Source organism: Patiria miniata, unplaced genomic scaffold (assembly GCF_015706575.1).
Source record: "Patiria miniata isolate m_02_andy unplaced genomic scaffold, ASM1570657v1 HiC_scaffold_6, whole genome shotgun sequence".
NCBI classification, from domain to species: Eukaryota; Metazoa; Echinodermata; class Asteroidea; order Valvatida; family Asterinidae; genus Patiria; species Patiria miniata.
Genome location: NW_024037073.1, coordinates 8,966,475 through 9,020,837, shown reverse-complemented (window position 1 = coordinate 9,020,837; position 54,363 = coordinate 8,966,475). Strand labels below are relative to the sequence as shown.

Sequence of the window (54,363 nt, the reverse complement as noted above, 5' to 3'; positions counted from 1 at the left end):
TTATTGGTACGGCCATAGCCGTACCTGCCGTACCGCTTCCTACGTCCTTGACTAACTGGAGGTATTCAGGGTATTATACTCTGTACGCAATTATATACACCCACTGCCGGACTGTTCAACTTGGCTGACGCAATCATCAAAGCGCCGTCAGAACCGTTCCACACGGCATTCACGGTGGTTGATTTTTTTTGAAAACAAAATAGCAGCGCAGCCCTCCCACGCACCCCCCAAGCAAAGCCCAGTCCTTTATTGCTGAGCCTGACTGACCCGAAAGTGGGCGAGATTTTCAACGAGACAAACTTGTAATGGGACATTGGGACTGAAGGACAGTTCGATTGACTTCCACGACTAGTGCTTCACTTAAAGGGAATATACAACATTGAAAACAAAACATCAAAAAAAAAAAAAAACAACTACCGAATTGTTACGAAATACCTTACTGGACTCTTACTGTTAGCGAGTGACAGTCTAAAGCATCCTGTAAAATCATGGCACCTGGTGTGCTGGCATATTCAAAAAAAGTGGTCGTTTTGTATCAATTTACAACGCTGGTCGGCCGACCGTTGAAAAAAAAACGGGTCAGCGTTGAAAAAAAAACTGGCCTTTTTCAAATACTGCTCCCAATTTATCATAGTTATTTTAGTCCGCATTTTGTATGCAATCGATTACACACTCATCAAGTTAAAAGAGTGCAAGCCGGCTAGACTGGTTCCCTGACCTGACCTGAAAGTTGCCGCCGTGAATCAGAGTTTATGAAGGGACGGAAAGTGGGATTTGCTATCAGCATCAACAGGGCCGTTCCTCATTATTTACCTTTTATGGGATGTGAGTCAAATTGGAGGACGAGAGGCTCTGCGGGCTAGTGTATTTTTTAGATTTTTTTTTTTTTTGCAACCAGCTTGTAGGGAAGATTTCCGTTTATTTAAGACTTAATTCACCGGTATGGATACCAGTGTACGTACATGATTGAACTGCCGAGCGTATTTAAGTATTTTTTTTCTACAAAAATACATCAGCTCGCAGAGTCTCTCATCCTCCAATTGATTCACATCCCATCAGATGTTAAAATTTAAAGATGTTAAATTGCCTCAGATCGCACCACAGAGCATCTAGAAACCAAAAAAAAAAATCCACCATTGGGGCCATGCAAGGCCTTGTATACATTAAAGGGAATATACATCATTTGCTTTTGCTGTAATTTTCAGAAATGGATGGAATTGGGGGGTTGGAAATATATAGCAAATATAGTTACACTGACTTTTTTGAGGTTTTGGGTTCGAAAATGCTATAAAAACCAAGAAAAACAATCATTTTCCTGTAGTCTGGTTCTCTGACTCCATATAAGAAGAAACAGAGCAGTTTACATACATTGGGGAATTGTAAGGTCAGGGAACCAGTCTAGCTGGCTTGTACCCGTTCATAGGTGTGTAATCGATTGCAAACAAGTGCGATGGTCAATTGGGGCCAATATTTGAAAAAAAGCCAGTTTTTTCCAACGCTGGTCGGCCGACCAGCGTTGGAAATTGATACAAAACTACCACTTTTCTTGAAAATGACAGTATACCAGGTGCCATGATTTTACAGGATGCTCTACGCTGTCATTCACTAACAGTCCAGCAAGGTATTTCAAAATGATTTGGTAGTTTTATTTTTTGATGTTTGCAAATGTTGTATATTCCCTTTAAAAAAAAAAGATATGCCTGTTATTATTGGTACGGCCATAGCCGTACCTGCCGTACCGCTTCCTACGTCCTTGGTAACTGGAGGTATTCAGGGTATTATACTCTGTACGCAATTATATACACCCACTGCCGGACTGTTCAACTTGGCTGACGCAATCATCAAAGCGCCGTCAGAACCGTTCCACACGGCATTCACGGTGGTTGATTTTTTTTGAAAACAAAATAGCAGCGCAGCCCTCCCACGCACCCCCCAAGCAAAGCCCAGTCCTTTATTGCTGAGCCTGACTGACCCGAAAGTGGGCGAGATTTTCAACGAGACAAACTTGTAATGGGACATTGGGACTGAAGGACAGTTCGATTGACTTCCACGACTCGTGCTTCACTTAAAGGGAATATACAACATTGAAAACAAAACATCAAAAAAAAAAACAACTACCGAATTGTTACGAAATACCTTACTGGACTCTTACTGTTAGCGAGTGACAGTCTAAAGCATCCTGTAAAATCATGGCACCTGGTGTGCTGGCATATTCAAAAAAAGTGGTCGTTTTGTATCAATTTACAACGCTGGTCGGCCGACCGTTGAAAAAAAAACGGGTCAGCGTTGAAAAAAAAACTGGCCTTTTTCAAATACTGCTCCCAATTTATCATAGTTATTTTAGTCCGCATTTTGTATGCAATCGATTACACACTCATCAAGTTAAAAGAGTGCAAGCCGGCTAGACTGGTTCCCTGACCTGACCATTCCCCGACGTCGATAAATTGCTTCGTTTTCATCTTAAAGGGAATGTACAGCATTTGCTTTTGCTGCAATTTTCAGAAGTAAATGGATTTGGAGGGTTAGTATGTTATAGAAAATAATTATTGTTAAACTGACTTGTTTCACGTTTTGGGCTTGTAGATGCTGCGAAAACCAAGAAAACCTATCATGTTCTTGTAGTCTGGTTCCCTGGCCCCACTTAAGATGAAACAGAGCAAATAATACCCTTTGGGAAATTGTAAGGTCGGCGAATCAGCCTAGCTAGCAGGCGTGTACCCCTTCACAGGCGTGTAATCAATTGCAAAGAAAAGTCAGAATAACTAAAATTGAAAAATTAGGAAAAGTTTTTTGAGAAAAAAAAAGAGTTTTATCCAATGCTGGTCGGCCGACCAGCGTTGGAAAAATACAGTTTTTCTTGAAATTTTCAGCACACCAGGAGCCACGATTTTAAAGGATGCTTTAGACTGTCATTCCCTAACAATCCAGTAAGGTATTTCGTGATAATTTGATCATTTCGTTTTGTGATGTTTGCAAATGCTGTATCTTTCCTTTAAGTAGGGTAAGGGAACCACACTTAAGAAACATGATAGTTTTTTTCTTTGTTTTACCATCATCTACGAACCCAAAACTTCAAACAAGTAGTATAACAATATTTGTTATAAAATACTACCCCCCCCCAATCCATCACTTTCAGGAAAGTATAACAACAAAAGCAAAACGTTGTATATTCCCTTTGCATTTCCAATCAATCAATGGGCTTATTATAAGTAAATCATATTAATTATACCAAAAACAACTTACAGGTTGACTGGTGAACCTGGTTCCTGAATTCTTGAGCTTCCACTAAAGACACTGAAGTGGGCGAGATTTTCTACGAGACAAATTGGTAATGGTATCTTTACAAGAACAGTTCGATTGACTTCCACGACAAACACTTCGGCCTGAGGGAGACATGGGTCCACCGACAAGAGCAGCGAAGATGCTCCTACTCATGATGACATTTCTTGGATTGATACAGAGAGGCCGAGGGATTGTGCCGGCAAGTGAGTATATTGCATCATTTCTTAACAAACTCCCCAACAGTAAAACTTGCATGGATTTACTGTCAGATTTTGAACACAAATCGTGGAAATTTAATGAGATTTAACTCCCTGTAAAATAATCTATGAGAGCACCACTGTATTAATCAGCAAGGAAATGCAAAAGATTCTGTATTGCACCGCTTCTTTAATAATGATAACAATTACTCAAGGTGCTGGCAATTATGTCTCTTATTCAAGACAGGTAAATGAAGTTTATGAGAAAATATGAGACCCATTATGTAGCACCTTATAAGGGTGCTGCGGCGCATATTGCAGCCACTCCCAGAAACACCGGGGCAAACCCCTTCTCTTAGCGATAAGTGTTACTGGGTTCTTTAACGTGCATAACACAAGACATGGGACCTACGGCTTTACGTTCCATCCGAAGGACAAAGCAATTGTGGTAAAGTGCCTTGCTCAAGAGCACAAGCACCAGGATTCGAACCCAAGTACCATGGCACACGATTGGACCACAGCACCCCACAATTCACTATGAGAAACACCAGCTATATATGCGCTTGCCAGCTGTCCAATGACTGTTATGCAAACTTGCAAATGAATATTCCCGTTTATAGAGTCAATGATAATGATTATTTCACCTCAAATGTACTGACAACATGCATTGAGAAATGATTTTAAACGGTAAACTAAAATATGGGCAACAAACCAACTGCAGAAGCTCTTGTGCAAATTCTCCGCAATGGTTGGTCAGTTTTGTTTTTACCCTATTTGACCAACAATGAGGTAACTTCAAGTTCATGTTGAGCACGTAATATTGCCAAATAGTGTTTACCCAACTTTGTACAAATACTAGTGTACGATAGATACCGTTTGCATTGAACCGGTCAAACACTCAACACAGCCAGACGACTGTAGTTCAGTCACAACGTGCGTGACGCGCTCTAAGGCAACTCGAGGATAACTTTAGAAACTTCAGCATTCCATTTATTATATTTGACCCCATTTAATATAGGCAGCAACTCGAGAATACAAAGCATTCTATTTATTATAGTTGGCCCCATTTTAGTGTAGGCTTGCTTGGCCATTTTCGCAACTTGTTCATTCAGTCGGACAAAATAGGCATTCCTTTTCATTAAGTTTTAGGGAGTCTGTACGAATGTCAGTTTCTATTTCGGAGTTGCATTTGGTTTTGCTTGAAATGTATCAAATTAGTTGTAACGTTTTCGTGTGAGCATATTCCAACTCGTTTGTTTGTTTTCAGTTTCACACAGAGTAGGCCAACTTGATTAAAATTAAATGTTCGTTTATAACAAAATTGCATTCAAATGAGCAGACGACTTAATTTGGTGTTTCCATTTCGCCAAACCGAAAAGTGATCACACAAATTGACTAATCGGTCACTGTAGAGCGCAAAGGAAGATTTGTTGCAATTATGCAACATTCATTTCCTTCTATCACTTTGACACTTTTGTGTTGTGCATTTTTCATATTTCATTCCATGCAGGCACTTACATTTTTTTGGAATAGCTGTACATTCTTATAAAAATCTTTCTCAAAATTCATGTTATTTTACTGTCCGTTTCAAAACTATAACACAATTCATTGCCGATGAAACTGCCCGTTTTTGCTGAGCATGTGTTACTTAAAATATGAATGAAATTGAATTCCCGAATAGGACTTCCGAAAGCTCAAGAAATTCAATGCAAAAGCAATTAAAGTAACTAGCTGGCTTCTTTTCACAAGTGAATATTATAGTAGGCCTACCCTGGAATATCTCGACTTTCGCAAAATGGAATCAGTGTGATGAAACGCTTGCACGTTTTAATGAACATTCGTTTGATTGAAAGACAAGTTGCGAAATTGGAAGGGAAAACCTCCAGTATATCACAACATTATAGACAGCGGCTGAAACTCACCCCCAGAACGCCAAGGTCTATGCCAACCATGGTCGTTGTAAATCAATTTAGGTTTTTGCCCTTCACCGACGTATAAACACTTTATACTCAGTGTGTTACCCCCGAGTGAAAGTTGGAAAACAATCACTCGGGTGGGACTCGAACCCACGGCCTCCTGCTCTCTAGTGCAGACGTCTTACCACTCGACCACCGAGCTAGCGGGATCGGTTAGCTGGTTCGAATCTGATGTACATAGGTACATCAGCTTCGAACCAGCCAACCGATCCCGTACATAGGTACATCAGATTCAAACTAGCCAACTGATCCGTAAGCTCGGTGGTCGAGTGGTAAGACCTCTGCACTAGAAAGCAGGAGGTCGTGGGTTCGAGTCCCACCCGAGTGATTTTTTTCCAACTTTCACTCGGGGGTAACACACTGAGTGTAAAGTGTGTGTACGTCAACTACTGTTTCTGATGTACCTACGTACATTGGTTCATCAGATTCGAACCAGCCAACCGTTCCCGTAAGTTCGGTGGTCGAGTGGTAAGACCTCTGCACTAGAAAGCAGGAGGTCGTGGGTTCGATTCCAAGCCGAGTGATTTTTTTCCAACTTTTACTCGGGAGGTAACACACTGAGTATACAGTGTTTATACGTCGGTGAAGGGCAAAATCCGAAATTAATTTTCATCACCCCGACGCAAACTGAATTCCATCTTATGAATAAATGGTCGTAATGTTTACTAAGGCCAAAAAAAAAGTCTCCGGTTTCTGGTATGCGCGCGCGTCGCCGTAGCCATGCGCGTCGGCAAAATGAAAAAAAAAATGTTCAATAAAAGATGATGTCTCAACACCGCCAAACTCACTGGTTTGACTGGAATCCTGCTGCTGCACAATTTTAACGTGTTTTTAGATGGAGTTATGATCTAGAATAAGCTTTATGTGGCCTCTCCGGACTCCCATATATTTGCACTTAGTTTAGTCGGGCACCATTTGCTGTCATCAGCCGACATTAATTTTGAAGCAAAAAAGACAGGTAAAAAAAAAAAAAGCCGCGTCGCCGCACCACTTTTTGGGCAAGCTCTATACCAGAAACCGGAGACTTTTTTTTTGGCCTAATGGAATGGTATGAGAAACCAACTTTTATTTCCCCTTTGACCAAAATCTCTGAATGGACGTTGTCGATCGTGCCTCAATAATTTGAAATGTACTCTATTAACAAACGTTTGCCGCCATTGACAATATCCTTTTTTAGATGCCGTAGGCAAAATGGGAAAATAGGTATAGTCAATACACACTTCTTAAGTTGAGAAATGTGTTGACCGCGACGTTATTCCACAACCATTTTAAATATGCACTGTCGGAATTGTGTGAATGGAGAAATGTTTATGGGGCAGTACTTGTAAACTGTGGAAACAGTACGCAGTACGGTAGTTGTCGGTAATTGAAATAAGAAATATGTAAGAAGGAAAACAATTGTCAGATCTTGGTTTCCTTGATTCTCAGAAAAAAGATGACTGCAAATAAGGGAATAAATGTGTGTTTTGGAGGTATTAAAAACTCTGTTTAGGACCTGTTGGAGTCTGGATAATAACCCCAGGCGAAGCATTCCAAACTCCAACCGGTCTAAAGAGTGTTTAATACCGACCAAGCACATATTTATTCCCAATTCGTAAATACCTTTTCAGTCAAAAACCAAATCTTTTTGGTCAAAAAATAAAAAAAAGTCAAAAACTAGACGTTGCCAAACATTTTGTTCAACAATTTTACTTCATCTTTAATGAAACACCCCTCTTACTATAATACTGGATGTCCCTCTAGAACTCCTTACCTTATAAGGAGATCGACGTGCGCGTCGCGCGTAATGCGCGATGTTGCGCAAAACGCAGCTGGGTTGGTGTAGTGGAAATTTCGGATTATGAAATACAGATTCATGGTAGTTTTGCACATGCCTACGTGAGGAATGTGAACGTTCAACCAATGAAACGTTGAAAGGCACCGGTTTTCATGGGAGTCCAAATTTCATGTGACACTCGAAAAGTGTTTCAGACCAGCCAGCCATGCATGTCTTTATCATCCGTTTAAAACCGGCCACGTGTTGGGGCGCCAAAAGGAATGGGTAAACCTTATAACATAAAGTATTTATGAATAAAACATGATGTAGGGGTGCTGTGGGGTGCTGTGGCCCAATGGTTACAGTGGTACATGGGTTCGAATCCTGACCGTGGGAACATGGTGCTTGTACTCTTGATCAAGGCACTTTACCATTATTGCTTCGTCCTTCGGATGGGACGTAAAGCCGTAGGTCCCGTGTGTTGTGTAATGCACGTAAAAGAACCCAGTAACGCTAAGAGAAGGGGTTTGCCCCGGTGTTTCTGGCAGTGGCAGCAATATGCGCCGCAGCATCTTGTAAACCATTATATGGTATTACATAATGGGTCTCATATTTATCATAAACTTTATTTACCTTTCTTTAATAATAGACATAATTTCCAGCGCATTGAGTACCTAATTGTTGGTGCGCTATATAAGACTCCGATATTATTATTATTACTATGTAAACTTGGTGAACAAAATAGTTGGCAACGTCCAGTTTTTGGCTTGTTTTGATTTTTGGACCGAAACGATTTGGTTTTGACCGAAAAGGTATTTATGAATGGGAATAAATATGTGCTTGGTCGGTATTAAACACTCTGTTTAAGACTTGTGTGTATAAATGTGCAAGCTAGCAATTTACAACACATGGGTAAAACAAACAAGAGGGCATTATATTTCCATAATCAAGGAGTCTGGGTTCGCAACAATACTATTCCGCCATAAATAAAACATTCGACGCATAATATGTTTTTCTGTGTCTAAACTCCTGCTTACAGAAATCAATATGAATTGAAGGTAATCTTTATACACTTTCAGGCAGTTTCTATGGACAATGGAACTACCCAATGATACGTTCCAAAAATACTTGGCTTACTTGACTTATACCGTCCACACAGGTAGCAGACCTGGTGATGGCTTCTGCATGGTGGTGTTGTGCCAAACTTTCCTGTCCATAGCCAACCTTACTGCATCAGTTATTCTTGATCTTGATCTTGATTTGCAGTCCTGTGAGATGCAGTCTTAAAGCCATTGTTTTGGTGAGCGGCCTCTTGGTCTGTCTCCTTTGACATTGCCTTCTATGCCATTTAGGGGTATCTTGTGATGGGTTGCATTCTTTTAACGTGGCCAAAGTACTTCAGTCTTTTTATTGTTATAATCTTTCTGATGGTCTAGGTCCAAGTTGAGTGGTTCTTTGATGTGTGTGTTGCGGATCTTGTCTAGACGGCTTACTCCCATTATACGACGAAGGCTCATCAAAAACATCTAAAAAACATGGAGCCTGTTTTCATCTTCTTTCTTAACTGTCCATGACTCGGCACCATACAGGAGTATTGACAGAATCAGAGTTTGGTACAGCTGCATCTTGGTGTGGTTGCTGATGACTTTGGATGTCCAAATGTTATACAGCTTTTGAAAGACTGCCCCCGCTTTCCTGATTCTTGTTTTGATGCAGCGTGGCCACTCATCAAAATTGAAACTCCCAAGATTCATCCAGTAAAATTCCCAAGAATTCCAAAGGCAATGGAGAACAGTGTACAATATGAATTTAACAGAGCACGCGGTAGCCTAAAATCATATAGAATTATGATATTTTTACAACCAAAAATCCCAAGAACTTGGAAGAAATCCCAAGGAGTGGCCACGCTGTTTTAATGTCCTTTGCGCGTGTTCCGTTGTTTGCTATTGTGCTCCTAGACACAATTGTCCACCTGCTCTAGTTTGTTGTTGTTGATTTTGATGTTGCACTTTCTGTTGCTTATGACTTGAACTTCTGTTTTGCTGATGTTTATCTTGAGGCCATAGTCGCTGCTGGATTTGTACACTTTGTCCACTAAGGATTGAAGTTCCTCTGGAGTTAAAATTATTTGGTCCTAAATGGTGCGACAAGAAAAACCGTAGTAGGGCCTACATCCAGCATTGCAGACGGGTGTCACAAATAAATGCAGACTTCTGATGAATACAGCAATTAATTCGGTGTGCTAATAGGGCCGTGTTCCTACAACAGAAATGGTAACAATGTACGTCTGACGTAGAGGATTTTTAAAGTTATTTCATCAAAAGAAGTTAAAAAAATTATGCAAAATAATTCAAAAATTATTTAACAAGTCTTAATACAATCTTGTTTACAGGTGATATGTATAGTTTTCAAATGGGACCCCGTAGTGGTACTGAAGATGGTGGACCTATTGAAATCGTTGTGACGAGGACTGGAATGCACGTTGATGCCAATTCTACAGTGGGTAAGTAGCATATGCTCAGTTCAAGGCATTGTACGCTTACTTTCTTTTCGTGTATTTTGTTCGTTTCGAATAAAAACACCACTCAAAATCCATAGAAGAACGTTCAAAACAAAACCTGTTGAGGATGCAGCTCCGTGAACACTTTTTTTCCCGAGAAAACAATGGAAAAACATGTACATAATTTCACCGGGTGTTTAGTACCAGTACAATCTTTAATCTAAGTAAGCTGTTTGATAATAAATCGGTAGTACTTTCGATATGGGGAGTCACGGTGGCGTAGCAGTACTTTCCTCGCCTTCCACCGCTGTGTGACCCGGGTTCGAATCCCGCCTGGTAGGGGTGGTAAAATCCAGTGTCAAAATTTGACTCATTGAGTCGAACGAAAAATGTTAACTTAACTCTGCACGCCATCGACTTGCTTCGTTTGCATCAAATTCGAAACTTTCTAAAACTACAAATGTTTGCCATTTAATATTTCAGTCCACGCCTAGAGTGTACGTTAAAGTCGGCTATAAGAATCAATGCCGGTGAGGCGTGAAAATCCGACTCCGTCAAATATGGACTCATTGGTGGCATTGAACATGCGAAAGTATGATAATAGCCTATTTATAGGTATATGGGAGAGTGACTTGCCAGGTGTGAATGATTAACCAATAATAGGGAAAATGAGTCCGATTTTCATAGGAGTCGGACTTTCATAATTATGACAGCGGCCGCTTTATCCAAACGATCAAAAACCGAAACTATCGACTTGAACTCATGTACGTCTACCAGCGCGTTGGGATATGGCTACTGGACAACGGAAAGGCATTTTCTCAGAAATTTATGTAAAGGGCCTATACTGTAAACGAATGAAATGCTTCCCTAGACTTTGAAAACACATCTTACTGAAAAACAGTTAAACTTGCACCTAGTTTAGCTGATCGTAACTGTAGTCAGCTACAAGCCTGGGACACTTCCTGAGCCTGCCACGGCGACCTACTCCCCCGCTCCCCCTGTCAATGTTGTTCTCTCCAGCTGATGGAGCACACACCGCGCAATGAAAGACAACATCGAACGGGGCCGGAGGGTTGGGGGCCCAGCGAGATTTGGCCAGGATTGTAGGTCTGCAAGCTCGACTGTTTTCTATAATCTAACTGGCTGCTTTTATCGTGTACAATTTTGCTTTCATTTTGATGACAGCTGTTGCCAGCTCTGATGGGACGGCGACAGCCGGTGCAGATTATCTTGTGGTGATGGAAACGTTAGAATTCCAGCTGACGAGGAACCAAGTTAGTGTTACCGTGACAATCATTGACGATGGTGCCGCAGAGGACACCGAGTGTTTCACACTGACACTGTCAAATCCCGATCCCACTGGCACTCTTGGGTCAGCAACTGAAATTTGCATCGTCGATAATGAGGGTGAGATTGCAAATCTAACTCGTAGGCCTGCATGTGGAAGGTTTTTTTTTTGTGGTCCTGAACTTCATCTGTGGTTTCTGTTTCAAGAAATTTGAAGAATATTTAACAATTGTTGACTGTTGTGATGTGGGATATGACGTTTTGAACACCCGACCCGAGTGGTGCATAGCACCCGAGGGTGCTATGCGCCCCGAGGGTGTTCAAAACATCATATCCCACATCGCAGCAGTCAACAATTGTTTTGTTAGGCCTACACCTTTGTCTTGGATTCTTTGGATTTTGATGTAAAATCACGAAAACAAACAGCAGTAAACACAATAGTCATGACAATCGATCGGCATATCCATGGCATGTCGAGTGCTCGAAACAGCTGATCGTCTGCTAGTTCGCCGCTCCCACTCATATGTGAAAACATGGTGAAAATAGCGTGGGTACCAACGATACATGCGTTTCACACAGTACGTATACTGCATGTATCACGTGCGTGATATCCCAAGGGAGTGTGCTATGACTTGTTATAAACTTAACACGTGATCGTTCTTGGCCAGTGAAAATGCAGTTTTCAAGACAGAGGTATAACAATAGCTTTTTAAGAGATTGACACAATTCAGGGAAGTCAAGCCAAGTGTAGTGTATATCCCTTGGATTTGGACGATAATGGCGTCTAAAACGATTCCTGGTGCCAGAGATGAAGTTCCGGTCGAAGACGAAGACATGGTTTGAAAGCCCTCCAAGATTGGCCTGTCTTAGCTTTTTATTGTATATTTTAAAGGCTGCACTTTTCAAAACAAAGATGATCTCAGTTTCACACGAATACCATGGAGCGCATTAGTAACTTTTATTCATATCAATGGATTTTGAGATACTTTGAAATGGATTTCGAGATATGTTGAAACGCATTTCGAGATATCTTGAAATGGACTTCGAGATATCTTGAAATGCATTTCGAGATATCTTGAACTGATTTCTACATATCTTGAAATGGATTTCCAAATATCTTGAAATGGATTTCGATATGTCTTGAAAATATTTGGAAATATCTTGAAAACATTTGAAGATATCTTGAAATGCTTTTCGAGATATCGTGAAATCCTTTTCGAGATAACTTGAAATAATCACCAAGAGGCTTGAAATTGTGAGAATGTTTCGTGATATCTGCATTGGAGATATCTTTCAGTGATTGGATATGTTGAAATAATCAAAAGCTACCACGTGAACTTGAATAATTGTCAGGTATGGCAGTTATGTAGTAACAAATTGTAGTGGTCGATAATGGCTTGTGCAGCACCTTATTCAACCATCAACCCACTGTGCCAAACAATCATGTCATTTCATTTCAGAGAGAACTATGCGAAATTACGACATACATGACTTTGTGTAATTTTGTTTCTTGAGATTCTCAAGACACTGGTGATTAATATATTCTCAAACAAGGGCGGATCCAGGGGGGGGGGGGCCAAAGGGGGCCATGGCCCCCCCCAAAACGAAACCAATTTTTTTTTTTTTATGTGACATCGCAATAAAGGCAGGCAATGAGTACACCACCATCTTTTCCTCAAAAAAACATTGGTTAAAGTGGTCAGAAATTGCCTCAGATCGCACCACAGAGCATCTAGAATCCAAAATTTTTTTGGGGCCCTTAAGCGGGCCCCGAACCCCACGCCGTAATTTTTTTGACCCACTTTTGGGGGGACCAAAAATTTTTTTGGCCCCCCCAAAATTGTGTTCTGGATCCGCCCTTGTTCTCAAAATGGTTGGTGAAATCCTGCCAGTAAATAGCACGTGATGAATCTGGAATGCTGTTTTATGAATGATGTTCATTCGTCAACAACTTGTTTTTTATCGAATCGCTCACCAGATTGCTTTTGTGAAATACAGGGTGAGTATAAAAAACGGAACCCAAAAATAAATTTCATATTTAAAACAAAAAACATGTGGTACCCACAATAATAACGACTGGAAAGCCAATTTCATAAACTTTTTTTTTAAGATGAAAAACTACTGAAATTACTCCATCCGTTCAAACAATATCACCATTTAAACGCAATGACCCTAAAACCTGTTTCGTCCATCGAAAAAAAAGCCATTTATTGTGTGTTCTGACTGTTTGGAACGTCAAAGAAAGTGACACAGAATACTTGTTTCAACAAAAGTCAACAAGTGTAGTACAAAATTATTAACATCTCTTCTTAGGCAAACAATATGATTTATGAAACCCTTTTTTTTTTCAAAAGACGGGTCTTCAAAAGGACTTTGTTGTGAATATATATTTGTAACGTTTAAACTGAGGTTCTATCGCTGGTGATGTTTGAATGCAATTGTGACGACGATTCTTGAAATCGCACTTTTGGAAGAAAGAGGTTTTAGGGTCATTGTGTTTAAATGGTGATATACTTTGTACGGATTGAGCAACTGTAATAATTTTTTTCATCCAAAAGTAGTTTCTAAAATTGGCTTTCCAGTCATTATCATTGTTGTGCTACATATTCTTTTAAATCTGAAATATATATTTTGAGGTTTGGGTTCCGTTTTTTAATCACCCTGTATGTAGTTATTGGATAATCAAAGTAACGTCACTACATAAGGATCCAAATTAATAACCAGGGGTACTAGCGGAGCTTGGGAATTAACTCTTTATTTTCGGCTGAAGACGAAGACAATAAAAAAAGCTCTTCATTTTCCATCTCCAAATGCCGAGTTGGGAAGGAGGAGGTGCGCACAGAGGGAGGACACGGAGACGCAGAGGGGCCTATGCCCTGCCCCTCCACTCCTACGTGCCCACATCATGTGCCCTAAATTATGACACTGTTTTCATATATCTGAAATTTCCCATCCATTTACTTCTTATCATGCACCATTTCAAAGATCCTTGTACGTGTCCTGATGGCTGCCCGGCCGTGCCATGTTCAAATGGGGGTACATGTATGGATGCTGGTCATGGAATGAATAACTGTACTTGCCCTTCGGGGTGGAAAGGCGCCACCTGTGACGAGGAAGGTAAGCCAAATTCTAAACCTTGAGGTTTAATGTGAATAGCATATAGTTGTATGTGCATGTGAACGTGTTACAGTGAACGGAACGGTCGTTCGGGTTATCAAAGCATTTTTCTCATTATAAAGAATGGAGCATTTCAAAATTTCTGACCAGTAAACAAGTTTGGATATAAAATCAGCAATCTACGTGTTCTTCAACAATTTTTTCTGTCACGGCTTCTGCAGCCTTCTGCAAAAAGCTTCATTATCTTAAATTGTTTTTCGTGCCCTGAAAGTAGACCGGTTATCGGTCCCCTAACTGACCAATTCTGATAGAGGCAGGAACCAGTCTGCCATGCAAAGAACGGAATTATCGTTTAGTAATTCGACATTTGTGAAGCAGTTAATCCAGGACTAAACATGAACTAAACTAAACATGGTTTTTGTCGTCTGATGTTTCATGTTGAATTGAACAACGTTTATTACAGTACAGACGTTTTCCTAGTTCCTGATAGCAAACATCATTCAGGCTGCTTTTGGCTCAACTACTCCAGGAATTCAAGTGAAATTGGTTAAAAAGTTTACCTTGAGTGATGGACATACTACACAGTAATTTTCCAAATTTAAGCTCCTTTTAATTCGACTTTACGACGTCAAAAGTACCGATGCCCTTTTTCCTAGTTCCGGATCGGTTCAGTCAGTTCTGAATCGATCAAATACTGCTTCGCGCTAAAAAAAAAAAAAAAAAAAAACGCGAGAATTTTTTTTCAGCCAGAAAAAAAAATCAAGCACATTTCTGATAAAGTATTATTTAATTGACCAAAAATAGTTCATTCAAGAGAATTTCAGCAAATTTTAAAAAGAGAAAAACGTAAATGATTTTGAAAATTTTGTCTACAGCACAACGAACTCAAACACGGACCAAAAACTTCACATAAAATCGATTAACGCGCGTGTAGTTGGGTCGTAAGTGCACGCGCGATCCGGAACTAGGCAAAAACATACGGTCAATCGTTGGCGAATTTTTAAAAATTAGAGACTCTACAACTTATTTGGATTCAACAAACATTGGATGGAAGAGTTTATACGACTATAGTGTATGAACAAAATGTTTGAAATCACACAGTACGAGTGATGTACCGAGGAGAAAAATGTATCGTCGATTCGCAGCTCCTGCGTTTTTCCGCAACCGTCCAAACATGTCAAAGTGCGAGTCGGAAATCTAGCCAAAATTCATCTTCTAAAGATTTTATCGAAAAGATCTTTCTGTATCAAGAAGCTTACATTTTCCTTTTCAAAATGCACTTAGTCTAATCTAAAAGAGGTAGAGTTTTATTTGAAGCGATTCGGAACTAGGAAAAATCCGGAACTAGGAAAACGACTGTACATTTAATCCTAAAAAAACATGCTTTTTTTACTTGCCATTGTACAAGTTGTGCAGCGTTACGTCCTTTTATAACCTTTTCGTTATTTTGTTTTATTGTTATTGTGTACTGTCTGTGCGTTTCAACAAACTCCACTTTTTACTCCTCATGAACTTTCTAGCGTTGTATTTTGCTTTAGAAAAAAGTTCTGTAAACTAATCGTCCCATAAGTAATCATGGACCGATTATTCACTACGAGGTGTCGTACCAATAAGAAATATATTTTTTTTCCTTAAAAACAAACATTTTGAAAGCAGAAAGGTGTTTTTTTGGGGGATGATTCGAATACATGAAATCCATGCTTCTTAAAATAGACTAATATTTGTTATTATTCATCAATGTTTTTGCATTGTTACCTTTGATATAACGATTTCGTTGTTTGTTGTTTGGGTATTTTTCAGCCGCAACTTACAATTTTGAGCAGGCATCCTACTCTACAAATGAAGGAGATGGCCCTATTGATATCACCATTATACGCACTGGAGCTTCGGCTTTGGAAAGTACTCTTGTTGGTATGATACCTAATTAGTAAGATCAAATGTCATTGAAACTGTATGTTTGTATTTGTTACAAAATAACCTGCAAAGATGCTTAAATGTTTGGGTTGCCTGCCGAAGGCCCATTGGTATGACCATCGGTAGGACCTCAGCTCTATGGTATGACGTCACAGGTAATATGGTCTATATTTTTCTTTGGTACTTCATCGACTCACTCACTTATTGTCACTTATGAATTAAATTTGCTTAAGTCTCACCTGAGCCCCAAAATTCGACTCAGATGACTATATTAACCCCATGGACTCAATTGGTGTGATCATTCTGGGCAAGTTTTATAGGCTTGCCTTGTCTTGTTTTCACTAATGATTGAGTCAATTTGTGGCCCCAACCTTGTAGGCAAAGTAGTATACGCCTACACTAGTTTAAATGAAAGATTTCATTACCTGAACATTTCATCATTATCAATATGCTATTTTTCCCCCACAGACGTTGTTACCTCCGATGGGACTGCTGTTGCAGGAATGGATTATTCATCTCAGACTGCCACTCTAAACTTCACAGATACAAATATCACAGTATTCACGGTCACAATAATTGATGATGACAGCGCGCAGGACACGCATTGTTTCACCTTGTCTTTGATGAATCCAGATCCAAGCGATGGACAAGTTGGTGCTGATACAGAAATCTGCATCATTGATGATGAAGGTACAGTTAGAAGCCCCTAGTCCCCGTAATGTCAAAACAGCTCTTATTGTGTGCCAGAACATCAAACATCACGAGACTACCAAATGAAATGGACTTGTCTAATGCTGATCTTTTCAAGGGTTTTTAAGCCAAGGCATTTGTGAACATTGGGAAAGATAATGGCATATACAGAGAATATTATTGATCGTCTATACGGAGACTGCAAATAGAATCGAGAACAAGCAAAATGATACATCAATGGTGTTTATTATTGATGTTTATGTGAAGTAAATAGAGTTGATTTTAATGCATTTTTAGATCCATGTGCTTGCGCTGGTAATTGTCCACTCGTACCATGTTCAAATGGAGGTATGTGTATGGATGCTGGTCGTGGAATGTACAACTGTACTTGTGCGTTTGGATGGAAAGGATCTACCTGTGCCGATGAAGGTAATGAAATCATAATTGAGTTATTCACATGCAAAAGGCTCGGATTCGTGCGTTCCCCAAAGCCGAATGTGAAAAAGTGAAGTTGAAATTGGTGCGTGAAAGTGCCATCCGTGTACCTTTGGATTTTCAGGCTCCTGGTGTGGGATATATCGCAGCTTTTATGTCTTCAAGCTTCATGATCGTGAATTTGTATCTTTCCTGCTGACTTGCTATTGTTTTCTAATTACGTTTGAATTGTTACCTTCGATATCACAATTTCGTGGTTTCTTGTTGAATATAACCAGTATCTTTTTTGGTTTGGGTATATTTTTCAGCCACGGTATACAATTTTGAGCAGGCATCCTACTCTACAAATGAAGGAGATGGCCCTATTGGTATCACCATTATACGTACTGGAGGTTCGGCTTTGGAAAGTACTCTTGTTGGTATGTTACCTATTAAGTAAGATCAAATGTCATTGAAACTGTAATGTTTGTATTTGTTACAAAATAACCTACAAAGATGCTTAAATGTTTGGGTTGCCTGCCGAAGGCCCATTGGTATGACCATCGGTAGGACCTCAGCTCTATGGTATGACGTCACAGGTAATATGGGCTATATGCTTCTTTGCTACCTCATCGACTCACTCACTGATTGTCGCTTATGAATTAAACTTGCTTAAGTCTCACCTTAGCCCCAAAATTTGACTCAGATGACTATATTAACCCTTGGACCCAATTGGTGTGATCATTCTGGGACAAGTTTTATAGGCTTGCCTAGTCTTGTTTTCACTAATGATTGAGTCAATTTGTGGCCCCAACCTTGTAGGCAAATTAGTATACGCCTACACTAGTTTTAATAAAAGATTTCATTACCTGAACATTTCATCATTATCAATATGCTATTTTCCCCCACAGACGTTGTTACCTCCGATGGGACTGCTGTTGCAGGAACGGATTATTTATCGCAGACTGCCACTCTAAACTTCACAGATACAAATATCACGGTAATCACGGTCACAATAATTGATGATGGCAACGCGCAGGACACGCATTGTTTCACCTTGTCTTTGATGAATCCAGATCCAAGCGATGGACAAGTTGGTGCTGATACAGAAATCTGCATCATTGACAATGAAGGTACAGTTAGAAGCCCTAGTCCTCGTAAAGTCAAAACAGCTCTTATTGTGTGCCAGAACATCAAACATCATGAGACTACCAAATGAAATGGACTTGTCTAGTGCTGATCTTTTCGAGGGTTTTTAAGCCAATGCATTTGTGAACATTGGGAAACATAATGGCATATACAGAGAATATTATTGATCGTCTATACGGAGACTGGAAATAGAATCGAGAACAAGCAAAATGATACATCAATGGTGTTTATTATTGATGTTTATGTGAAGTAAATAGAGTTGATTTTAATGCATTTTTAGATCCATGTGCTTGCTCTGGTAATTGTCCAATCGTACCATGTTCAAATGGAGGTATGTGTATGGATGCTGGTCATGGAATGTACAACTGTACTTGTGCGTTTGGATGGAAAGGATCTTCCTGTGCCGATGAAGGTAATGAAATCATAATTGAGTTACTCACATGCAAAAAGCTCGGATTCGTGCGTTCCCCAAAGCTGAATGTGAAAAAGTGAAGTTGAAATTGGTGCGTGAAAGTGCCATCCGTGTACCTTTGGATTTTCAGGCTCTAGTGTGCGATATATCGAAGCTTTTATGTCTTCAAGCTTCATGATCGTGAATTTGTATCTTACCTGCTGACTTGCTATTGTTTTCTAATTGCGTTTGAATTGTTACCTTCGATATCACAATTTCGTGGTTTCTTGTTGAATATAACCAGTATCTTTTTTGGTTTGGGTATATTTTTCAGCCACGGTATACAATTTTGAGCAGGCATCCTACTCTACAAATGAAGGAGATGGCCCTATTGGTATCACCATTATACGTACTGGAGGTTCGGCTTTGGAAAGTACTCTTGTTGGTATGTTACCTATTAAGTAAGATCAAATGTCATTGAAACTGTTATGTTTGTATTTGTTACAAAAAAACCTGCAAAGATGCTTAAATGTTTGGGTTGCCTGCCGAAGGCCCATTGGTATGACCATCGGTAGGACCTCAGCTCTATGGTATGACGTCACAGGTAATATGGGCTATATGCTTCTTTGCTACCTCATCGACTCACTCACTGATTGTCGCTTATGAATTAAACTTGCTTAAGTCTCACCTGAGCCCCAAAATTTGACTCAGATGACTATATTAACCCCATGGACCCAATTGGTGTGATCATTCTGGGACAAGTTTTATAGGCTTGCCTAGTCTTGTTTTCACTAATGATTGAGTCAATTTGTGGCCCCAACCTTGTAGGCAAATTAGAATACGCCTACACTAGTTTTAATAAAAGATTTCATTACCTGAACATTTCATCATTATCAATATGCTATTTTTCCCCCACAGACGTTGTTACCTCTGATGGGACTGCTGTTGCAGGAACGGATTATCTATCGCAGACTGCCAATCTAAACTTCACAGATACAAATATCACAGTAATCACGGTCACAATAATTGATGATGGCAACGCGCAGGACACGCATTGTTTCACCTTGTCTTTGATGAATCCAGATCCAAGCGATGGACAAGTTGGTGCTGATACAGAAATCTGCATCATTGATGATGAAGGTACAGTTAGAAGCCCCTAGTCCCCGTAATGTCAAAACAGCTCTTATTGTGTGCCAGAACATCAAACATCACGAGACTACCAAATGAAATGGACTTGTCTAATGCTGATCTTTTCAAGGGTTTTTAAGCCAAGGCATTTGTGAACATTGGGAAAGATAATGGCATATACAGAGAATATTATTGATCGTCTATACGGAGACTGCAAATAGAATCGAGAACAAGCAAAATGATACATCAATGGTGTTTATTATTGATGTTTATGTGAAGTAAATAGAGTTGATTTTAATGCATTTTTAGATCCATGTGCTTGCTCTGGTAATTGTCCACTCGTACCATGTTCAAATGGAGGTATGTGTATGGATGCTGGTCGTGGAATGTACAACTGTACTTGTGCGTTTGGATGGAAAGGATCTACCTGTGCCGATGAAGGTAATGAAATCATAATTGAGTTACTCACATGCAAAAAGCTCGGATTCGTGCGTTCCCCAAAGCTGAATGTGAAAAAGTGAAGTTGAAATTGGTGCGTGAAAGTGCCATCCGTGTACCTTTGGATTTTCAGGCTCCTAGTGTGGGATATATCGAAGCTTTTATGTCTTCAAGCTTCATGATCGTGAATTTGTATCTTTCCTGCTGACTTGCTATTGTTTTCTAATTGCGTTTGAATTGTTACCTTCGATATCACAATTTCGTGGTTTCTTGTTGAATATTAGCAGTACCTTTTTTTGTTTGGGTATATTTTTCAGCCACGGTATACAATTTTGAGCAGGCATCCTACTCTACAAATGAAGGAGATGGCCCTATTGATATCACCATTATACGCACTGGAGCTTCGGCTTTGGAAAGTACTCTTGTTGGTATGTTACCTAGTAAGATCAAATGTCATCGAAACTGTAATGTTTGTATTTGTTACAAAATAACCTGCAAAGATGCTTAAATGTTTGGGTTGCCTGCCGAAGGCCCATTGGTATGACCATCGGTAGGACCTCAGCTCTATGGTATGACGTCACAGGTAACATGGGCTATATTCTTCTTTGTTACCTCATCGACTCACTCACTGATTGTCACTTATGAATTAAACTTGCTTAAGTCTCACCTTAGCCCCAAAATTTGACTCAGATGACAATATTAACCCCTTGGACCCAATTGGTATGATCATTCTGGGACAAGTTTCATAGGCTTGCCTAGTCTTGTTTTCACTAATGATTGAGTCAATTTGTGGCCCCAACCTTGTAGGCAAATTAGTATACGCCTACACTAGTTTTAATAAAAGATTTCATTACCTGAACATTTCATCATGATCAATATGCTATTTTTCCCCCACAGACGTTGTTACCTCCGATGGGACTGCTGTTGCAGGAATGGATTATTCATCTCAGACTGCCACTCTAAACTTCACAGATACAAATATCACAGTATTCACGGTCACAATAATTGATGATGACAGCGCGCAGGACACGCATTGTTTCACCTTGTCTTTGATGAATCCAGATCCAAGCGATGGACAAGTTGGTGCTGATACAGAAATCTGCATCATTGATGATGAAGGTACAGTCGGCCAAAACGCAAATCTGAATAAAACTGTAATTTCAACGACACAACTGTTAATGAATGCAATAAGGAGTCTGGTAAAAATTTACGCGAATGCAACATTGATTGAAGGCCTAGAAAATGGATATGTTCATGTTGCAAGTTGCTGATCTCTAATTTGATATTTTAGCGAAGTTCTTTTTGAGAACTTTACAACAGGTCGATGAGTAGGAGAGTTTGTCCACTGCGATTGACCTTTTCTCGAGAATTATATTCAAAGATGTAATCATTTGAATGGCAGACGTGTGGGGTTATGTTTTGCATTGAACAGCCTTGTCCCCAGGGCTTACTACATTTTCAACCTCGCATCCAATAGTAAGCCCTGAGATGGGAACCTGCTTCCATCATGTTTCGATGGCGCATTTAGCAGGTAATGGATTTATATCGTGTCCTTGGTGTTGTTATTTCTAACGTGTATTACGCGTTTTCACGTTCATTGTAATTAGTATATTACGTCCACACGTTCTCAAAAATAATCCTTTCCGTTGCAATTTGCTAATATTAATGTAAACTGTGATACTGTATTTCGGCTAGATGGGACTGTTACAATTTAACTTTGAGAAACAATCGTGTTGTAGCAAATCACGCCGTCACGAATTGATCATATTTTTTACCCAAAACACCACATACAAAACCAAACGCACAGGCGGACACCATGCAGACTATTCCTCATTTGCATACGTATCCAAATTTTTTTGATATGCAAATGATCCAGTACCAGTGTGATAGAGCAGGTAGTGGTGGGAGCGTACTGCTCGACACCCTGGGAACGAGGTTGAAATGCATGGGTTTGTGTTTAGCATTGAGATGGCAATGTGTGCTAGTGCAAACATTTTACATACATTCCTACATTACTTCAGCCAAAATGTGGTTTTCGCTTTTCAGTTTTGATTTAAATTTTCTGTTATTTTCCGCCGTTTTGCTATTTATTAACTCACGGCCGTTTTGCAGATGTAGTCAAGCCTGTCTTTGACCCATGCCCTCCTGTACTCCAAGCAAGCTACCCAACTGACTTGAACCTCCCAACAGCCGTCGTCAGTTGGACTCCACCAAATGTAACCGATAACAGTGGGGGAACTGTCACGGTCGATGCCAGTCATATGCCAGGGGAGGCATTCGACATTGGAGTAACAAGAATCATGATGAATGCAACTGATGAAAGTGGCAACATGGAATCATGCGTGTTCAATGTCACTGTTGTTGGTAAGGCCATATACATTTATTTATCATTATTGGGACTTCAATAATCATAAATGTAGTTTTGCTGAAATGTCTTCTCCCTGCTTTGTGCTTGCCTTCTCATGTTGACATGATACGTCTCTCAACGGAAAACATTTTTCTTTTGATGACCAGACGACCAGCAACCCAATGTGACCTGCCCTACTAGCCTCACACTCTACACTAATCCACAATCCAACGTTAGCACTGGTGGCTGGTCTCTGCCTGATGATGCATTTGATAATTCTGGTGTCTTCACTGCGACATCTTCACTGGATCCTACAGAGCCACTGGGTGTTTCTAATCACCACGTCTCCTACACTGTTGTGGATGCAGCCGGCAATGACATTAATTGTGGTTTCTACATTACTGTGCTTGGTAAGAAGTCATCATAGATCATTTTTGTAAATATTTTCCTAGAAGAGGTTTTTGAGGTCAGGTACCAAGAATTTGTTTCCCAGAATTCCGTGAATTTGCTTAAACCTCTTGTCTTTCAGACAACCAGGATCCCTACTTTGAGCCATGCCCAGCTTCGTTCACAGTTCAAACTGACCCACAGCAGAACACCGCTAATGTGTCATGGCCGCCTGTCATTCCGATGGACTTCGTTGCAGTTCAGGAGTATAACTCCAACTACCAGCCTGGGCACTTATTTCCAATTGGTGACACAGACGTTGAGTACAACGTGACCGACACGTCAGGGAATAAAGGTTCCTGCTTTTTTGTGGTGACAGTTGAAGGTATGTATTTCAATGTCAATGTCTTTCATTCTCAATTTCCAAAGATTCTCATTTCTATCGATGTGGCTTTAAGAATCTAAGTTGTACAAAAACAGTGTTTGCTTTGAATAATGAATAAGGATTGGAAAAACATTGAGCAGGCGGAGGTTACCCACGTGCTTCTGTAAAAACTAATCGTTTTGTCCCACATTTTATCCTACTGCTTGCTACTTCTTATAGTCTCACAGAATCCTGTGTTTCAGTTTAGTTAAACAGAATTGCTACCACCTTTAAATGCACACTCTGATTGTTTTCTTCTTCAAATATAGACATGGAGCCTCCTGCTATTACTTGTCCCAGTGCAGCCATTGTTACTGACACAGACCCTCAACGGAGTGTCGCTAATGTGACATTTGTCACGACTGCTGCTGACAATAGTGGGGAGTGGACAGTGTCATGCACCCCAGCCTCGGCAACCAACTTCCAAGTTGGAGTGCAGAATGTCATGTGTATCGCCACTGATCCCTCGGACAACACCGAAACCTGCTCATTTGCAGTCTTGGTATCAGGTGGGTGATTAAACAAAATCAATCTCGCAGGGCGCTGCGATTTCCCTCATAAAAGACCTGACAGAAGGAACTTTCGATCAATTCACTCCTGTGTCAAGTATTGTAGGAAAGGCTCATCCTGAAACGACTAATACTCATACTTGAGAAGAGGCTCGAGCTCGTTCCATTCGTTCCTTCCGATCCGGAAGGTCATGCAGACGCCATTTTCTCAAACTCACAGTGTACAAAGAAGACGAATAACTAATTTTTGTTGGTATGATTGTCAACAAAATGTTAACTTTCAAGCTTTTGTAAGCTGATTTTTAGACGATTCTGTTCAACATTCTTTTAACATCATATGAAATATGTCATCTGCTCTCAGACAATGAAGATCCGGTCTTCGATACCTGTCCATCTGATATCACACTCAATGAACCACTGGAGAGTTTCGTAAACTTCACTATCATGGTCAACTGGACACGACCCGGGGTGACCGACAACGTTGGCGTGGTTCGATTGGATGTAACTCATGAACCAGGCAGTGTCTTTGGCATTGACAGTCACCTGGTTATGTACACAGCCTACGATGCTGCTGATAATATGGCTACTTGTCAGTTCAACGTCATTGTGAATGGTAGGCTCGTTTATTATGCTCCTCTACTCACATTTGTGAACATTTATGCTTTAGGCCTATGTACAGAAACTCAAAAGGCAGTAGTAACTTTTGATGAAACATATCTGCAAAAATGAATGTAATGTTGAGCACCTGTCACCTTCGCATTATCTGATAGGGCTTGCACCTGACGAAAAAGATGTACCACCTAAAAGTTGTACCACCTAAAAGTACACGTCAAAATATCCAAATATTTGTACTTGCACATTTCTCATTGATACTTGGTAAATTACTGTTCTCCCGTCACTCCCACAGACGTGCAGCCGCCAGTTATTACCGGCTGTCCCGTGAACCTTCCTAGGTTCCCGACGGACCCCACTCGGGATACAGCCAGAGCATTCTGGGATGAACCTCAAGCTTCAGACAACTCGGGCAGCGTAACTCGGACCTCTAACTATGATGTTGGTGATGCGTTCCCTGTCGGAGATACCGTGGTGGTGTACACGGCAGAGGATGGCAGTGGTAACGCCGTCAACTGCAGCTTTGTTGTCCAGGTCTATGGTAGGTGCAAAAACCAACCATTAAACCTCGGTCTTAATAATATGTATTACATGACAATGAAAGGATTTCGCTGTTTGATTAGAGTTCTGTTTCGCTCTTAAATACATGTACAATGTTCATGTTATCTAATACCATGTTTTACCAAACACTGACCAATCACCAGCTATTCATGCAAGCTGTCAGTCGCAATACGAAAATGTGTTTGACTTCCTTCATCAATAATTAGGACTACCCTCTAGAGTACCTACCACGTCTTATGAACGTTCTTGTACCACAGATAATGAGCCTCCTACATTTACTGGCTGCCCCTTCCAAGGAGTCACCAGTGACACAGGTCTGCAGAGCGATCGTGGAGTAGCTTCGTGGTCAGAACCACAAGGCACAGATAACGTGGCGGTAGCCAGTGTACAGTCAGACTACCGGCCAGGAGATAGCTTCCCATTGGGTGCAACTGTCGTCACATACAATGTGACTGATACCGCAGGATTGGTCGCCGAATGTGCATTTACGATTACCATTTCGGGTAGGTGTAAGCGCGCAGCTCTTTTTGCTGGCACCATTGGCGATGATGTAGTGATTTCCGGAGTGATTGTTTTTTAAAAGATAATGTCACATTTGTTGTTTTCCCCAATAACAGATGGTGAGAATCCCAGCTTGACCAACTGCCCAGCGAGTTTCACTCTAACGGTGGAGTTAGCCACAGACACAGCCGTTGCAGATTGGACCCCGCCGACTGCCTCGGACAACTCCGGCACAGTGACCCTGTCTACGACCTTTGAACCCGGCCAGTCACTTTTGCCTGGTGAATACAGCGTGACGTACACCGCCACCGATCCGGCAGGCCGGACAGCAACATGTCCTGTCTTCACTATCACTGTGGAACCAAGTAAGATAGTTTGCTCTTGCCGACCGGATCGAGTCCTGCCACTCGTTTTGACGAATACTAATGACACATGATTTTCACATACTAATGTCTGTATGACACGTTCACTGTGGCTCCATATGATGCTGATCGAGCGTGATGCAGAACGGGCTAGAAGGTAGAATGTAAGATGGTTGAAATGGTTTAAAGGAATCAGTCTGATTTAATATAGGCCCTGATGAATCTTAATTTGTTTTACGATGCAATGTTCTTCCATTGATTCTGCTTTGCTTCCAGATCACAATGAATGTTCTCTGCCAGAAGTCATGGGGGAATGTTCATCTCGAGGATTGACTTGTGTCAATCAGCTGGAAGGTTACACATGCGACTGTCCCACCGGCTTTTTCAAGGCTGGAAACTCAGATAACTGCCTGCGTACGTATGATGATTTCTCGTTCAAAACCCCTGAAAATAATTCAAGAGAGGGTGGTCCGACAACTTTGGCCCACAAGGGTATAGACCAGTATAAAATAAATTACTACCGAGGCAAATGATAAATAGGCCTACCCTCTTTTCTAACAATCAGAACAAACACCCCAAAGTCAAATCCCGAAGCCCAATGCCAAGTTGGAAAATGAGCCTTCCACTTTACTGCGAGATTCAGCACCTTTGGGGTCAAATGTCATAATGATTTCTCGAAAAATACATCCTCAGTGTTCAGTTCTGATCTGGAACCCTCCTCGAGTTTTTCACAAACACTGAAAATGAAGGCCCACAAACCTCTCTACCAGGACAAGTGAAGACGTCACAAACATTATTCAGTCAGCATAGGCATTTTAGGTCATTTTACACGAACTTAATTAAGGCCGTGAAACAAAAACATAAGACATTGCAGAGGTATGATGAAGCCGCCCCTGATTGTTTCGAGAAAAAAAATTGGCCAAGCAATCCATGTGTAAAACAGAAAAACGGAGTGTTTAAACCCCAAATCTACAAAACTTGAACTGCATTTATAATTATAATAACCTAAAAAAACATACAAAGTCCTGATTTTTTTAACAAACAGAAGGAAGAATGTTTCGTTTTACTTTCGTCATTGTGGAGATCAGCAACAGCCCAGCTGTATTCACAAACGAGCTCACTAATCCCACCTCAGTTGCGTTTCTTTCACATCAGAGACGCCTTGAGAACTTGGTAAGAGACTGAAGAATTAAGAGTCCACATTGGATAATGGCCGTGGACGTTTGTTGCCTCGATTTGGTCTAATTATTGGTTCAACATCTCAGAATTTGTTAAGGTCAGAATTAACGGCTAAGTTGGAATGTGCTCCGAATTACCGATAATTACCAAGTTGATCACATCAAGTTAAATAGTAATTGAAAGTAGAATGACATCAGTCTTTTCTCTAAATGTTTCGTTTCTGTGTTGATGCAGTTCAGTATTGCCTTCGGCAATCTATCCGAGTTCGGCCGCATCATTGTCTTGTACTTCTTCAGTGGTAGCATAGGTGTGGAAGCATTGATTTCAGTCAACGGGAACTCCACGGCCAACCAAACGGAGGTGGAAAATTCCATTGATGCCGCAATCTCAGCAGATAATTTATTCTTAAATTCAGAATATAAGCTGAACCCCAGCGCCACTACCTTTTTGGAAGGTACGTGGTAGGCTTATAAGTATAGCTGTTTTAGGCCATAGTGTTCAAATACGACTTGCTATAATAATTAGGATGATACTACAGGCCTACAATGGATCGGGTATGAAACTGTGTGTATATACGTTACTGACTGAATGAGATGCATAAATAATTAGCATTGCAATGTTAATCAGACTCCACCAAGAAATTAGCGTACGTAATTGTTTAGATTCTTTAAACATGTACAAACCGTCACCGAACAGCGTTAATGAAAAAGCTCCCTTTGGGGGAAAAAAGCAAGTCAACAAATTAAACTCTATTACTTGTAAAAGGACTTGAAACTTTTAAATGTAAGTTGCGATTGAACGATTATAAAGAACAACTTTCCGTATGTGTGCATAACGGTTATCGGTGAGTTTACTGATAGCCTTATGATAATGCAGGATGATGACCGTTGACTTAAGTGGCGCATCTATTTAATGCAATCCTCGAAATTTACCTTTGTGTTCCATTTAAAAAAAAATATATCTTCTTGTTGGCATTTTTAAGGGCGGTTGGTGCCCTTTTGGTTTTTATGCAAATCCGAATTTCCACACTCGTGGGCAAAACTGTGATATCATTCGGGGCGGAAACTTCTATTTCACATCTGTTTCAGCATAATAGTCATCAGAATATTTACGGGCTTGCCTTGGTTATTTTTCAACTGTCAGTGGTTCATTGTCGTAAATTTCAGCATGACAGCAAATCAATGAGAAAACTGTATACACGAAACGATTTCGGATTTGAGTTTACAATTTGAAGAGAAAAAAATCCTAATCTGAAGGGTGTTCCTGAAGTGATATCACAGCAACAGCACCCTCAGTTGTCAGGAAAAGCATGGAACATTTCAAACGTTTAAAAGGTGCACTAAAACGTTTACCCGAAAGGGTTATCTCACAGTTCCAACACATTTCAGAGGACTATATATTTGCTACAATTAAGTTCCAGTGGGAAAGATTTCCACATACGAAGTTCACTAATTTTCCTCTGTATTGACTAACAAGCCCCCAGATGGCAATTTCATGTCATCAAAGTCAATTTGAGCAGTGAGAAAATACAAGCATTTTCTTAGAAAACACTTGTGAATTCTTGATTTTTTGTTTCTTTCATTTCGACAGAAGTTTGCCCGGACGGGTTCTGTGACAATGGAGGAACATGCCAACCCAATGCTTCCAGCTACCTCAGCTCCTGCGTGTTCGTATAACCTGGTTGATTGCACTTAAGTTGACTTCTTCTTTAGCTTTCAGAAATGTGAATGGCACAACACAAAATCAGTCCGCGATCATGAATTAACTGTAGATTATCCTCCATTAATCGATCCTACAGTATCGATCCTTACAGCGTATTAAAAGTACTATTTTGGAGGGGGGAAAAAAGACGTTGGAGTGTAGTATTTGTTTTATCTTTTGATGTTCAAAATTCAAATTTTCGTCCAATAGTTGTTGAGCAGTAGGGAAATGTTGAGTGGGTTTGCCTTTTCAGAGCATTGGCAAATAAACACAAGACTGGTTGTAATTAACTCCATCACGAGGCAAACCCAGGTCTTACCACTAGTCACATCACCAGGCAAATCACAATTGTGATCCAATTAAATCACATGTCAAATCACAAGTTATAATCACAAGTCAAATCGCAAGTCAAATCACAACTAATGATGACAAAGACCTAGGAATGCCTCTGTCCACATTGACAGTTGGTTGGAAACTTTTGGTGACTTGTCAGATAAAGAATACCATTGGTGGCAAGCACGTTCAATACATTTCCATTACAGAAAATACCTCACCTCTGTTTACCTACATTTGCATATCAGCGCGCATGCGCACAAACATTTGCTGAAAAGAATAGCGCCCAAGCCACACCCTCATTGTCCACTGCATGCCCCACGCCCACAAAGGACCCTGTAACGTAATAGCTCGCCCTAGTTTTTTCAGCGACGCGTAGTGTAAAGACGTACAATTTTTAGCTGTTCTCGCTGTGATTTCAAAATGGCGGACTCCGCCAAAACCAAGAAGAAAACCGTCTCAAGCGGTTCTACTGGAAAGTCACCCTCTACTCAATCCAAGCGTGATAATTCCTCTGCTACGACTGGGTCCAATCTCCCGGGTTCGGCAGTTGGAATTTCTCCAGGGTCAAAGAATTCTCCAATGAGAATTACGGCCACTCCCCGACAAATCCCGCATTCTTACGGCAGTCTGCAGGAGCACATGCACGCTTCGGAACAACAGGTCGACTCGCATGTGCAGGCGGGACGGCGGGGCTTGGCGTTCGAAACCCAAAGGTCCCTCGGTAATCCGACCAGCCCCGCCGGGTCACAGAGGCTTGGGGCACCACCACCACCACCATCATCTTCAGTCAGCCATACTACGGGTTCGTATTCTCAACCTAGTTTTACAAGCGAATCTCGGCGAGATTTTCTTCATCACTCGGAACCTCACACGTGGTCCTTTTTCCCGAACGATCCTCGTCACTTCGACCACAATACTCGCACTCCGTATCCACTCAGTGTTCCAGCCTACGACCCGCGGGTTTATCCCCAGACTTTTCCGATGGGATTTTCACACCATTACACACCTTATCAGGGTAATTCTTCACATTCTCCGGATGATCATGGCATACCTTTCACAGGACAAAGCTCCGTTCTCCGCAACGCTTCGGTGAACACACCAGCCGGGCGGGGAGAGAACGCCGCGATCCACGGCGCCGTTCCCGGTCTCGTGCGCGGTCCCGCTCGGACTCCGACGATCGACATCGGCGCCGACATCGTTCTTCTCGTCATGATCGTGATTACTCACGGTCGGATTCTGGTCATCGAAGCCGACACTCACATTCTAGATCTCCTTCAAGGTCTTCTTTTTCCTCGGGCCAGACAGTGGATGAAGATAGTCTCTCCAATGTCCAACGGGCTAATCTTACGATGACGGAAGTGGGTAAGATCCTTCAGTTTCCACCCCCTTCCCCAGGCGAATCTACTCGACCTTCATATCGCAGAGATTCTGGTACTCATAAATCTAAGCCTTCGCAGCCCACTTTTCCTATTGATAGAATGTGTGCTGACTCTATGAATGAGTCCCTTAGTCAGGTGCAAAACAAGCAATCTCTCTCTTGTGGACCGAGCAGGTTTGCAGGCATGTTCAACACCAATAAAGCGGACACTGATAGATTTTTTTCTACCCCTTCCTTGTCTTCTGAGGCCAAAGACTTGCTGAGACGTGAGAATCCGCAATCTCAGAAGCAAACTTTTGATGGTAAGACGAAAACACTTGACAAAAGAATTGCCTACTTGGATAGCCATCTGCGTCAAGGGGCCAAAGTGGCCTCTTTCTCCATCCTGTTATCGGATACCCTTGCTCGATGTTATGGAGATCCTTCCTTGTGTGAGCCATATAAGATACCCGAAATGTTCCATTTTTTGGATGATTGTCTGAGTTTTTGCCTCAAGGAATTTAGTTTGGGTTTTGCTTCAACTTCGTTGCTGCGACGTTCCCTTGTTGTAGACAAGTTGTTTCTCCCTTCACTTGGGGCGAAGGATCGCATGCTAGACCTTCCCCTGGCTGGGCATGATCTCTTTGACAACAGGTTCGATGAGACTATGTTACATGAAGCCAAACGCCTCAAAGCTGAAGACAAGTTCGATCTTCGTCGGCGTTCAGCCAAACGCCCCTCAACATTTGCCCCCAGTCAGCCCTACAAGAACAATCAACGCCCATTTTCTGCCGACAAGGGCTCCAACCAGTCCAAGAATCAGGGGCATCAGGCTTCTTCGTCTCCCCCCAGCTACACCAGGAGACAGCCTTCCAGATATTCGCGGCCTTTCATGTCCCGGGGGTCGCGAGGTAACAAGGGCCTTTGACTACAACGCAGTTTTCAGCCCTCCAGCTTCGGGTCCAGTAGGTGGTCGTCTTGGGGAGTTCAGTCAAAGATGGTTTCACGTAACCTCGGACATTTGGGTTCTTCAAACTATCTCGACAGGGTACCGTCTGGAATTCACCAGCAACCCTCCTCTTCAACCTCGAAGACGACCAACTCCTGTTCCCTCAGATCCTGCACGCCGGGCGACTTTGGAGAAGGAAATCTTCTCTCTGATAGACAAGAACGCAATCATTCTGCTTCCAACGGGGTCCACTCTTGGCGTCATCTAAACTCTGGGTTGGGAAGCTCACCTGGACAATCTATCACGGGCCGGCACATGGTCGATGGACGAGAGTCTACTTCACATCAATCACCTAGAGCTCCGGGCAGTGTACAAGGCTTTAATTTCCCTAGAGTCCGAAGTCCTCAACAAATTAGTTCTAGTCAAGTCAGACAACTCCACAGTAGTGTCTTACATCAACCGCCAGGGGGGAACTCACTCTCCGTCTCTCTGCCTAGCCACTTGGGAGCTACTCAGCGGGTGAATTCCTCGCCAAATATCTCTTCAGGTCACCCATCTGGCCGGGAAGAAGAATATCCTCCGACAGATTGGTCTCTCCACCCTCCTGTAGTCAAACACATCTTCAACATACTCGGAACTCCACATGTGGACCTATTCGAGCCTTGGTTTCCTCGCCTTCTGGATCTCCTGGTTCACTCGCCCCTCATACTTCCCAACCGGCCAGACCTCCTGTCACAACCCGGGTCTCACATTCTGCATCCGGATCCATCCACTCTCCATCTTTGTGCCTGGATGCTCTCAAAGTCTCCTTCCGATCAGCGGGACTTTCGGAGGAAGCTACGTCCTTGGCAACCAAGAGCAGACGGAGATCCACCAGAAGAACTTATGATAGTAGACTTCTCCACTTCACCAAATGGTGTGAGGAGAGAGCTGTCAATCCCCGTTCTGCATCTGTAACCTCGATTGGGGATTTCTTTCTTCACCTTTTTAATTCAGGCCTTCAAATTACAACAATTAAGGGCTACAGATCAGCTATTGGTGTCCTTCATCAGGGTTTCCATGATGGCACAACAACTTCATCCAATACATCAATTTCTCACATGATACGTGGTATGTTTAATGATCGGCCTCCTACCAGGAAGCTGATACCTTCATGGGATCTGGGCACCGTCCTGTTATCTCTCTCCAAACCTCCGTTTGAACCAGCAGGTAGTTCGTCCCTTCACCATTTTACAGTTAAAACCATATTTTTACTGGCTGCAGCTACAGCTCGCCGCAGAAGCGAACTCCATGCTCTGTCAGTGGAACCAGGCCATATTCGATGGGAACCTGGCGGTGTACGACTAATTCCAAGGGTAGGTTTTCTCACCAAGAATCAATCAATGGGTTTCTCACCACCCGACATATTTGTACCAGGTTTGACATCGTTCTCTTCAGTAGCGGAGGATAAATGGTGGTGCCCCGTGCGAGCGCTCAAGTACTACATTGCTCGCACCAAGCCCCTCAGAGGAGACATCAAGCAACTGTTTATTACGACCATCCAGCCTCATCACAAAGCCTCTGTGACCACGATCGCTCGATGGATTTGATCGGTGGCCATACAATGCCATTCCGACCATCGAGGATCGAAATCAGGAGCCCACGAGACACGCAGCATGTCGACTTCATGGGCCCATCTGCTTGGAGTTCCTCTTTCACAGATTATGAAAGCGGCCTGCTGGAAAAATCCTTCGACTTTCACATCATGCTACCTGAAGGATGTCGTGCAATCGGAGGGACACATGGGCAAGAAAGTCCTCCAAGAAACAGCACGATCAGCAGCCCGCTCAGCCCGCACAGCTCCTTTTAAATAGATAGCCAGCTCCCGGGTAGGTCTAGACAACCTTTGCATGTTATTTAGAATTGCATGTAGGCCTAGTCTAGACTTTCAAGTACCACTGCATGTCCCTCCCCCCCCCCCTTGAGACTTTCGGTGCTACTCTGCAAATGTAGGTAAACAGAGGTGAGGTATTTTCTGTAATGGAATTCCTAAAATCCAAAGGGATTTTCCATTCTAGTAAGAAAATACTCACCTCTGTTTACCATCCCTCCCTTTAAAAAAAAAAAAAAAAAAAAAAAAATAGGACGAGCTATTACGTTACAGGGTCCTTTGTGGGCGTGGGGCATGCAGTGGACAATGAGGGTGTGGCTTTGGCGCTATTCTTTTCAGCGAATGTTTGTGCGCATGCGCGCTGATATGCAAATGTAGGTAAACAGAGGTGAGTATTTTCTTACTAGAATGGAAAATCCCTTTGGATTTTAGGAAGTATAAACTATAATGAGAATGTTTCGTATTGTTTGTACCCTCGTATTCTGATTGGTACGTTTTGTATCCTTATTTGTGTGTTTTTTTTCTCTAAAATTTTCACGCAGAAGGGTCCAGCGTATGGACTCAATAGGCCTAGTATGGCATCTGCGAAGACATTGTTTATAACTTATAATGACGATTTCATCTTTCAGGTGTCCTGCAGGTTATAGTGGGAACAGATGTGAGACAGTGAACGGTACGGGTAACCAATTAACAGACGCCTTGTTACTTGAAACAGCTTAAAACACCTTTATCATTTCAATTTCGACAAAATGTTTCGTAATAAATAACGCCGCCATCTGTTCAATGGTGTCCATTAAAACAAAGAGCCGAATTTTGAGGGTTACATGACTATATTAACTTTTTCCTGACCAAAGCCACAAAGATTGGCAACTTCTTTTTCAAACTCAATTTATATTACATCTATATTCGAAAATTAGCGGTAAACTTTTATGGTAATTATCTCGGCCAGAGGTTACTCTTCCAATATGGAGTCACGCAACCTCTAATAATGCACTGTGTTTGGTTCACAGATGCCAGCCTCTCCACTGCAGTCATTGTGGCCATGATTTTGGGCATTACGGGTCTCGTTATTATTGTCCCTACCGCTATGATTGTGTGTCTGACGATGATGAAAAGAGCAATGCTGGCCAGGGGGAATATGCAACAGAGCGCCACCATGCGCCCATCTGAGCGGCGCATGGCAATGTACGATGCCCCACACCCTAGGATTTACCTGGTGAGTGCCTATAGCTGTTCTTCTTTTCTTCACTCTTGTTGGGTCATTTGATACAACTACTCTTTGTCCTAGACTGGATGACATTTCGGTAATACATCCATTCCCTGCAAAACGTAATAACGCTGCCGTGCAGGTAGAGGTCGCTATCAACTAATGGGAACCTCGGCAACGTTAGCCAGGAACTACCAAGCATACCTCACAAGCGGACATTGGCTCGATAGCTTGAATGCCTCTTGAAGATGGATTGAATAAGTTTCTGTAAGATCTATTTATTGTAGTTATAGCTTTGATACAACCAATGCAGAGAGTAGTAACATAAACTATAGTGCAATGCTGTTGTTTTGGAGTGTTTACTTTCCGAAACAGCTTTTATTTTCGTTTAGATTTCTTACTTTTGTTTCTTTTTCAGACTTCTGTCCACAGTTTTTGTTCACATTTTTCTTCTGTCCAGGACTTTTTGGCACTTTATTAAATCCGATTGCCTTTATAGTTAGCACACACTATTTACAATTACATTGCAATTGATAGAAGGATTGTTATGTAATAATACCCACATGAAAGTGTGATTCAGAAAATAGGCTCTGCAGCAAAAACTACTGGACCGAATCGGGATAATTGGTATCATAATTGTTCATCGATTGGTAGGCTACAGGTGGTTTGAGTCAAGGTAGTGGTGGTATGCGGTTCCGTTTTGGGGGGACCACCCTGTATGAGGAGTTAATATGCATACGAGAAAAACGAACCCATGAAACACCCCTTTGTTTGTCCGCGTGCAAGCACGTGTCTAGTTGTTTTTGTTATTTTAAATTTGTTTGTGTTTTTTTAGGGGTAGTGTTTTTTGTTTGTTTTGTAAATTGTGTATGCTGAAGCATCGAAATTGTTTGTGTCTCATTAAATATGCGTGTTATTACAGAACAAAGGCTTCAGACCGTCTCAGTCGGAATTCATCATCCCTTACGTCGCCCGGTCGGAGGAGGCGGACATTCCGGTAAGTCACCCCCATAATTAATTGGGAGAGATCCAGTTTCATATTTTTAGTAAGATGAACGTTAGAAGATATGAAAATAGTGGCCTCAAGGATGGTAATACCTCGAGGATGAGGCCAGGATATTTCCCTTATACATTTTGATGACCAATTTGAGCCGTTGGATCACACACTGTTCCAACCCTGATTTTTTTTAACTGAATGAATCCAAATGCCAACACAGTCATGACATCCCTTCAGCAAATATAAGCAGCAAAGAAGTGTATACTCCTAAAAGGGGTATTGAAGATCCCCACGGCACATACCTACTAAAAAAAATATACTTGACACCAAAAGGTGCCAACAGTGGAATCAAGTGCGCGTATGCACGAATGTTAACATATTTTTTTGTGCAACATAAAGTCAACCCCTTCATCCCCCCCCCCCCCAAATGGCGTCGACATGGCATTGAATGGCGGAAGTTTCCCTCAGCAATGCATGCGGATGGATTTGTTAATGGTGTAAATCGAGGACACACACGTGCAACATCGTCGATGAATTAAGGACAGGACCAAATCGAGGACGACCTCGATTAGAAAACGTGTACAAAACCAATGTTGCAAACAAGTTAGTGTATAAGCAAAGGAAAAGGGAAGAGGAACAATAGAAAATCCTCGATTTACACCTTAAATAACGGGTATGGGTGTGTGTGTGTGCAAAGTGTGTTCCACATTCAAGAACTCTAGTGACAGGTACCGATATAAACGTATGTGCACTGACTATTTATCTTAGCAGAGTTGGCAGACTCTTTTTATCTTAAAATCCGTTATTTGTCTATTATCTCTTGCAGCTTCGCGAGATGATGTCGAGAGACGAAAGCTTTTACTACTAAGCTGAGTTGTAATGATTATCATTGGCCTGAACTGAGGAAAAATCATCGTAACTTTCTTAAATATAGATACAGTTGACTAGTTGTAGGTGCCGTTAGCGACAGTGTGTGGGATTTTTTCGCTCGTTTTTTTTCCCCAATGGCAGTGTGACATCATTTCTGCCCTCAACTCTTATTTGATAGATGTAGTTTAACATTTGACCAAGCTGCAACGGCAAGTGCAAACTAAATATTCCTTCTTTGCTCTGGACAGTACTGTATCAACATGCTTTGCCGCTTCGTGAACCCCAAATGTTTTGGAAGAGAATAAGGTCGGATCGGAAACACTTGGCCTACGGTCGGATATAACACACGAGTCCACGGGAAGTGGTTGCAGCCGCTAGCAAGTGGCTGCCATGGGTGCGCGTTATTCCCGGCCGTAGCCAAGTGATTCGATACGGCCTAAGCAAGCACCAGCGCCCTTACAAGCGATCAATGTTTTGTTTTGTTTTTGACATGTATGGTTTTTTTGCTTTTTAAATTCTAATAGAACTACGTACCAAGTCATATTTAAATACATTAATTTTATGTAGTGGTATTGCCATCAACTGTTATATTAATGAATACTGCCTACTTGTATTGAAGGGACCATGAAATTTTGGACACCCTCTAAACATGTAATAATGCGGTCTCATAGTCCATGTATAGTGTTTAATACCTGCAGAAACATCCCTGGTACAGTCAAAATGGACAGAGGGCTAGCTGTGGTGGCTATATGGTTGCAGGCCAGTAAATAGGTCCAAAATTGCCTACGTCGGCCAAATCACGATGTACATGCCCTCAAATTCTTCGGTATTGAGCATATTGTGGGCCATGAACTTGGGAAATTTAAAAAAAAAAATATGAGTGGAAGCCGTGCACAGGACTGTGAGCTTTTAGTTCTGTGCAATTTGATGAAATTGGGGCCCTAAAAGCACTCTATTTTGCAATGGAGTGTAGACATCATTTTTCAAAATGGTGATGGGCTTCAGGACTATTTTAAGGGATGATCATCTTCGGATGGGAATTTCTCCTGAAATCATTAGTTAATCCCCCAAAAATTGAAAAGAAAATGAAAGATGATGAAATAAGCTTTAATTTGATGTGTGTCTCGAACACCTTGATTAGTTGTGAGTATTTTTCCTGAATTTCTTAAGTGCGGGCATTTATCTTTGGGGTCTATGGCAGTTTATTTACTGGTCTGCAACCTTTATGGTTCCATGCTAAAATGGCGGACGCAAGCGCTTTATATGCCACGACAGTGTATTTTTTTTTTTATAGAGGCGAGACCTGGGGGTGCAGCGTTTCAAATAGGGGTCATCAATGGCGGTTCCGCAACAATTTCCTCCCAAATCGGAAGGTACCGATATACTGTCATCCGAATAAAGCAATTTTGAGCCCAAAAGTGTGGGGGGGTGTGATTTGGGGGTTGGAAGGAACTGGAACTCAATTAACTCACGTTGGGGGCGCCCTACAGCATGTCAACCGCAAAAAGAAGGTTTGTTTTCAGGCCAGAGATATCGAACTCAGATAATTTTTTCTCCCAATTTTTTTGATGAAATACGAGTCATACATCCTTCCTCATGCTTTTGGATTTTTTTTTTCAAAACGTCGCTTCTCTAAAGGTCAGGCAAGTAAATCGGTCCAAAATTGCCTACGCCGGCCAAATCACGATTTGCATGCCCTCAAACTCCTCAGTATTTGAACATATTGTGGGCTATGAACTTTGGGCTATGGGTTTGTAAACAATATGGGTGGAAGCCGTGCGCAGGACTTGGGGCCCTAAAAACGCTTTATTTTGCAATGGAGTGTAGGCATCGTTTTTCAAAATGATGATGGACTTCAGGACTATTTTAAGGGGTGATCATCTCCGGATGGAAATTTCTCCTAAAAGTCATCGGTTAATCCCCCCCCCCCCCCAAAAAAAAATTGAAACGAAAATGAAAGATGATGAAATTGGCTTTAATTTGATGTGTGTCTCGAACACCTTGGAGTTGTGATTATTTTTCCTGAATTTTCCTGAATTTCTGTAGTAGGGGCATTTATCATTGGGGTCTATGGTAGTATTTATACTGGTCTTCAACCATATGGGTCACTTATCGGAAGTGTATCTGATAAGTGAACAGTGTATTCAACCTTGTTGTTGTTCCGCCATTTTATTACAGGTATGTACCTGTTCCTTGATTTTTAGCTGTTTTGGTGTACACACCGGAACAGCTCTTGTTTTTGGTGTGTGTTTTTTTAGCTGTTCTTGATTTCAATTGGGAACAGCTATTGTTTTCGTTTAAGTTTTTTTTCTCCTTTTATTGGCTTTTTCGCAATTCTTGCGTCATCGTGAAATCATCGTACATGTAGGTCACGTGACATCGATTTGAATGTTTATTTTTTACAGTCTTATAACTACATGTATTGAACTATTGGACCGATTGGTCTCAAACTCGGTATGTATATAGTCAGGGAAGTGTAATACCGGTAGATGAAATTTGATATGTTATGGTCACGTGACCTTCACTTCCAGTTTGACCGGAAGTGGTAATTTTAGACCCCTATATCATATCTCATGATTATAAATCTGATTGGGTTGAAACTTCACAATAATATGAAGCTATATTGACAGATAATTATATTGCATTGTTATTATTGTGCACTTAAACGTAATTGTTTTTATATTATGACGTTGTGAATATTTAATGAGGCAACCTTTACAGTCTTATAACTATAGAACTATGTGACCAATTGATCTCAAACCCGGTAGGTATACAGACAGGGAAGTGTTCTAGATGAAAATTTGTATGTCAAGGTCATGTGACCCCTACATGTACTTCCGGTGTTACCGAAAGTGTTATTTTTAGATCCTAATAAGCATATCTAATGAATTATAAATTTGATTGGGTTGACACGTTATATTAGTATTAGTTATATATTAGTACTTCATGAATATTTAATGAGGCAATCTTTATAATTCTTTAACTTAAAAACTATTTGACTGATTGATCTCAAACTTGGTAAATATATAGACAGGGAAGTGTTATAAATGAAAATGTGTATGTCAAGGTCATGTGACACCTACTTCCGGTGTTACCGGAAGTGTTAATTTAGACCCTATCTAACATATCTAATGAATTATAAAATTCATGGGGTTGACACCTTATAATAGCATTAAGCAACATTAAAGGCTAAATATTATGCACTACTTTTGATGGGCAGTTTATTGTTTTCAGGTTTTGACGTCATGAATATTAAATGAGGCAATCTTCATACATGTAGACTTATAACTATAAAACTATTTGACTGATTAATCTCAAAACTTAGTAGGTTTATAGAGAGGGAAGTGTTATCAATGAAAATGTGTATGTCAATTTTATTATTAATTGGTTAATGGTTCGAATCTGATGTGCATGTAAGGGCCCTAGCTGTCACACTTCTGCGTATCCTAATTCCTTATGAGTTGCGCATTGACATTTTTTTCATACGCAGTCGTACGCACAATACGCACCTCATATGCATCTCTATCGTTTTGTGTAGGTTTTATGTACGCAGATATACGCATGGTACATCCCAGTATGCAGGAGAGTTTTGGGCATGCACAAAACTACGCTGCGTACGCTGTTACGCAGGTCATAAGTTATAAATACGCAGCGCATTGGTCCCACATCGGTCGAGTGCGTTACAAGTACGCTATGTGTTAGTGACGCACCCCGTCAGCATATGAGCCGCCTGTATTGGACGTATACATAGCGTACTTGCAGCGCAGATGCAACGCACACTGAACGGCGAGCGGCGGAAATGCGGCGGGAATACGCTCAGAAGTGCGTCAAGCATGCGGTCGGCATAAGTCGGGTGCATCCGAATTATGCTCGGCATGGGCACTGCATACTGACCTATTCGCAGCCCGAAAAATAATGTTGTGCACTGCATACGCATCTCATACGCATCTCATACGCAGTGGATGCGCTGAATTCGTTACTTGTACACTGGATGTGCGTCGCACATAAGTCAAAGTGATCAAACCATTTCGACGCTAATTGAGCGTACGGCTGCGTATTGAAAAATTTCGATTTAAGGAACTCATAAGGAATTAGGATACGCAAAGGTGTGACAGGGGCTTAACACCGGGTAACGCAATTAAACTATTCATTGTGTCCGGGGTGATGAACATGTAACATTATTTAGCATAACAAGTTATTAACATGCACAATGTATTAAAATGACATTTTATCCAGTGGATTTATTCAAGTTAAAATCACTTATGACAGTGTATCCGACACTGGACATGATTATTCAACCTTATTGTTTATATTCTGCCTTTTCATTTACATGTACATATTCGTTTTCAATTTCAATGTGCCCCGTTGTTTGTGTATTTCTTAATCACCACGAGTGCAACAGTAGGAATTTAGAATTTAAAAATCTTAATAAGAATTAAATCATTACATTTACTTATAATATTTTAACAGTATACTTATCAACGAAGTTTATATTATTACGTATTATATATCGTTAGGCCAAAAAAAAAAGTCTCCGGTTTCTGGTATGGAGCTTGCCCCAAAAGTGGTGCGGCGACGCGGCTTTTTTTTTTTTAACCTGTTTTTTTTTTTTTTTTTGGCTTCAAAAGTCGGCTGATGACTGCAAATGGTTCCGGACTAAACTTAGCGCAAATATATGGGAGTCCAGAGAGGCCAAATAAAGCTTATTCTCGATCATAACCCAATCTAAAAACAGGTTGAAATTGTGCAGCAGCAGGATTCCAGTCAAACCAGTGAGTTTGGCGGTTTTGAGACATCATCTTGTATTGAAAAAAAACTTTTTCATTTTGCCGACGCGCATGGCTACCACGTATGTTACAGCCCCATAGACCGTGCGTGCATTTAGTTCGTCTTCTCACGCATGCGCAATGGTTTCCTCCGCGTCGTCGGCTTGCAAACAGCGGTAGCAGACGACGCACTGAACGATTGTCTGGTTTTCATGTCTTAAAGTGTATCCTTCTCAAACGTACTTAAAAGATGATTCAAACCAAAAATTATCAGTAGACCAAGTGAACAAAGATATAAATTGTCTCTACAGCGTGGTAATGGCGCTAAAAACCTTTTCAAATATATAAAAAAAAACAATAATTATGGACAACAAACGTACAAAATGAAAAGGAAAAAACATTGTTCGCTTTTGAGTTTGGTTTACACATTTGGACAATTTGCCGGGTTTACCTTAGATCAACCGTAGTACCATCGGAAAGGATGATAGACTATTTTCATTTTACAGGTGATTTAATGTAAGAAGGAAACCTGTAGCTTATAAAAATCATAATTTTTCGAGTAAACCCATTTTGAAAGCTTCGTGCACAAGAACACTGGTCCCAGTGCCCTCTATGATCGTACTTAACTGCATTTCAGGGCCGGGAACCAGTCAGTTGTAAATCGTTTGAGTTGTATACATTTCCAACGCGTCGAAAGATTACAAACGGAGCGCCGCGGCGCGTGGCGCGTGGCTAGGCTAGCTAGCCATGTTTACGGGCCAGATTCCAGGGTCTGTGTACAGGTACGTGCACACTAACGTTACATTCAACGAAAAAAACGTATAACGTGAGACCTTACTTTTCTCATTGAAACGGTTTCCGACTTAAATTATATTAATACATCGCACTTTCCGTGGCTCTCTTTATCATTTTTCAGTGAAGACAAGTTTACAATTACTCGGCAAAACCGAAAAATTATCCCCTAAACTGTCGCCTGTTTTGAATTTGTGACCCAATACTTTCGTACTACACGACACGGAAAAACAAAAAAAAATGCATCAAATACTCTCTGTTTTTTTGCGCTAAGGTTTGCAAAAGTGACTTTGATTTCCTTAAATTCCTGTCCACGTGGAAAGAAAACTTTATCAAAGTACTTCGAGCGTGATGTTGACCGATACTTCAGTGGGTCAAACTGCGACTGCAGGCATCCGTGTTTGCTGATTATCAGTATTTCATATTTTGAGTGCGCATGCGCGCAAACTAAATGAGCGGCTGAAACATACGTGCTACGGCGACGCGCGCGCATACCAGAAACCGGAGACTTTTTTTTTTGGCCTTAGGGTTAAATGTGGGGAATTATAACGTTCTGTAACTTTAAAACAAAATAATTAGATGGAGGATAGGCTGTACGTATTTTAATTAAATGGTGCAGGTATTTACACTTTTTCGGATGCCGTGGAAAGGAAAATGTTTTAAGTTTAACTTATGCGTAGTTATATTTTGATTTTGTCACTAGTGAATAAAACAAGTTCTTGGTTTAAAATATACGACACTGTTCTATAGATTTTTTCTAATACAGACCTAAAATAGTTTAGTTCATACGGTTTGTGTTGACCGAGACTTCAATGTTTCAAAGCCAGCGATGTAACAACGGCACTGTGTAGAGATGGCCAGACGGCGTGATTGCGTTTTCAGTTTGTTGCAATAAAGGGGGAGCTATCACTGTGAAAGGCCAAACTAAAGAAAGTTTTATGTAAATTTATTTCAAATTGAAGAATATCAGTACAAATTCTAAAATACTGGAAAAATAACCAGCTTGCATATTTTCAGTAAAGTTGCATGAAAAGAACTGCCGTTTGATACAATGAAATACTAGCATTAAATGTTTCTTGTTTTATTTTGGTCCCCCGAGCCTCTGTCCCATGATTTTTCAATCAATTGTGCAAGCTGAGAAAACCATGGGTTTCCACAGAGTGGAACAACATAACACAGAAATGTATTGATGTAAATACAGTAAATACATTTTATTCATCAAAATTAGCAATGTTATAAACTCGGAGTTCCAAATCCCTTTCTTGTCAGAATAAAAAGCCACTCCCATGTAAACAAATAGAATAGTCCGCAATGCTATACGTGCATGCAAGGCGGGAATGGACAGATTTTTTGTTACAGGGTAGAAATATTTAAATCCCGAACTTAAGGTGAAGCTCTGTTCAATTAATCACGAAAATGACGGTTTATTTTATCAACATGAAACATGATACGCCATGTAGAATCTTATTATGAAAGGAATTTGGCTGTATGTGGTACTTGGACAACCGCCATGAACTCGATTTTTTTTTCCGAAGGTCGTCAAGCCCATCAAACATACATGTAGGCACACAAAATTGCAATGCGCAGCAATGCGCATTTTTTTTGTAACGAAAAAGGGTAGCTTTTTCAGCAAGAACAAACCTTAAATGACCTAAACATACCTCCATTTTACTTCGGTACACTATATATTATGCACAAAAATATTCACGTATTTTGGGGGTTTTTTTGGTGCGTGATGGCAAAGATTTTTGGCGATTATTTCTAATACCTCGACCGGCCGCGGCAAACAAATTCAGGTAAACCTTACTTTTAGGACCCCGTTCCTATATAGGAAGGGAAAAACTCACCAAAACAGTTGACTAAATGACACTCAAAATTGACATTCTGATATTTCTTGGCACATCTGAACAATTGGCAATGACACCTTCTTGAATATCAGCAGGTTTAATTTTGTGGGAAGAGGGCAGGGCTTTGATTTGAGGGAATTTCAGGGGTAAAAGACGACGATGACAACCAGAAAACAGACTCAACTAGAACGGCGAAGCCGGCATGGCTCGCTGTCCAAGGCAGGAAGGGAGGCTGAAGGTAGGGTTGGGGATGGGCATGATGGAAGGGGATCAGGATTCTTGTTGATGTGCCTAGGTGAAGGGGTCAGTTTTTAAATGTCAACATAAAAAGTCAACAGATTACCTAATAAATACATGTGTATATAGGTTAGCCGTCACTGTATTATGGGGGAGTTTTCCATTGTTAGGGTAATTAGGACCCAGTTGTGGATTTTTGCAGCCCCCAACAGTGTCTTCTGCTCCCCATACTTGTATTACCATGGGAAAACTCTTGTGTAGTCGCCACAAATGCAGAACAAGAATGGGGATACATGTACATGTAGACACAGCACCATCACCACCTCCCCCAAACCTTACCCCATCCCAAAACCTTACCCCATCCCCAACCCGCCCCCTCCCCCACCCAACCCCCTACCCACACCCATTCCATCCTCCCCTAATCATCCCCACCCTATCACCTACACATCCAAACCCCACCCAAACTCCAATCCCCATCTCCTTCCCCCTCCCCTGACCCGTACCCTCCCCTACCCCAACCCCCTACACCCACCTACCCTATCTTCCCCTATCTGTCCTTACCCACCCCTACACATCCCCACCCTAACCCTTACTCGAATTCCAATATCCCACCCACCCCATTCCCCCACCCATGGGTACATCCCCTACTGACCCCATGCAACCCCTACTCTGATCCCTATATACTGCCCCCTCCCCTTATCCAACCCCTACAACAACCCATCCCTACATGGCAACCCAACCCCTACTCCGATCCTATATCCCGCCCCCTGCCCAACCCCCTCCTAACCCAACCCCTACATCCATGCCCATCCTCTCCCTACCTGTCTCCCCTACCTGTCTCTCCCTACCTGTTCCCACCCCACCCCTACAAATCCCCACCCACCCAAACCCAGTATTCCAACCCCTCTCCCCACCCCACCCCACCCCAACCCGCCCTGCCCCACCCATCCTAGCTCCCCTACTCATCCTACTCACACAAACCCTAACTCCAACCCTATCCCCCACCCCATCCCTACTCCAACCCGGCCCATAAACTAAAAGATCAAACCAGAAGCTCATGCACATCCCCAAAATGCATAGTGTATGTACATGTTATACCGGTATACACACATGTACATGTTATACCAGTATATGTGTGTGTGTGTGTGGGGGGGGGGGGGGGTGTCTAGGGGGTTATAAGCTCCGAGGGGAGGGGGCGTGTCCCCACCTACCTTTCTTACGCCACTGCATTTGAGGACTCTTAATAATTATGAAGGTCATGGACAATAACCTTCACATTAAGAGGCAGAGAGCTATGGAAAGGAGAATGATCAATCTATCATTGCAGGACAAAATCAGAAATATCTTCATATGACAAAAAACAAAAATCAAGGATATCATAGAGAAGATCAAGGAAATGAAATGGAGATGGGCAGGGCACTTAGCAAGAAGACAAGACAACAGATGGACCAAGAGACCCACAGAATTACGGCAACGAAGGACAGGCAGAAGAAGAAGAGGTAGACACAAAAAAGGAGATGGAGAGATGAAATCACCACATATATGAAAACGGCAATAGGCCTATGGAGTAAAATGACAAACAGAAGAGAATGGAAACTGCTTGAGGGCTTCATCCAACAATGGATGACCACAGCCTGATGATGATGATGATGAACTGAAGGTACTATACGTGTTTGCAAATCGTCTGGATGAAGGCATTATCGCGTTGAAGTGAAGTGAGAACGCCAATAATGTCAAAATCCTTCAAATCTTACAGAAACTGGAATGTTTCATCGCTTCACACCGGTTGCTTCCGTTAATAATTATATTGTCCTGGTAGATGAGTGAAAGCCTAGTTCTTATTTCTCTTGCAGTTTGACAGCATTGCAGTAGTTGAATCGTTTGCACTTCAATCACTGGCAAATCCCGATTGGGGGCGGGGAGGGGCAACCGGGGTCATTGCCCCCGAATAAAAAGATGTTTTTGAAAGTTATTTTCAAGAAATAACTTATTAAAACTTTGCTTATCGCCCTCGCAAGCCATCAACGACACACCTTTTAGTTTTAATATTATATTGTGGTACTAGCGCACGATATTCTATACTTTATCCCTTTCCCCATTTTGAAAAAAAAATAAATACCCGAGCCCTCTTCCCCCGCTCCGAAAATTTGGTTCTGGGTCTGCCTTTGGGTCCAATTGTGTGACATTCACGGTACGAATGCATTCAGGGAATCAGGGATAAAAAACTACATTTATTGTGGTGTCTTAACAATAGCAACACGAATGATCGGGCTGTTGGGCACGAGTTCAATAACAGACTAATATTTCAATGGAATGATGGAGTCAGATTGTGACTATTCAACAGGTGTCCTTGTTAATTCATAGGCAATTTCTACAGTTTGTCAGGCTGCGGACTCAAATACACTCCACGGTCAGTTGCATGGAACAGGCTTGCCGCACGCACGTAGACGGGGACAAAACCTGAAATAATCCAAGAAGCTCTCGGAACTCCAGGCGAACCTTGACTCAGTGGTACGAAGAGGAATATGCGTCAACGGGCATTTCGTGAGTCGGTGTTGCCGATTCTCATTGTCACCGTTCTAGGATTAATTCCCAGATGCCAAGCGGGCTGTAGGTATTCGTTTCAATTACATTTGTAGCTACTCAGGTGATATCTATAATAATTTCTATAATTTGTGATTTTGATTTTCTTGTCCTGCTTCCATAAGAAAAGTCAAGTGGAAAATAGTTTATAGAATTCAAATTCATAGCACACACTTTTCAGGAAATTTAGCACGCATCGCTCTGTGGCTAACACAGAGATGCCACAGGGTCTGCTTGAAAAAAACGGAACTGGGTCTGCTTGAAAAAAACCCGGAACGGCTGCTTGAAAAAAACGGAACTTTTGTGTGTGTGAAAAAGCCATTCCCTTTCCGACACAAAGTCCCCGTTGTCATCTTTATCTTGTACTGTAGCCAAGCCAAGTTATGTTTATTTTTTTAATTTTGCTTCTATGGCCTTTAAAGCTGTCGGTTCGTTCAATTACTTTAACTTTTTCCATATTCCTAATATTTATTCTGCCTACCCGAATTTCCAATCGTAATATTCGACACGAAACATGCACGATTCAACAACACTGCTGTCGGTGTACATGATCCTTGCACTACGCGATGCGCTCAACCAAAACATGGTTGGCACCCGCATTTTTTGTATTCACATATATCACTGCGATCGAAAACCACCGATAGCTGAAATGATAGACTTGATTTCCATGCTGAATGCTACGTGAGCTTAGCACACAACACGCCCGCACGCGCTGACGCACGCGCGAGGCGCCGTTGTATACTGCGTGCATACGTTGGCCGCTTGTATCTCATGCAGGCTCGGCAACAACATACACAAAGACTGTTTTTAAGACTACTTCAACGAACAACGTTGTGCCATGCGTGCGCCTAAATGTACTAAGTCGAGGTAAAAATCAACGCATTTCCACAGTTTTTCTTCTCTTTTTCTGGTTAATTGGACGGCCGGAAAACCGGAATTTTGTGAGATTTTTTTTAAAAACCGGAATTCCGGTTAAAACTGTTTGCATAATAAAACAAGGTGTCAAAGTGACTACCCAAAATCCATGATTTTAGCCGGAAAAAACAGGTCTTTTTATCAAAAAGGTTTTTTGACCCTCAAAATCACCCTCAACTATATTCCATCCCAATGACATACCACTCAAATGAAAGATCTTGTTGTCCCCTTTAATTTGATACCAAATTTGTTGTTGAGATACTTGTAGTTCTGAAGATTATTATCAATTTATATTTTTTCATGTAATCATTAGCTGATGACGTCATAATGACGCCCTTCCCATTATCCAATTTTTTGCGTCCTTCTTTTTTTTCGAAAAGGTATACCATGGAGATGCTTTGGTGAAAAAAAATGGTGCTTTTGTCCACTGTGTAACGATCCTTGGCACTTTTGTTACTAATGTACCTCACTAAAAAGGCTCCGTACTATGGAAGCATATTCCAGCACCACAATCCAAAAAGTTGGGGGGTGCTGTTGCAGTTTGAAACTTGCGCGCGCAAATTTCAAAGTTGCGCAAGTAGCAAGTTCGTGCTCGACAGTACTAGTAGTAACGATTGCACGAGGAACAGCGTGCGCGCGAAGGTTTATTAGTCAGACCCTATTTATATCTAACAGTACGTCTAGATTCCAGACTAGCTGCTACAACTCCCCAGTTCATTAGGAATTTTACTGAAAGGTATGCGACAAGGTATGCAATAAAATTCACGACATTGCAAACAAATTCGCATACGTGTGCGCACATATTCGCGAATTGTTTCACGACATTGCATACGTGTGCGCACACATTCGCGATAAATTTCGCGACATTGCATACGTATGCGCACACGTTCGCGATAATTCGCGACATCGCATACGTATGCGCACACGTTCGCGATAAATTTCGCGACATCGCATACGTATGCGCACACGTTCGCAATAAATTTCGCGACATCGCATACGTATGCGCACACGTTTGCGATATGCGATGTCCCTTCAGGGCCACCATACATAACACTGATCGGTACGGAAGCGTATGCTTCAGCACCGCCTACTCCCGGGCAAAAATGTGTTCAAGCCTGCAGTGTTTTACTACGATGAAATTGCGCCGCTACACGCTGTACATTTTGCTTGCTCTACTCCGTCCGTTTTGTTCGTTTTTAGCGTTGCCGCGGCTAAGCGCGGCGCTTCGACTGACGTTTAGCACAAACACTGTAAAATATCCAGAGGAGGTATTTTCTAAATCTTCAAGCAGCAAATTATGTTCAGGGGACTTGCACTCGACAACTTTGCTTTTTGTGGGTTCCCTGCATCTCTAGGTGGTGTTATTCACATGTTATTCTTATCTTTATATTCTAAAATGCATGAATCATAGTAAATTTCAAGTACAAACTGTATTCTTTTATGCCTTGAGATGAAATGAAGTAAAGTAAACTAAAACTAAATTGGCCGTCTGGTATCTCGTGACTTCCCTTGGCGCCGACAGCCTTCTTGCATCGTTTTTTGTTGTTTGTTGGGGTGTTGGGGTGTTTGTTTGTTTGTTTGTTTGTTTATTTTTACGAGGAAGTGTTGGGTGTGGTCGTCCCAGTTAAGCATTTGAGTAAACAATTTAGTGCTGCCACACGTACGGATATAGTGGAAACATTGTGGAAGCTGCCCTGCCTTTACCTCCGCCCAGTCTAGCACCCCCACCTCCATAACTACTCGCGACTACCGGTAGTAAACATATCGATTGCCCTAATTGCAGCTAGCATGAAGCCAAAAACGATGTTCATAGGCAAAAACGATATAACTTCAAGGGAGTTAGAATTTTGATTAATGTAATGAGTCCATGTGCGCGCACAGACGCATGGGTAATAATACACAACTCCAGTAAAACGCTGGGGCAGGGTGACCGTAAGGTCATGAACAAATTCAGATTTATCAAAAATCTGCCAAATTCCCCAGAATTACTCGAAATGCACTATCAACACTTAAAATCACATGCAGATGTTGTAATATTGCCTTATTTAAGGTTCAAATTACATTATATAAACAATCTATAGTTACATAAAGATGTTACCGGTATGAAATTGTGTTTATTTCAGGCACAACGCGGTTGTGTCACGACGAAGTCCGGTGGTTCCCAGTGAACCTCAGCACCTAGACTAGTCAACCTCAATATCGCAAGGGTTTGTTTGAAAAGATTGAAGCTATTTTAAACAAATGTGCCATTTTTTTTTCAAATTTGCTATGTTTTTCTGTCAAATAGCCATATTTGCAGAATTCTGCCAGAAATCTGCCAAAAAATCCATTCTGTCAAATTTTCTGTCAAACTCGTTTTTTAACAAAAAAATCTGCCAAAGTTAGCTGAAAATCGGCTAAAACGGTCACTATGCGCTGGGGTTCTTTTTTGGGGTTCTAGTCTTCGAGTAAGGGTGTGTACGTACTGCCTGTCGTCCATGGGGCGCGCGTTGCGCGTTTGGCGAAATTGGCTGGGAGCGACGGGCAGAGCCTCAAATTAAAACTAAATAAACAAATTGGGTAAATAGTTCTTAACCCTATAGTGCCTTGCGTCTTGTAGCCAAGGGAAGAGTTATTGAATTGGATTGGCAGGGAACTCCTCATGTGGCCGAAGGCTACTTATAGTTAATACATATTGATGTTAAGCGAGTGGACACGGAGAGATAACTAGATTTGATTAATTGATGATACTTTATTCGGATGAAGATGCAAAATATACAGTTGTGGCTCTCTCGAATATATATACAAAAAAAACGACAGTCAAATGGGTATACAGTTGTAAGTCTGTGGAATTAAAGAAAACAAAATGGACATCTCATTAGTTTGTTATCATTTAAAAGTACATGTACATAGCAATTCAATTCAGCATTTACAGCTTAGCTCCGCAATGTAATTTAATTTATATGTAATTTATACGTTAATTTATATGTAAGGGGCCATTCAGAATTTTCAGTGTTTTAAAATTTCGACTTTTTTTCCAAATTATTTTGACCCACCCACCCACCCCTAATTTCGATTATTAAAAAACTGAACATGTACATGTACATGTACTTGAACACCATGTACATGTGTGTCTAGTTCAGTGACGGCGTGAAGTTGTCGGTCTTCCTCTTTTATGTGATAAAATATGTGATACCTCACCAACAAGTATCCTTTAACGAAATTCAATCAGAATATTTATCACTTTTTTTTAAACATGTTTAGTTGTTGTGTTACTTGTTGGTGTCCCTGCCACACTGTACGATGGTGTAGCCGTGCGTTATGCACATGGATTGTTTAATTTCGTTTTGACGGGGACTTTACTGAATAGAGTCTGGTGACTGTACATAGAAATTTCTTTGAATAAAAGTCGAATCGTTCATTCATGTGCACTTGTTGTGCAAAGCAAGGGCAGTGGTTCAAGGATATCTATGTCGACTTGCAAAAAGTGTGCAAGAATAATACAACGTCACAATACAACGACGCTGTTTAGATATTTCACTGTGTGACACAGTGAGAAATTTTGGAATCATAATGGCGTCAGCGATACTTGCTGGGGAGCTCTTGCGTACGACTTTCTGTACTTTGGTACTGTTGTTTCCAGGACAATTGTGTGTACGATAACCCGACGTACCCAAATTTTTACAGACGAAATTGCCGACCTCAAACTTGTTAGTGCCATATTTGGCAACTATATGTGCGTTATTAGTTTAATTGAACAAATGAACAGGTTAATTAAACATAGTACCATTGAAGGTACCTAAAAGTAAACATAACAGCAAAGAAGACCGACAGACGAATATAAAATGTTACAAAATAAACATATTTGTCTGGATAATTTTTTAGGGCGTTATCGGCAAGTTAACACAAACTTGGTGTCAAATAGATCATGGGAGTTACTTTTCTTTGACTTTTCATACAAGTTTACATAAACTTAACTGTATGACCCGCAGTGGCGTAGTCATGGGGGGGGGGCGTGGGGGCGATAGCCCCCCCCCATGAAACCTTGTCGCCCCCCCCCCCAGTCGCCTCCCCCACTGAGATTTTGAGTTTCTAAAAAAATTATCATTGATCTACATGACGCCCCCCCCCATGAAATGTTCAAGCCCCCCCCCCCCAGCGCGCCCCATCCCCCCCCCCCCCCCCACTGAAAAAATCCTGGCTACGCCACTGACAGTACATACAGGGGACGAAGTTGGAAAAGAAACACGCATCGCGATATCGGAACGTTTGCGCGTAGTTCAGGCAAGTCAAAAGATCTATCTTTCTTTGTTGTTTTTTTATCTTCTTTCCATGGAAAGTGAATTTCGATTTTCAATTATTTAGCTTGACCCACCCACCCACAATTTGGAAAAAAGATCGAAATTTTAAAACATTGAAAATTCTGAATGGCCCCTAACAATTGTACCATACAATCCTGAAAGAGGTTCAATATATTTTCTTATCAAAGTTCCAAGGATGTGCAATAAATGCAGTATAAAATCCCAAATCCATCCATTAATAATAGGCCAGTGAATAATTATTACTGTCAGAGTCCGTGTCCTTTAAGACACACCGTAGTGTTTATGCAAAACCGTGATTTCATCATGTCTATTTATAACACATGTAATTTGCCATCTTATAATGCGCTGTGCAAAACGGTCCTTTTTGGGTCCGCCACCCAACGTGTAGGTAGTTAGATGAAATTGTGTCCCAATCCCTAACTAGATTTGCTAGATATATTACATGCCATATTCTCTCATTATCATCCCTGTTTCCATTGTGCAAATCTCAAGTCCATGTGCTGAATCGAAAAAGGGTAATTTGGGATTCATTTATCGTATCAATCTGGTGAAAACGTTTGCGGGTAAAGCACATGGTTGTACACAACGACTGTTTCATGTCGGGTATATAAAACGACTGTTGCATGTTTAATCTTAGCTTTCTGATAAAATTGGAAAAACTTCAACATCCAGGAATTTAATTATTTAACTGAAGCTATTTGGAATGTGTACATATATTTGTAAAACTTGCCATCGTGGAAACTGGTTGTCATCCATTTAATTTTACCTTGCTTAACAAAATCCAATCAGTTGCAGTCAAAGCAAACAGAACCCTTGGTCTACTCAAAAGAACATTATCCAGCTGTGATAAACACACCAAAGAAATAGCATATAAGGCACTTGTTCGACCACTTCTGGAATATTGTCAAGTCATATGGGACCCCCACCAATCGAATACCATCAGCGTGCTTGAACAAGTTCAGAGACGTGCAGCCAGGTTCGTCCTGAGGGACTACAGTTACTCATCGAGCGTCACTGCAATGCTCAAAGAACTAGGCTGGGACCCCTTGGAAGATAGACGCAACAGAGCCCGACTATGCACCATCTACAAAGAAATTCACGGTATAATTCCAAGTAATATCTCCCACCTGCAAATTCATCTACCCAGTGACCAGCCAACCACCAGACGTACTACCAGACAATCCAATAGCACTTTAAATCTTCAACGCATCCAGTCAAACAAAAACAACTACATTGTATCTCCACTCATTATACCCATGGACAATCCCCGAATGGAACCTCCTACCTGACGCTACTAAAAACCAACCCACATTGAACGCCTTCAAAACCCAACTAGACAAGATAAATATCGGCCAACTCTCCACCCATGCGCACTTCAAAATTTAGTCATCAACCAGCACCATGACAGCGTTACCTGCACGTGATAGCCCCACCATAGGCGATTGTGCAGTAGCATACAGATACAGATACAGATACTAATAAGATAATTCTGACATTTAAACTAATATTTGGCGGAGCCTCATGGTGAATAATACTGCCCATGGTCTCTGAAACAGTGCTTTAGTTTACTTTAGCATCAGGTAATAAGAGAAACTTGAAGAAGCACGTTCTACTTTAGTTATTGCTTTACATTTCTTGCTAATTCACCTTACAATTATGGCCAATTGTGCCTAAAGCTGGTGGGAAAAGGTGATATTTTATAGCATGTATTCCCTTTAATATTGAGAACACTTCTCTTTTAAGCATAATTACAATTGAAGAGAATCAAACCCTTTGTATTATGTATCTTTACACAAGGTTTCTACAAAATTTACAATAAAAATTGAACAGAAAGATATAAAAATTAGGTGTGTACTCACCGCCTAGGCTGAACAACGGTCGTGCCACCACCAAACGAAGGGGAAATTGTCCCCAACTAGATGTAGTTGAGCTATAATCAGAGCACTTCTAAATTGTAGGTGTGGTCTGATCGCAAGCAAGTGGATGAGTGTCTCTAGCAATGCCTTGTCATTACACGAAAGCTAAGTTATGCAGCACGCAATGCAGCTCAGAAAGTGTTAACATTATTCTGGAATGCAAGGTATGTTTGAATGTTCCTGGCCAATGCAGCTAGTTATGCTAGAATGTGATTGCAGGAAAGTTAAGGAACCAAGCGAGGGCGTTGCAATAAAAAGTTTCTGTAACTACAGAGGGCGCTAATTATGTTATAAAAATAATGGCTCATCATATTGTACAGCCTATGTACTATGCTTATGATTATATTAGAAATGTTACCGAGACCTGTCTGTTGTAAAACACGACAGGTCACAGTCTACATACGTGGACGTTACTATTATCATCATTTCAACATACATGCCTATCTGAGAATACTGCAATGTATTGCATAGTGATCTCTGGGTGCAGACCAGTAAATCGATCCGAAATTGCCTGCACCGGCCAAATCACGATTTGCATGCCCTCAAAATCTTCGGTATTTGAGCATGCTGTGGGCCATGAACTTGAGGGTTTGTAAAA

At 41.3% G+C, this 54,363-nt stretch overlaps 1 protein-coding gene across 1 annotated transcript; it reads left to right on the top strand.

Moving 5' to 3' along the window:
* The first annotated feature begins 15,690 nt into the window (after window positions 1-15,690).
* On the top strand, window positions 15,691-37,217 carry LOC119742802. Its single transcript, XM_038218977.1, has 28 exons — window positions 15,691-15,718; window positions 15,916-16,026; window positions 16,498-16,719; window positions 17,017-17,148; window positions 17,463-17,573; window positions 18,045-18,266; window positions 18,563-18,694; window positions 19,008-19,118; window positions 19,592-19,813; window positions 20,111-20,242; window positions 20,557-20,667; window positions 21,137-21,358; window positions 22,352-22,603; window positions 22,754-22,996; window positions 23,116-23,358; window positions 23,667-23,906; window positions 24,268-24,519; window positions 24,814-25,059; window positions 25,337-25,582; window positions 25,697-25,945; window positions 26,219-26,356; window positions 26,988-27,115; window positions 27,356-27,575; window positions 28,712-28,787; window positions 33,964-34,007; window positions 34,345-34,550; window positions 35,464-35,538; window positions 36,365-37,217. Exons 1-28 carry the CDS (start codon window positions 15,691-15,693, stop codon window positions 36,404-36,406), a joined length of 4,656 nt encoding a protein of 1,551 aa, XP_038074905.1. The 3' UTR covers window positions 36,407-37,217.
* The last annotated feature ends 17,146 nt before the right edge of the window (window positions 37,218-54,363 follow it).

Bases quoted from the DNA above. Each gene is read 5' to 3' on its own strand.
- LOC119742802 (XM_038218977.1), top strand. From the start codon at position 15,691: ATGGACCGATTATTCACTACGAGGTGTC. The intron at 17,574-18,044 runs GTATGTTACCTA...TTTCCCCCACAG, and splicing joins TTTGGAAAGTACTCTTGTTG to ACGTTGTTACCTCCGATGGG. The intron at 23,907-24,267 runs GTGGGTGATTAA...ATCTGCTCTCAG, and splicing joins ATTTGCAGTCTTGGTATCAG to ACAATGAAGATCCGGTCTTC.